A 72,089-nucleotide genomic window follows, 5' to 3' on the forward strand; every position below is an offset into this window, starting at 1 on the left:
CCTTCATAAGCTAAAAGCTCCAGTTAAGTCCAATGCATCCAAAGTTGTTCCTAAAGTACTGCACCACTCAAATTATCTGAAAACAATATAAAAACATGAGTAGTACGAGAATTCTAACAAATGACATGAGTTGAAAGTTATTTAAAATAATGACATGCAAATGTGTAAAATATGATGCTAAATTCTAATAAAAACTAGCTTAAAAGATGAATAAAATTGGCATCTATCAGGGATGCCATCAGCTGGAGAATACTTTGCATTACTCTCTATATGTGTATCAACTGTCTGATTATCCGTGAGTAATGCTCGTTCAAACAAATTTGAAATACACTTCGTTTGAGATAAAAATATAACCCTTTGGAGATTGAGCAACTTCAATCCCCAAGATATAACATAGCAATACCAAGTCTTTCATAGCAAAAACGGTGAGCCCAATCATGCTTTAAAGACTCTATACCATCATAATCATCACTAGTAATAGTCATGTCAGTGACATATAAGGAAATAATAATTTGACCTACACTTGTACACCGAACAAATAGAGACAAATCATGGTTATTTGGTCGAAAACCAAGAAAATTAACCATCTTAGCAAATTTCCAAACAAACCACAAGGGGCTAGTTTGACACCATATAGTGCCTTCCGAAGTCGACAAACTTCATGTGTTTGGTGAGCAATACCTGGGGGAGGAGACATATATACTTCCTCATGAATATAACTATTCAACAACACATTCCTAAAATCCATCAGATGAATCTTCAATTGGCAAATGGACGAAACTGCAATCAAGGTGCAAACAATCATCATTTTTGCAACAGAAGAAAAAGTTTCCTCAAAATCCATACCATACTTTTGTGTGTACCCTTTCGCAACAAGTCTGGCTTTATAATGCTCAATTGATCCATCAAAATTTGTTTTGATTTTACATACCCAACGACAACCAATATTGTGTTTTCCAAGTGGAAGCATAACCAAATCCCATGTATAAGTCTGATAAATAGCTACAAGTTCCTCAACCATAACAGTCTGCCAAAGGGGATCAAAGATGACCTCTTTGTAGGATGCTAGCTTAGAAAGACGATGTACATTAGCAATAAAGGAGTCAAACACCGGTAAGTAAAAGGATTAGACAAACTCAGGGATCTTTGTGAACTTCTTATTATGATAAGGCCTCGATGATGGGGGATCCTGATGAGTTGTAGGAAGAGGATCAATGACAGGTGGTGGATTAGGAGCAGGTGGTGGATCATCAATGTCAATGCTAAATGGATCAATAGTATGAAGCTCCTCTCGAGTTGCACATGTGACTGAATAGGAATGATATAGAATAGAATGTGCTCCAAAAATGTCTCATTGTGAGATACATATAACTTTTTATTCGATAGATCATATCATCGATAACCTTTCTGACCAATATCGTATCACAAAAATACATAAAGAGTTGATTTTGAAGACAACTTATATCTCTCTACATGAGGCTTTAAGACAAAATAGGTACACCCAAACACTCGTAATGAAGAATAATCTGAAAGTTGCCCGAACAACATTTCATAAGGAGACTTCCATGAAGTGTGTGCAGTAGGAATGCGATTAATAACGTAAGTGGAGGTAGAACAACTTCTCCCCAAAACATATTGGGAACTTTAGTAAAGAGTAGCAAGGATTTTGCAATTTGTAGGAGATGTCGATGTTTTCTTTCTACAACACCATTCTGTTGAGGGTTGTATATACATGATGATTGATGCACAATACCATCAGATTCCAATAATTGTTTAAAATCATTAGAGGTAAATTCCCCGCCCAAATCACACCGAAAAAATTTTATGACATCCGAGTGTTGAGTCTTGAAAAGGCTCTGAAGTCACTATATATGGTGAAAAAGTCAGACCTGCATTTCATAAAATAAACCCATGTATAATGAGTGTAATCATCAATGAATGAACATAATAGTTAGATCCCAATTTAGAGGTGATCGGGGATGAGCCTCCCACATCAGGATGCACAATATCAAAGGGAGAAATAGAACGAGTGACACTTTTATTAAACGATAAAGCAGAAAATTTTCCCAGTCTACAACCACATCAATCAGAAATATCATCAGTTTTTAGAGAATCTAAGACACCAGTAGAAACCAAAAACTGTAAACGTGACAGTAACACATGTCCCAAACGAGAATGCAAAAGATAAAAAATAGATGACAAAAAACTTAATCGAAAAGACGACAAATCAACACTAGAGGCAACAACATCATCAAAATGTAGTTGTTCCAAAATATAAAGCTCCCCAAGTCTACAACCCATTCCAATCACCCTTCGAGATCGAATGTCTTATACATAGCAGAACGAATCAGAAAAGAAGAAGCAACAACCATACTTACACAAATGACTGGCATCCGTTAAAGATATATAAGGAGTGAAAATAAAAGCAACACCCTCTACTGACATAGGCGTAGTACTAGCAAACATAACAAAGACAGGTGAACGAGGTGATAACAAAGCAAAAGATGACAAATGTGGTGACATGTGATAAGATGAACCAAAATCCAATATCCACAAGTATGAAGGAATACCTGGAGTGTTGGATGAGGACAGACCTGAATGATTTATGGAAGTTGGATTGGCAACAATGAAATGTTTGAACTGCTCAACAATCTGGGGATCCAAGGCGGATGGTGGTGAAAAATTTGTCTCGTTCTCAACTGAAGGTGCAACAGCAGTGTACTGTGGTGACCTAAAATATGGAAATGAGGAAGATGACCGAGACTTGTTCTGTTGTCAAGGCTGAGACTGTGCAAGTGATCTGGTTTGTTGTTGTTGTTGATTTCCCGTGCTTAACAACAAAATACCATTTTCCTTCCAGTGGTTCTTCTTATTACAAAAAGTACACTCATTAAATGCAAATTTGAGACGATTCTGGTTTGATGACTAAGGTCGTTGTGGAACAGCAAAGACAGGAGGAGTGGCTGTCTTGGGACCTTTGTCAGCATGGGACTTTATATGAATTTCTTCAGAAATCAACTCATGAACAACCGAATCAACAATGGGAAGAGGTGTTCAATGCAATCCACGCAAGCCTTCAAAATATAAACGTAATTCCATCAAGAACTGAACCAAACGTTGCTCTTCCCTTCTATCAGTATAAGGCTTAAAAGCCTCAACTCAACAGGTTCTGTAAAAGTCAACTGATCTAAAAATACGCCATAGCTACATAGAATTCCTGAACACTGAGATTGTTCTGTTGGAGAGCTCGGATATAAAACTCTAACCGATACTGCTTTTCAAAATTAGACTGGTTATACAGCCTATCCAAGTAATCCCAAACCTTTTTTGTTGTATCATACTTTGCTAACTAAGTACCAATAGATTGGATAACATAATTATTAATCCAAGTAATGATCTTAGAGTTATCAATCTACCATAAATCCAGTAAGATTGCATAACTCACAACCTTGTCATTTGTTGGTTTTCCTTGTCACCTTTAACAATCCCCCACATGCGCTTACCTCACAAGAAATTCTTCATAAAATAACTCCAATATGCATAGTTCTTGCCATGGCGTTAGGTACTAATGGACTGAAGAGAGTCATCTTTCGGGTCATACTTCCAATAATAGTCAAATGAAAATAAACAAACCAACAGCAAATACGAATAGCCGCAGGAACAATCAAGATCTTGAAATAAATCGAACAAATCATACAGAGAAGAATACAAAAACGAAGCAGGAAATCATACCCAAACCCTTAAAAATTTCCAAGCATAATATAGTTCGATCCGCCCAACGCCGTGCCTACTACAACATACCCCCAAAAACGAAAATACAAATGATCAACCGCGCTCTGATACGATGTAAACTAACAAAAAAAAGTCATAGAACGGCTAGGGTTTCATATTATTATCAAATGGAAAGTACAATTACAATGAAAGGGAGACATAATTTATAGACTAACTAATTAAGGTTTCCTAACTAATGTGCCAACATAATACCCAATACAAAATAAAGCCCAAAATCTTATTAGGCTAACACAAATCATATGCCATGCATGAACGTAACAAGGCGTTTCATCTTCAATAGAATGCTCACATTTAAACTCCCTGATAATTGGCCTACCTCCTTTGAAAATTAAAGGACCTGATGGCAAAGGCAAAGACAAATGCAAATAGTAGGGTGAATCCAACATGCATACCAGCAACTACACCAAGAAAACTTCTCTCAAATCCAAAATATCTCTCCAAGAAATCTTTTACAGTTTCACCATTCTCAAGCATATCTTCAGAGTCTGCAAACTGTGAAGTAACCAATCCATAGAGAGTCCAAGCAGACGGGCATGCCCAATAGTACCATCTCCACCAGATAGGTATCCTCTGTTTACAAAATGGAGAACAAGAACATATGTGTAATTAATAAGGAAAGATTGTAAATCTCAAATTTGAGGCAAAAATGTTGAGGATTAATGGAGCTTACAGTTCGTGGGATAACAAATCCTGAAAAGAGATTCCATATTCCATAAAATGAGGCAGCAACAATGGCAGCAACAGTGGGGTTGGGTGTCATGGCCACAGTCATCATGCCATAAAAGGTCATGTATAGTAATGTGAGGTACATGAAAAATAAATACCAAAAGAATTTGGCTGCTGTCCATTGAAATCCAATCATTGCATACACTAGGAGACCGTATGCTGATGTTTGTACAAACACGTAGGGTAGTTCCACCAGAACCTGAGAAAGGAATTTAACAGTAGGTTCACATTTATAACAAATCCTGTTAAGGGTTATGTACTAAGGGGTTGTTTCTTTTCTACTTAATGGACTTAATGGGTTAAGCACATTATCTTGAAAACTATACATGGTTGTTCCTTTTTTCCTTAATCCGGACAGAATGACTTAAAAGATTAAGCAAAAAAAAAAAAACCTGGCTTAATGTATTCAGACACTGACCCTCATCTATTTCCCCTTCTGTTTTCCTCCAACCTCCTCTCATAGTCTCATGTTAAACTCGATGGTTACTGTTAAAAGTTATGAATATTGTGAAAATTGTTTGTTAGAAAGTAAGGATAAACGGTCTTCTAGTCTCATTTAGCCAGTTATTTGTTCTAGAAAAGAAACATACCATATGTATACAACACTTAATTTGTCTAGACATAATTCATTACCTATTCAACCACTTGCTGAATAATAAGCTAAACTTATTATTAGTGTTAGGTGTTAGTTTAGTAATAGATTATATGGCAGTTATAGTTATGTGACAGTTAGGGTAGTTATAGTTATTTTAACCGTAAAAGGAAGGGGTGTGATGGTTAGGGCTGAAGAGTCAAGTTGTTTTAATTTCTATATATACATATGTAAACAGATGTAAATGTTGTTCTTGGTGTTTTTATAAGAAATCTTTATTTTGTTGTACAAGAGCCCATCTTCTTCATAAGTTTTTTCCTTCAATCTCTCCAATAGATTCTGTGTTTTTGGTTTGTTTCCAACACCACTTAATCCATGCAGGACTTAATGAAAAAAAAAAGCCCTTAAGTACCTGTGCGAAAGCATATGATAGGGCGGAATACATTCCTGCAGCTTTTTCTCTATAAAAGACTGTCCTCTCAACAGCAACCACTGGCTGCACGGATGACGCATTTTGGGTCCCAATAAAAAGAACAGCAGCATACATAGAACCCATTGCATTAAGCAAATCTTGTTTTGATGTCCTGAAATTACAATCACACGAGTAAATTAATAAAAATACAAAACTAAGTTGAGATGTATTCAATTCTATTACTCTTAAAGTATCTTACCTTTTGCCACCTAGATCCCAGAACATTGTCCCAAACATCAATCCAATTCCCAAAGTGAATAAAAATCTTACTGCAGTGTAAGAAGGATTTCGCCAGTATGACAGGCGTTGTTTCCATAGGCAAGCCATGCATTGTGTGAAGAAAGACTGAGAGTATCGAGTTGGGAAATAGAGATCTTTTGATCCAGGAAGCGGTGTATTCAGCTCATTAATAAGAGCTTTATTTCTCCTATCAATAAGTGTAAGACATTACTAAAATCACTAAACGGTTTAATGAAATGAAATTATTGGTATTGACTACTTGACTTACCTGTAAAGTTCAGAGTTTTTGTAGATTTGTGTGAAATCAATTCCAAGAGCCATTTCTTGTGCTGAGGTACTAACTTCTAACATCCATGTGGCAGGGTTATAACCGTCTTTGATCTTACTTATTCCTTCGATATCCTAGAATGCTCAGTAGTGTATTACATTTTAAACCATTTTATGCAAATTGTGTTTTATTATTTAAAACTTGTTAATAATGTAACCTTAGTTACCTCAAAATACTTGATCAAATGGCAGGAATGGCGACCGACTGGTCCAACATATAACTCTTCTCCTCCTCGTTTCATCAAAAATAGCTGCAACCCATATATAAATTTTAGTATTCCCATTCGGGAAGTATAATCCCGAATGTAAAGTTTTGTTATCGTTACAAAAAGATATTGAAAGAGAACTATTAGGGGCTAATTGATTAAACGGAATCATTTAGTGTCGAATGATTCCAACCTCTTAATGATTAAGAGAAGGTAAGGTTCCTTAACCATTCAGATGCTTTATCAAACGCGTCGAATGCTAACCAATTCAGAGGTGACCTCTAAATGGTTCCCTCTAGAGGTTATCAAACAATCCCAATCAATTTGTTAGATTTGATGAAGACTCAATAGCAGTTCGAACAGGCATCGGTTTAACCGAATAGAGAAGTGTGTCACTTATACTTCTATCATTAAGTTAATAGTCAATATTATATTGTTTTATAATATATCCTTAATTTTATTATATATACCTCATCAAAAGCTTCAAATATATCGATGCTTGGTTGATGAATGGTGCACACAACGGTTCTACCTGTGTCCACAGTGTTCCTAACAGTTCTCATCACAATAGCAGCCGCTCTAGCATCAAGACCGGACGTTGGTTCATCCATAAATATTATAGACGGGTTAGCCACTAGCTCAACCGCTATGGTTAACCGCTTTCTCTGTTCGGTTGATAGTCCATTTACACCTGGCAACCCAACTAATGCATCTTTTATTGGATTCAGTTCCACAAGATCCATCACTTCACTAACAAACATCTGCACATGTAGTTTTACTATTAAGTCTAATTCTCCTTAGGGGCTAGTTTTTTTTCCCGTTAAGTTCTTTATAAGTAAAGTGGTTGAATGAGTAATAAATTTTTGTGTGGATAATCTGCTATATACATAAGAGTTGTTTCTTTTCTAGACAGAATAATCCATATGAATGGAAGTAAATTACCAATTTACCCTTACATTCCATGTTTTCCTCAATATTCATAAATTTAAACAATATTCATCAATTTAAAATGACAGGAGTTGGGAGGATAAAAGAAAAAAAAATAGTAAAGTGTTAGTGTCTTAATACATTAAGCCTGGTTTTGTGGCTTAATCCCTTAAGCCTTTTAGTAAAAAATGATCAATATATTCCTTACCTTTCTGGTTTTAGAATCAACATCTGCTGGCAGCCTTAGCCAAGCAGAGTAAATCAAGGACTCATGCACTGTGACATGAGGTGAGTGGATGTCATTTTGTTCACAGTATCCTGAAATTCGAGCGAAAGTTTCCTGCTTCTTTGGGTACCCTGAAATGACAATATTACCCTCTATATATCCACCTGTTTTCCTTCCTGCCAGCACATCCATCAAAGTAGTTTTACCAGCACCACTAACACCCATTAATGCTGTAAGAACACCCGGCCTGAACACCCCACTCACACCCTTTAATAACATCAATCGATCCTCAATCACTCCTTGATCTTTCATTTCCTTTAATGCCAAAGTTCATTAGTTTCAATCAAATATGATAAAGAATCTTGATTAATATTAGGAAGTAGGAACTAAAACAAGTTTATAACAACTGTGTTTATAACCACCTGGGGCATATCAACTGAATATTTAACATCATCGAAGGTGATACAATGCGGTTCAAATGGAAGAATCATTCCCTTTTTCTTGCTCATGGAATGTAGCTCGACAGATGAAGGATTTTGGGCTTCGTTTTCATCTAATATAATAGTTTGATGTTTCTCCAAAGCTGCATATGTGTTCCTATTTTGTTAAAGCTCTATGAATTAACTCATAAATAAGAAGAAGGATGGATACGTACGATTTAGAAATGTGAGAGCTAGCGTGTAGGTAAAGTTGAAGAGGAACACATATCCAATCAAAGCCACTACTGCAATCCAATACCAATATGCATATGGGAAGAAACCTCTAGATTTTATAATCCTCACTCCTAGGGACTCTGTTGAGTTAGGCAATACCTGTACTTAATGTTAAAAACGGTTAGCTTGAATGAACATATAGTGTGTGTATGTGTGTGTGTGTGCGCGCGCGCTCTTGTGCGTGAAAAAACCCTTGATATTCGGTTATCTAGCATTTGTGGTTATAAATAAAGTCAATCATTATTTTCTAATGCGTGAAAAAACCATTATGTTATAGTTTTGTACAAAAAAAAAAACTATTTTATGTTATGATTTTTTACAATAAAACCGTTTTATATTCTTGTTTTATACAATAAAACCTTTATTTTTCTTGGCCCATATTTTTTTTTTTGTTGAGAAAGCATACTTGAAAATTTTTTTAATGGTTCCGCAGATGAAGCATAACAACCCAACATAGGCCAAAGCATACAAAATAATAAAATAATAACATAATGGTTTTTTCCGGCATTTGAGAATAATAGGTAAGGTTTTTTTAAGGTTCCCCCCCCCCCCCCCCCCACCCACACACACACACACACATATATATATATATATATATATATATATATATATATATATATATATATATATATATATATATATATATATATATATATATATAATTTGGGTCAAAAAAGCAGTAAAAATTTGGTAGATATTATAAGAAGTGTATTATTTGTATGCTTTTGCCAAAACAATAAAATTAATCATTAGATAATGCAAAAATAACATAATTTTTGCAAAAAAAAATTGCCAAAAATAGGGGGGGTGGAAGTCTAGAAAAACCTATCTTATTATCTCCTAATGATGGAAAAACCATTATGTTATTATTGTGTACAATAAAACCATTTTATTTTTAATAATGCCTAAAATAATGCTTCGTAAATGACAAACCCTTGATATTCGGTTATCTAGCATTTGTGGTTATAAATAAAGTCAATCATTATTTTCTAATGCGTGAAAAAACCATTATGTTATAGTTTTGTACAAAAAAAAAAACTATTTTATGTTATGATTTTTTACAATAAAACCGTTTTATATTCTTGTTTTATACAATAAAACCTTTATTTTTCTCGGCCCATATTTTTTTTTTGTTGAGAAAGCATACTTGAAAATTTTTTTAATGGTTCCGCAGATGAAGCATAACAACCCAACATAGGCCAAAGCATACAAAATAATAAAATAATATCATAATGGTTTTTTCCGGCATTTGAGAATAATAGGTAAGGTTTTTTTAAGGTCCCCCCCCCCCCCCCCCCCACACACACACACACACACACACACACACATATATATATATATATATATATATATATAATTTGGGTTAAAAAAGCAGTAAAAATTTGGTAGATATTATAAGAAGTGTATTATTTGTATGCTTTTGCCAAAACAATAAAATTAATCATTAGATAATGCAAAAATAATATAATTTTTGCAAAAAAAATTGCCAAAAATACATCTCGATAATTCACTTTTTGTTGAATCAAATTTTGATGTGTTTTTTGAACAATTTTATTGAATCATTACAAAAATGAATATTCGGTATTTTTGGAGGTTTTTTTTGTGAATGATAATATTTATCATTATTCAGTGATTTATTTTTTTTAGTTCATCATAAAACATGCAATTAGTACATTTGTTACCTTTCCCACCAAAAGTTTCTTTCTTACTATATATATATATATATATATATATATATATATATATATATATATATATATATATATATATATATATATATATATATATATATATAGAGAGAGAGAGAGAGAGAGAGAGAGCTAGGTTCAAATGTGGATTGACATCTATTGTGTGGACGTGTGGATAATGCTATTATGTGAGAATTACAAAGAAAATATGTTGTTTGATAATTTGAATATGTTCAGTCTTATATAATTATTTTAATTATTAAACATTTTCATTAATTAAATCGTCTATAAAGTTATTATATACTTTTTCTTAATTATTCTCATTCTGTCATAATGTTATCAGGATGTTTATTGAGTCGTATTCTGTAATAATTAAAATAAATAAAAACGATGAATGAGAACAAAAATGAATTAGAATTTGTGAGAATCTATTAAAATAACAAGAGTTCTGTGAGATTGAACGTATTCACATTGCTAAACAACATATTTTCTTAGTAATTTTCTTAAAATAGCATTATCCACACATCCACACAATAGTTGTTCATCCACATTATAACCTAGCCCTATATATATATATATATATATATATATATATATATATATATATATATATATATATATATATATATATATATATATATATATATATATATGGCTAGGTTAAAGTGTTTTTTACATTTATTGTATGCTACAATGCACCAATAGAAATTTAGTAAAATTATATTATTATTTAATTAAATAATGATAGATATTAAATGGTTTCCATAATTATATGTATATTAAATGATATCCATAATTATAATTTTCTCTTTATGGAAATTAATTAAATTCGTCATTAATGTCAGCAATAACATTCTTTCAGAATGAATTCGTATCTAGGTTTTTATGTCAGCAATAACATTATTTCAAGACTCACTCACTTAAAATACAATAAAGTTGTATGGAATATGAAGAATGAAGGTGTATTCTAGTAGAATATACTCTCGTTCTCCTAGAATACACTCTTATTATTTTATATATGAATTCATTCTGAAAGAATATTATTATTGACATTAATGACGAATTAAATTAGTTTCCATAAAAAAATTTATAAATATAGATATCATTTAATATACATTTAATGTTTATTCAATTCTTATTGATGCATTGTAGCACACAATAGATGGGAAAAAACATTTGAAGCTACCTCTATATATATATATATATATATATATATATATATATATATATATATATATATATATATATATATATATATATATATATATATATATATATATATATATATATATATATATATACACACACATTATATTATTGTGGTATTTAAATGACTTACTCGATTCCAACTATCCCCGAGAAACTCATTAACTACAATCCCATTCATCGCATACATCATTGGTGATGACCAATATCCCCAAATCCACCAAGACTTTATAGCATCTGTGATATTGCAAAAAAGACCACATTTCCTAATCATTAGTTGATGGAAGATTTTCTTTTGTTTAAGAGTATATTGGGTGTGATGGAGTGAAATCGCAAAAGAATGAAAAGACTATAGAATGGAATGGATCATTATGTTTTGTTGGCTTGAATGAACAAAGGACTCATTCAAGCATAGTTGTAATATATTCAGCTATGCCATGAAGGAATGGAAAAATTAACATCCATCCCCCATAGAATGAAAATCATCTGAGAAGAAAGGAATGTTGCATTCCATTCATATATGAAAAACAAACATGATTTTTTTTTATTCGGTCATAATTAATGCTTAAGTTTTATTCCCTCGTCTATTGCTGCATATACCTAACACTGTCTAATTAAATAGAACATATGTACCTCGTGACAGGACAAAGCCACCCAAAGCAAATAGTATGAGAAGTGCAAATGAACCAAATGTGCTTGCAACAATCATATTTCGACCTAGTGCTGCAATAAAGCGAAATAATCCTGATGCCATCTGGTTGACGAGAAAGAGTAGCAAATACTGCTTAAAGAATCTATAAAAAGGAGATTATTTAGTCATATATGTTACGCCCTAGGAGGAAAACAGGTAATGTCAGTTAACTTGAAGTAACAAACCTTTCAACATTTGAATCAAATCCAACTACATAATATGTAAGAAGAGTCCAAAGAAAAGTATCCATAAATGAGCTGGGAATCTTGATGATCCATGAAGGAAGTGTGTAAGCCCACGAGGGGTAAAACAGGAAATCCCTTTGCTTGTAAAAGACAGGAAGCTTTGCTATGGTCATGGAAAGCTCAGAAAATCCATTGAACATGATCGTAGTTACACCAAAAAAGAGTGCACCTGTGTATATCCCTCCATCTTCCACCGACCTTTTGTGCATTTCGGTTCGGAAAAAGACTGTCATTGTCAGAAATGACATCACTAGAAGCTGAAAGTAGGTAAGAAAATAAATTCTTTAGGTTTTAGAATTTATCTTTGAAACATTAATATATGATTGTTTTTTTTCTCATCTTAATAACTTATAAAGCTGTTGAATGGGCAATGATGTCTCTCCACATAAAGTCCTATATACATAAGATTTGTTTGTTTGTTTCTTTATCTAGACACTTTAAACCATCTTCATGAGACTAAATGACCATTTTACCAATATATTCCATAAAATAAATTTTACAATTTTCATCGATTTTAACGTGACAAGAGTTGAGAGGATAAAAGAACAGAGAAAAGGTAAAGGGTTAGTGTTTTAATACAATTAGCCATGTTTTTGGCTTAACTCATTAAGTCATAATGTCTATATTAAGTCCATTAAATAAAAAAGATACAACCCCTCCATCTTAATTGAGTACGTACTTGAAATAGTTTGAAGATGTAGACGAATGAGTTTCTCTTCATAAGCAAAAATTCTCTTGAAATGCAGGCTTTCAAGAGCTCCTTTTTGTTCACTCCATATGTTTTGGTTGTCAATGCAGCAGGATGGCTCTTGTTTTTGTCATATGGGATTGAAATCTCTTCTGCCATTCTCCTTCCTTCATGGAAGGATTCATATGCCTCAGCAAATTCTTTCGCTGTGATAAACCTGTAAGGTTGGTCTCTCTCTATCCAGTATTGCTCCTGGTCTTTCTTTGATGTTACCTATGGATATATGTGTGTTTGAGCGCACTGCTTTTACATAAGCTTTTTTTGTCAAATAAGTTCTTGAAAATCAAATAAGCTATAGCGGAGCTTTTTCATTTGGCTTGTTAAAAACTAGTTGTGAAACCCGTATATTATACGGGTTCATTAAAACAAAATGTTAAATATAAATAATTAAACGTAAAATTTGAAATAAGTAAAACTTATGAGAAAAAAAACATGCAAAAAAATAAATTAAATTTATGTGTTTAGTTGTCAGTCCCGTGTAATAAACATGTTAGTTATAACAATATGTTAAATACGAAGGTTTAAACTGTAATTTATTTAAAATTGAAATTGAAGTTTGAAATTTAAAATTTGAAATTAATATAGTTATTATGGTATCTTTTATTTATAGAAACTAAATTAATGATATATTAAAAAATAAAAAATAGAATAAATGACAAATGGAAAATAAATATCTCAAAATTATGACAAAATGACATGTGGCATAATGCATTAGAGAATGACATGTAGCAAACTTATTTTCATTTATTAATGAGGATTACAAGCTTGACCATATGAGCTTTTTCATGATTCATTTTATTTTTTATTCTTTTAGCTTATTATATTACAGATAAAAAATGTTATGCCGTTTAATATAAATTTTCAAAACTCACTAACCCAGTTTTTTTAGTTTTATAAAAATGTAAATAAGAAAAAGTTAATTAGAAATACTGGTAACATTAAATAAACATTTATTATATTATACTATATTATTTCAAGTATTGTAATGAAATATTGCTTAATATATATTACTAAGTTTTATTTATTTTCATTTGTTGTTTGTAGAAAGATAATGTATGTATACTATTTATTTAATATAATTAAATTTTAAATATATTTATTTACATAAAAAGAGTAATTAGTAGATCTCAATTAAATTGTATATATTTTAAATTTATTTTCTGTATTATGAAAATTAAATATACTACTTAGTTATTTTAAATTTAATTTTAGTTATTTTTATATAAAATAAATGATATACACTGAAATTGATATGACTTGTAACTAAGCTTAGCGAAAAGTGGATATTTTGAGGTTTTTGACTTTTTCGTTTGGTTGACCTTTTAGCGCCCGGTTTTTTTATCTACACTGTCCGTTCTCACGAACTGAATTCTCCTTAATTTTAGGTAATTAAAAGTCACCTCAACAATCCAAAAAAGCTTAACATATGTCAACTATATAGCAAAGCAAAGCTTCTTCAATAAGCTTATTTGTGGGTCCCATTATCAAATTAGTAGTTATTTTTGGTGTATTTTATACACTAAAATAAATAAAATATATTAAGAATGATGAAAAAGCTCATGTAACAGTTTGTAACTACACGAGCTTATTGAAAGAGCTTGTAGATGTAAAAGCTACCACTAATCGCAAATAAGTTTTTTCAGGAGCTTTCTCACCTAAAAAGCATTTTGAAAAAGCTTGGGAATGAAAAAGAGAACATCATAGGAGATAGGCTTTTTTATCCAAAAATAATATTGAAAAAGCTCCTACTATGGATGATCTTAGCAATTAAGAAGTTAGTTACACCCATATTTGTTAGTTTGCATAAGAAGAAGCCGAAACAAATCTAGAAATAACACTTACTTCTTGCAAGAAGTCAGCAACACCTTTCCTTTCTGGACATTTAAATCCCATTGATTCAAAAAACTCAAGCACTTTTTCACGTGGGCCCTGATACACAATCTTGCCATCCGAGAGCAATATTATGTCATCAAATAGATTATACGTTTCGGGTGCAGGCTGTAGGAGCGAAATAACAGCAGTTCCTTCAAAAATCTGAATATATTGCCTCAAAGAATTCACAATATGAAACGTTGTAGAACTGTCTAAACCCGTAGATATCTCATCCATAAGAAGAACCTTTGATGGGCCCACTATCATTTCACCTATACGTTTTCATCAAATCCAGAAAACATGTATCAAATGTGACTCTATGTATGCCATATGAAAGCTTATGTACCTGTAGTGACTCGCTTTCTTTGTCCACCAGATATGCCTCTTATCATTTGATCCCCTACCATGGTATCTGCACAGATATCTAGTCCCAAGATCTAAATGGGACACAAAACATTATTGTTATAATTTAATGTTTTGGAAGTCAATAATTTTTAGTTTTTATAGCATACCTTGAGAATATAATCTGTGACCACACTTGTCTCTTGACCTTCTGTTGCTGCTGCCTAAAGCATCATAGAAGAATCACAAGTTATTTTCTTTTTCAAGTTAAGTCAAGGGGTTGTTTCTTTTTTACTTAATGAGCATAATAAGTTAAACATTTAATCAGGAAACCTATATATCATTGTTTCGTTTAATTTAATTAAGCTGGAAAGAATGACTAATGGAATAACCCGAAAAAATTGGCTTAATGTATCAAGACACTAACCCTTTACCTATTTGTCCTTTGTTTCTCCCTACTTGTCTAACATTAGAATTTATGAATACTGTTATAATCGTTGAATATTATGAATATTGTTTTTTTAATGTAAAGGTAAACTAGTCATTTAGTCTCATTGAGATTATTTATGCGGTCCAAAAAAGAGACAAACTTATGCATACAACACTTCAGAGAAACATCATTACCCATATTTAAGACCTTTTACCCAAGCAAGACTTAATGGAGTAAAAAAAAACAGCCCCTAAGGCATATTAACCTAATGTAACTCCTTTATTACCTTCATGTATATATCAATATCAGGATCGGGCATAATATTTGCATCTTTTTCTCTTTTTGACAATTCTGCCAACATTTCTGTAATTTATTGGACAAAAACTATGTCAGTAAAATTATTCCACCACAAGGTAGATAGTGAAAAACATACAGGTTGAGATAGTTTAGACATCAACGGCTAGGATTATGCCAACTAACCATAACGTGATCCAATGCCCTGACATCTAGCAGAAAAAGCCAAGGTTTCTCTAACAGTCATTTCACCAATATGAAGATCATTTTGACTGATATAAGCAGAGGTTCTCTGAGGCACAAACTCATGCATATCATGCCCATTGTATGACACCCTTCCTGACCACTGGTTACAAAGAAACAACTTTTTTTTACAAAATTGAAGTGAGAGATAACATAATTTAAGTTTTCCTCAAAAGGGTAGCCAAAAAAGTAAGCGCGTGGTAATTTACTGTAAGCTCCTTGGAAAGCTTCCCAGCCAAGGCTAATAACAAAGTTGTTTTTCCAGAACCTGGAGGACCTAAAAGTAGTGTCATCCTATAAAAGAATAACATTAATAATTAATATATAGTTCATGTTTACTCAAATGGAATGCTTTAAAGTTTAAAACTAGGCTTTTTTCACCTGCCAGGCTTTATAATTCCACTTAGATCTTCAAGTATAGTGATATGCTTCTTCCTGTTTGGTAGTAAATGGAATATATTCAAGAACGCCTGAGAAAATCAGCATGAATATGAACTAGATAGTTGTTGGGCGAAATGCAAAAAATAACAAAGTACTTTCATGTATTTGTGCATAACACTATCCTACTTTCATTTCTAGATATTACAACAATGTACTTTCAATTTCATTTGTTATTGGCACCTCTACAATAGGAGCTTATTGAGGAGCTTTTCCAGTCAAATAAGTTTCGCATGATACGGGTACTATTTCCCATGATGATTTCCATTCAATACAACAAATATATATATATATATATATATATATATATATATATATATATATATATATATATATATATATACACACACACGTACACTATGGACTAGGTATTACAATACATATGCATATCCTATACATACATACATACATATATACATATATATATATATATATATATATATATATATATATATATATATATATATATATACACACACACACACACGTACACTATGGACTAGGTACTACAATACATATGCATATCCATAAAACATATACACACTAACATTCCCCGCCAGTTGAAATGGGAGTAGATGACCAGATGTAGACGTTTAAACTGGATATGAGCTCCTGGAAGAGAGACATTGGAAGCCCTTTAGTGAAGATGTACATCAGTTGTGATAAGGAGGGGATATGAACAACACGAATATGTCCCAAGACATTTGTCACGAAAAAAAACGGATATCTATCTCAATTTGTTTGGTACGTTGATGTTGACCCGAAGTGTTGATAGATAGACAACGTTGATGTTATCACAAAATACAATGGTAACTTTCATGAGCGGAGAGTAAAGCTCACGAAGAAGATTGGCATAACCATATGATTTCTGCAACGGCATATAACGCCCTAATACTCTGCCTCAACAATAGAACGGGATATAAAACCGGTTGTTCCTGAGAAATACACAATAACCCGAGGAAGATTTTCTTGTCAAGTGGCATCTCCTAAATCGGCATCAGAGTAAGCAACAAGACCCCAAGCCAGAGAAGCATGGAGTTGAAGATAATCATGAAGAAATTTATTTTTCATGTCCAACATGAATCAGACAGTGTTATGAAACAACTAAACTGGGGACGATGTGTATCCCTTCCGGTATGACAATCAGACTAAAAGTCTCATCGCAGTCGATGCTCGGTCTTTGTGTTTTTCCACGAGCAACCAAACTTTCTTTGTATTGCACTAAAGATCCATCAGTATTAATGTATTATGTTTCTTCTTGAATAACCAAATGGATCTAAGAGCATTATCACCTACATGTCATCATTCGTTGCATTAAACTAATTATTGTTCTTTAAAACCTTTAAATAAGAGCGAGGATTGAACACTCATTTGGAATAAGAGTTGTGGTCATGGCATCGGAAGCCTTAATGTTGGGATGGGCATCGGAAGCCTTAATGTTGGGATGGTTAGCCGAGGGGGATGGATGAGGATGAGTTAGAAGCTACATTGTGAGTGGAGCTAACATGAGGATAACATAAACACCTAAAGATATGCAAATATTTGTAAGTTAGTTTGGTAGCTAAGAGTTTAAAGAAGGGTGTGTCATTTTTGATGGTGGTGGAAGGTAATATGTTGAATAGATGACAAGACATGTGAAGAGCTTCCACCCAAAATGTTGGTGGAAGATGACCATTAAAGAGGAATGAACAGAAGGTGTTGTTAATGGTACATAACATCCGGTCATATTTTTCGTTTTATTGAGACACATGAGGACAAGAAAATCTTATGGATATATCATTTTGATGACAAAGGTTGTAAAAATATATTGTTATCATATTCACCCTGTTTTCAGTTTGGAAGTTGTAATGTCTCGATTAAATTAATTTTAACATACGTGCGAAAATGAAGAAATTTGGAAAAAAAATAACATTATATTTATGTCTAAGCAGGTATAGCCAACGAAATGAGAAAAATCATCCAAGAATATGACATAATATTAAAGACCATTAGTATTAGAAATAGATGTCCAGAGTGTATCACCTCGAAAGGGAACTCAATAATGATATTAGAAAGACGAAAAGGAAGGTGTACATGTTTACCCAAACATATCAAATAATAGACAAACTAGAAAGTAAATGTTGATAACCTTGATTACTATGGTGATCGAGATGTTAATGCCAAGTGGAATCACCAACAGTTGCAAGGGAATGAGGAGATAGGACTATGGTAGGGGTATAGGTCACTCAAGGTATATATCACAACAAAGCAAAGTCTGTTTGGATTTCAAGTCCTTCGTAGAAAAGTCAAACACATTAAATTCAACATAACACTTCTTATCACAAGAGAATACAAGAACATACATAAGATTTTTGATAATTTGTGGGGTGATAAGGATATTGTGAATATAAAGATGACATTACGGTTTATTACTAGGAGTACCAGTATGACCCGAATTTGTTAGAACTATAGAGGACTCGTCCTCGACTAATATATAATTATAAATACAATGATTATTACTAGTGGAGTGAAGGATGCATGAGTCGTTGTGGAGATGGTTAGTTGCGTAGGAATCTATAAACCAATCTACATTCGAATAGTCCATAAGTTCAAGCTGCCAAGAAAATAAGGAAGATATGTGGATTGCATATTAGACTCGTTCATAGTAGGTTCGGACCAAGGTAGGTTTTGTTAGGTCGAGCTTGATGCATTGAAAAGGTTTTGGACCTAATTCGACTATTGGGTTAGTTTTGTAAGCCTAGTGAGGGAGTCCATGCAGTAGGGCTTTATTAGTAGGCATTAGGCCCATGGGTTTACTACTGAGGTGGAGTAGGAAGCGTATCATTACCGAGAGAAATAGGATCATGGATAAGCTCTGTATCATCCTGTTTCAAAAAAGATTTTTATTTCAGGATTGTGGAAAATAAATTGATCGAGTAAAGGCCTTGGGCTTGAAAGGAATAGGGTTTAGACCTTATTTGTTGTTGATATTAACGATTATGTAATCTAAGCCTTTGGTTTGTGTTTCAGAACCAAAGGGTAAAATGGGAAAAGTTAATTGTTGAGCGTCTTGCATGGATTATGGTTTTTAGATCGACATGTGCTAAGCCAAAATTAACTAGATGGAAGTGTGGGGTTCGTCTGTACATTTTCGTGGATATAAGGATCACCAAAAATGGAATTGAAGCGAAGAAGTTATGGTTGTTTGAAGTTGGATGGATTTGAGTGAAAAGTCGTGGCCACGGTGTGGGGATCAGTCAGACCCAAGCCCATGATTTTTAGGGTTTTCAACGTATTTAAGCTTACTGTTCCGTAGTTTTGGGCATTTTATCTGCATCCATCATCTCTAGAACCCCTTGGGAGAAACCCTAGCCTCCACCTTCAAGATTTGAGCTTCTCATTTCTCCTATCTCCTCTTTTGAATGTTTTTTATGTTATTTTGATGAAGTTTGATGATAAAGAAGGTTATTTTAGTTGCAAATAATGATGCTTCAAGTTTGGATCCATCAAAGACACTATATTTCTGAACTATTGTAAGTATAAAGTTCCAATCTTGCTATCTAGTTCATTTGATCTTTTCGTTTAGGGTTTTTGGCACTTTTGGTCCATTTTATGAGTGATATTGGAGTTGAGTGGACCCCAACATCTTATGATTAGTTTGGAATGTTTATTGGACCCCATGGACTAAGAAAGTTATGTTCTTTTGCCTTCCATTTTAGTCATGCATGTTATCTTGGTCCTTTAGGCCATTTTGGTGTATTTAAATTTAGATCTTGAAAGCTTGTGGCATTATTATGGATAAAGTTGGAAACTTTATCCATCTAAACATCTCGTTGACTTAGATCTAGAAGTTTGAGACTTGGACTTAATGGATTAACTTGAGAAAGATGCATTTTGGGTCCCTTTGAGACTTAAAGTCTAAATCTTGGGGTTATGGACACTCCTAATGGATAAAGTTAAAAACTTTATCCATTAAGACATTGGAAAGGATCATATATGAGCTTTGGAGCTCTTGAAATCAGAAGAAAATGGATTAAGCTCGTTTGAGCTGTCCAAACTAGTCCCTACGGCGTGGCAACTAAGAGGATCATCGACTGTTTTGGCATTTTATACCCACGACGTGGCCAAGTAGAGGGCTACTGATTGAAAATTTTAACTTTGACTTTGACTGTTGACTTTTTGACCATTTTGACTTTTGGTCAAAATTACGTAGAATTGAGCATTTAGCTAAGGATTGGTTTCGGTTTAGCTTTAGGAAGCTTGGCTTGGATGTTTTGTTGTTGAGGTAGTTGTTGGGCTTTTGTTGAATAGTTCAGGTGAGTCTCCTCATAGTATTTGTTGGTAGAAGGCAGCAATATCAGCCCATTGTTAGTGTTATAGGATGTTAGTTTTATGTATGCCTCTTGCATGTGTTTGTATGTATATTGGGTGGGGCCCGATGCTGGGTGGGGCCTAATGAATGTGTTGGGTGGAGCCCAGCACATGTTATTGATAGATCTGTATCGGGTGGGGCCCGATGAATACAGGGTGGGGCCTGATGTATGTACGATATGTCGTATTTTAGCAAAAGACACTAAGCATTGTGCTTAGGGTTTATGTTTATGTTTCAGGTACTTTTGGTTTCAAAAGGAAGGACCCAGCTTGATTGTACTGCATCCCCTGGAGATTTATTATGCATTGATTGTTTAGGATTTTACTCTGATGTTTTGAGAATACTTTTACTCTGGTTTTCTTTTGGGTTAATGCATGAATGGTTTTGATTTAATTAAAATGAAATTTTTCCTTGGTATTTTTGGGATGTTACAAGCTTTATTGGGCCAACTGTAACCCCACATAGAGCCAAAGAAAGCAAGGTACAACGATGGATGTTGTTGTTGAGGTAAGGGTGTTGGAAGTTGTTGAAATATGAGGTTGTCAGCTACCGTAGGAACAATGATGTCCACCACGTCCTCCATTCCACTACCATGGAGATGATTTCCACCACTATGAGTATGGTTCTTGGCTTGTGGAATAGTAGGAAAAGAAGAACTGTAATAATGAGAAGATTTAACATGCCTTACTTGATTCATTTGTTGCTCCTCGGTAAAAAAAATGCATGGATCGAGTCACAACAAAAGAAGGAAGTGGGGATCGATGTCATATCACACACGCGATGTAGTCAAATTTCGGGGAATTCCTATTGATATTGTACATCACCAAGTTCTTATCTGGAACTGTATAGTCATTGTTTTCCAGTATATCAACAATTGTTTTGATCTTAGTGTTGTAAATTGGTGATAGATGAGTCGCGATTAGAATTGGTTCTGAGTTCACTATTAAGTTGTACAACCTTTGTGTCTTTGTTCTTGTGAAATAGAGTTTCAAGACTTAACTTAACTTGTGAGATTGTGCATTTTATTTTCAGGATCATTTGCAACATGGACTGATTTTGACAAGAGAGTCTATAGAAATCCATTATTGATCTTGTTTGTTGGTGAACATCAAGGTGGTCGGCCACTTCATAACCAATACAATCAGATTAAAAAAGAGCTCTCACCACCCGTCATAATTACGATGCTCAAGATCGAGAATGAGAGGGAGTGATGAACATATGTTGGTGATTTCATATAGTGGAGGATTAGAGATTGGTCATGGCAGTGTTGAGAAGAAAGAAAAAGTCAAAGGTGAAAGTCATTCATAGGTTTCGTAGAGAGTTCATGGGGTCATGGCCGAAAGATTAGAGAGACATGGAGAGATTTTAGGGAATAGGCTCTGATACCATGATAAGGGGTAATATTTTCCATGATGATTTCCATTCAATACAATAGAAATATATACATTTACACTATGGACTACGCAATATATACGCCAAATAATACTAATACAATAAAATAATACATATCCATAAAACATATACATGATAACATCGCAAGCTATTGTGATAACTAGTTTTTCACTTCGCTTCTAAATTTGCAAGCTTTCTACATAGAGCTTCTTCATAATATAAATTATATTTTCCTATCTTATTAATTACAAATAAATACCCTAATAAATACCCTATTGTAGTCGGGGCCGATCCTAACATATTTTAGGCCCCGGACAAAAACCAAAAAGGGTCATTTACTATAAAAATTAATTAGGGATAACTATAAAAATTACCATCATAAATGTTAGTTTACTTCATTATAACTAACTTTTAAGCCATTTGTACAAATAACCACAATCCAAAATTTGGTACATTTTTTTTGACAAACTTTATGCTACATTAAAAGTATTTTTTTTTCTAACAAAAAAATATATTTTGTATTTCGAATAGAAAAAAAAAACTTTTTTAAAAATTCAAAGACAACTTCAAATCTGATGACTATTCCAAATTAAGAAGTTGAAAGAATTTTCTTTTTAAATATTTGATGTAAATGTTAAAAAAATAAAATAAATAAACGTTATGTATCAACAAAATCTGAAATGCTCACATTTTATTTGATAGTAACTAGGTGTGAGACTCATGTATTACATGGGTTTATTTGAAAAAAATTAAATATGAAATTTTAACAATTTGAAAAATTTGAATTTATAAGAAAATTGAGAAATTTTTTGAATTATTAAAATTAATGAGGTTTTAATGTATTGAATACATTATATATATAAACTTTTTCTAATAGATACCTTACATATTAAATGTGGAATTTTAATTTAATAAAATGATAAATACAATAAAATGACAAGTGGAAAATAGAAAATTTAAAAATTCTTGAAAATGTCATGTGTTCAAATAAATGAGAAGAGACCATGTGGCAAAAAACCTTCATTTATTATAGTAGATTTTGGTAAAAAGGTAAAAGTTGAGTTATTTAAGTATATCTTCCATAATATTAATTTGATTATGTTTATTTTTATGATTATCTGTTAAGTTTTAAAATTATTTTTTAATTCCAAAGTTTGATATTAGATCACTAACTAAAAATAAATTATTTTAAACAAATAAAATTAAATCTAGAAAGTTAATTGATGGAAGTAGTATAAAGGTATTAAAAACCAACAATTCTTAAACTATTAAACTCAAGGTTTTAAAAAGTTCGTTATGGCTTCGTCATAACTTCAATGTTTGTACTTGACGTCAAGTTTTTAACAAAATCTCATCTTAAGTCATATATGTATATCTTTATAAATAAATAGTAGAAAATACATATAAAAAATATTAATTATATACAAAATTGTCGCCTTAAGTCATGACTTATAAACAACGTGGCTCGTCACAGCTTGTAAAAGTTTAAGGCTTAACATTGCCGCCAAATTACGTCTAACATTATATAGAACTTTGATTAAACTATAATTAGTTTTATATTTAATCTTGTTTAGTATATATTTGTTATATTTCAATACAAATAAATTCATAAATATTGGGGCCCCAAACCGTCGTTGGTCCGGAGTTGTCGTCCAGTTTGCCAAACCCTATGGGTGGGCCTTGATTATATTTAAACTTTAGACAAAATTTCACAATTGGTCCATGTGGTTTACATAATATCATACTTTGAGGACTTCCTAGCAAAAAGTCATGCCACTGGTCCTTATGGTTTCAGTTCATTGCGTGATTGGTCCTTCCCTAACCCCGTCACTTTTGTACCGTTAGTGCAGGGGTAATTTTGTCTTTTCACCTCGTTGTGCATCGGAGTATATAATGTAAGTCGCGCCTTTGTATCCTTCTACTTAATGGCTGGAGACAAGCATCTCCAAGTTCACGAAGAATGTCAATCTGTCCAGGTAGGCGGTTATCTAGTGGAGTTAAAGTTTCTCCGACAACTGATTCCGGCAACAAGAAAAAGATGGCAACTTTAGCTGCTAAGATTTCAAAGGTTTCAAAGGCACTTGTTGGGTCTTCCACAAAAAATCAAGTAGAAAGAATTGGGATGAAACATAAGTGAAAGAGAAGAGTGGGATTAAAAGCAAACCGGATTTAAAGCCTCACAACCACCACCACCTATTGCACCACCGCCACCACCTATCGCACCACCACACCACCACCCCCAACCGACCAACCAATCAAAATCCCTCGCTCTCTGGATCAAAGCCGCCCTAGCCACTGACCTCGAAGTCATCTCCCTCTTAGCAAACCAAGGGTTCGAGACCCCGGTTCAACCCCAAAAGAAAACCCAATCTAAAATTTGACCCGGTTCAGGTTCAACCCTAACCGAAATAATGAAATCCCATTTGACGATTTCTTCTTATAATTATTCTTTTAATGGGTCGTGGATTAAGGGGCATGGGGTGAATAAGAGTGTGGAATTGGGGATGAAATTGCAGAAGGAGATGCAAATTTGGTTTTTGAAATTTGTGGAGGAATCGTTGGATGAGGGTTTTCAGGTGTTTAGGAAGAATGGTGGTGGGACCGGGACTGGTCAGCAGAAGTGAGGCCGATTAAGGTGATTTTATCGCAGCTGAAGTAGGTTAATGATCGGTTGGACCGGATGGTTTCGAAGCAGGATGAGATGATGTTGACTAGTTGAAAGGGAAGATCTATAGGTTTGTGATTCAACATGTTGGAACAACATATGATAATTCATCTTGAATCTTGATGTTGAATTTTGCTTTTTTTTTGTGGGGCTTACATTATCTACTCTGATGTACAACGAGGTAAAAAGACAAAACTACCCTTGCACTAACGGTACAAAAGTGATGGGGTTAGGGTCAAAGACCAATTGCGCATTGAACTGAAACCATGAAGACCAGTGGCGTGACTTTTTGCTAGAAAGTCCTCAAAGTACGACATTCTGTAAACCACAGGGACCAATAGTGAAATTTTGTCTAAACTTCATGGTTTGTTAAGTTGACCTTGATGTGGTGAAGTGAAAAAAAAAATCCTAAATGCTCTTACCCGATGAAAAGTTCAGCCATTTATAGGATGATACTTAAGTAAAAACTATTTTTTATTAATTTTTAAAATGGGATAATAAACAAACAATGAAGATACATTTCTATTTCTAGCAATCGTTTACCGCATATTCCAAAATATCATACCTCTAGGATTTCGATGATGAAATTAAGGAAACTAGGCAATGATCTGCTGCCTGTGAAAGCATCAGCTTCCACTGTCAAATGCTCAAATCTTACTTCAATTGTAGGCAAATCAATTCCCACCCTGAACATTCAAAAAAAGAAAAATACCGCATTTAAAAAAATAATAATAATCATTTTTTTGAAAGCTTTTAATGCTCAAATTACGTGTCAATTCTGTCTCTGAGCTTCAACAAGAACTTTTCATTATCTTCTTCAGGTACTTTTACCAGTCTATCGAGCAAATGCTTCCTGTCTTCTAATCCAAGATTATCAACAAAAATCTCATCAGGTGATCCACTAGATCCATAAAGCAGATCTTTTTTCAACCTATCAGAAGTTGGTAGCTTTTCAAGAACAGCACATTTCAGAGCTTCTTCATCATCATCATCATCTTCATGTCGATTTGACTGAGAGAAAACGTCCAATCCACTGTCCCTCCACGAAGTGGTACGACTACTCCCTAAATTAAAACTTCTACTAGCCTTGTATATATCACTTCCATCCATTTTCACACTCTCACTAAAAAATATTCACGATTTCAAATGGGTTACACTGTCTTATTAAAGCTGATCAAAAATGCGCATTATGTATATATTCTTTTAGAGGAACAACTTTTTGTTGTTGTGGATAGAAAGGAAAGTGGTTCTCTTTATAAAAGACTCCGAATATCCAACAGGCAATAATAATTGGTTGAGATATTTTTAATCATAGTAATCATTTTACTCATGTCTCACGTTGGCACTCACCACATCCTTAGCGACGTTAATTTCTAGAATAAAGCATACCACTAAGCTTCATAGTGCTTGAGAATGTAAGAAATGTGTATCACGTTTATGCCATTTGGTAAAAAAAAAAAATCAAATAATTATATATAAAAGTAAGTTAGCAACAGACATGTATTTCTTTACCAATAAGAGCCATATATAACTTGAAACTTGCAAAATGCTTAATTATAAGTTTCACTTACTATTATTATCCGTAAAAAATGAAGTGTACTTTACTATTGTGGGTGAGAAATGTTAGTAATGGTTAAGAATTAGTAAGTATATATATGTTGTTTTGATCTATAAAAAAATCATTTTAGAAGTTTCAACAATCTGCTTTGTTCACGCCATTCTAAAACTGAATATTGAACTTAAATTACCTAATCTTTTAAAATTAATAATCAATAATTAGTTTTCAAAAATCATAATTTAATAATAAAAGATCAGAATCAGTTATTAAATAGTCTTTGGTCAAGCTGTATCAAAATAAATGAAATGTGTTTCTCCTTCAAAAAAAAATTGAGAATTGATATGGATAAAAGAGTAGCTTAAAAATTAAAATTTAAATAATTTGTGTTAAATTTTTAGTTTCGGCTATTTGCAATAACAATAATCAAATAATCATTATATTAATTGCAACGCAAAAAGAGCCATTCTTAATTATCCCGTCAAATCCTCGGAAAGATTATTCTATAACCCTTTTACTCTCTTCGCACCACTCCGACCACATCCACCAACCATGCCACCGCCAAACCTTCCTCCGCTACCCCCGCCACCACCGTTCTTCTGGGGTGAAACACCGGAGGAAGAATACTACAAATCCCAAGGCGTCCGGAACTCCAAATCCCACTTCGAAACCCCAAACGGCAAAATCTTCACTCAGTCATGGCTTCCATTAGACGAAGACCAACCAGTTAAGGCCGTCGTGTTTATGACCCACGGGTACGGATCCGACTCCAGCTGGTGTTTCCAGAAGATCTGCATCGCATACGCCAAGTGGGGATACGCCGTCTTCGCCGCGGACCTCCTTGGTCACGGCCGCTCCGACGGTCTCCATGGATACATCGGAGACATGGATAAAGCAGCCGCGACTTCACTATCATACTTCGTTAGTGTTCGCCGGAGCGAAGAGTACAGTAATCTCCCAGCCTTCCTTTTAGGGGAATCGATGGGCGGACTGATCACCATTCTTATGTACTTCCAGTCGGATCCGGACACATGGTCCGGCTTGATCTTGTCTTCCCCACTTTTAGTGATACCCGAAGGCATGATTCCCTCCAAGGTAACATTTCAATTTCAGTTTCAATTTCAAACTGTAAATCATCCCATTTTTTCCCACAGATCCCAGATCTAGATCGATTGTTTAATTTGATTCACTGATCCAATCACAACTATGGTAATTTCTTAATTGAAGTTACATTTAACGATGTACGGACTACTCTTCGGACTAGCGGATACGTGGGCTGCGATGCCGGATTCTCGAATGGTGGCGAAGGCGATCAAAGATGTTGAGAAACTGAAGATAATAGCGGTGAATCCAAAACGATACACCGGAAAACCGAGGGTGGGGACGATGAGAGAGATTGTGAGGGTGACAAATTATGTGCAGAACAACTTTGAGAAGGTGAAGGTGCCATTTTTTGTTGCACACGGGACATCAGATGGGTTGGCGTGCCATACTGGTTCAGAGATGCTGTATGAGAAGGCTGTGACTGCTAAAGAAGATAAAGTGTTGAAGCTTTATGAAGGAATGTATCATTCGTTGATTCAAGGGGAACCAGATGATGCTGTTGCTCTTGTGTTGGGGGATATGAAAGCTTGGATTGATGAGAAAGCTCAGAAGTTTGGGTCTAAATGTACTACTGATTAATGCTTTTCTTCTTGAAGATCCTTTTAATAAAACTGGTAAAATAGTGAGATGTTTTGTAGTTTGAATGTTGTATTTTGGGATAAGGATTGTACTCTTGATGAAGGGATTTGAGAGAGAAAGTTGTAGAGGCTACTTTATAGCCGGATTATTTGTTATAGAAATATAGAAAGAAGCTATTACATTTTATGAAAACAAACGATGGCATTAGCTTAAAATGATGAGTTTTTTTTTTTTTTTTTTTTTTTTTTTTTTTTGTCTTTCTTTTTAATCAATAATTGTCTTGTGTCGTGTATTCTTGTACCTTCTTGTTTTAAAAGAAAGCTAAATACGACGATGATTCAAAAAGGGTGATACTAAATAAACGATTTTTTTACGGTATCATTGTAGTTGACAAAAGTAATTACAAAAATAAGGGTATTTCAAATTTTATTACGAAGTAAATTTGGTTTTTATTTATTAAAATATAATAAATAATAAAAATAATAAATCCTACCCGTTTTTATTTATTTAAAATTTTATTACTCTCTCCACGTCGTTCCTCCTCATTCCCCACCCATTGCCGAAACCGCTTGTATCCGTGCTGTGCCGGTAAAACCTTTATCCTTATGATCGCTTTTGTTGATTTTTTTATTCCATATTTGATTGTATCCTAATGTATTTTTCTGCATCACTTTCAGTATACTATTGTGGATTTTCAAGGCTCCATGCCTTTGGATTTATTTATTTGATTCATATTTGTGTTTGCTACTTGCGTCACTTTTTCTTGGCAAAGAACACATTGATCTCATGCTAACGCGTCTTGTATTAATCTTTTACTTCATGGTATAGGTTTAGATAACGCAATATATTTTGTATATTAATATGTTTGTTTTATTAATCGAAATAATATTACATGCAGTGTTGCAAACATCGGCTAAACGGACGATTCCTATAGTAGGAATTGGGTAGGAGCCGAGATGCCTAATTAGGAATCGGTCAAAATCAGTAAAAAAAAAAATCGCCAAAATTCAGTCAAAATCGGCTTCAATTCGGTTAAAGCCGGAAAAATTCAGAATTTGTCAAAAAAGGGAAAAAAATCAGATAAAATCGGAAGGGCACTATCACCCTTTGTATTGTGATAACAAGAGTGAGATAATGATTGCCAAGAATTCAGTGTTTCATGAGCGCACAAAATACATTGAGATTGACTGTCATTTCACACGTCATCATCTCCAGAAGGGCACTATCTCCCTTCCTTATGTTCCTTCCTCTTTGCAGATTGTTGATATTCTTACGAAGCCGTTGACTGCTCTTCGATTCCATTTTCTGTCTGACAAACTCTCAATACTTATTGCTGCTACAGGATCACATTGCCTTTTTTTAGACGCCACCTTTTTAAGATCATAAATAGTCCAGATATGTGTTGAGCCATAAACAATCACCTCATCAACATTTTGTAAAAAATGAAGTACTACAGATAATAGCAAAACAACAAATGTAAGTTATATTTGAAATGATACATACAAGAGTCTTGTTCTATAATATACTTCCTCAAGAGGTTAGAAACCTGCATTTTAAATAGAAGTAGCCATGAATCAAGTTGCTATAAGTCGAAAAGTTTGATATATGTTTATTACATAAATAAAACCAAAAAAGAATTCACAAATGTGTATATTATATTATATATAAAACTGAAATAAAAGATTATGAATCATTATAGGTTGGATAAGATCATAATAAAAAGAAGCACACATGCCTAAATGAGAGTAAATGAGAATAGCCCATAAAAAATGAAATGAAGGTTATATGTTAACACAACCCAACATACACATCACTTGGTAAAGCCACATTAATATTCTAAAAAATTTCAGTAAAGCCCTTGTAACTACCATAAAGTTCATGAAAATTTAAAACTTTTTAAAACAAACCATAAATCATCATTGTTTACAATTAGTTTTCAAAACAGGTTTAATATCAGAGTTTTCCCAAAATCATAAAATCAAAAGTCGAGGAGGTGCACAATCACGCCTTCACCTTCCCGCGATCCTCTTAGGTACCTGAAATATAATCCAAAACTGTAAGCTCAAAGCTTAGTGAATTCCCCAAAATACCAATACACAAACAATTAGCACATATATAATAACAACATGCAATGGGTCCACGGCTAACATACTCAAATACCCCTGAGCCCACAACATAAGTCTGGTTTGCCCTTAGCCCACAACTTATGTCCGGCTTGTTCCCCGGCCTAATCAGTCCTTGGACCGAACACCACTAAGCCCTCAGTACAAGTCTGGTATGCCCTCCCCGGCCCTTAGCTCATATCTGGTTTGTTCCAGGGTTTGTTGGCTACAACACGGAGCAGTATAACCTCAACCTCAACCCACACAATATGTCTATACAGATAAACAAACAGTATCACAGGTAGTCCCACAGATTTACCAGACTATCATATCAAATCTAGCATGCATATCTATTCCAAACTCAGCATATCAACAAATATCAGGTTATCAACCAATGAGTCGGCCTTGGTACCTTCGACCCGAAAGTACAGTGAGAAAAACTCACCTCGCATACTGAATAGAACTGATGAGGTCCAACTCTGAATCTCATCTTTGTGCTTGATTCCTACTTTCATCAATGACCAATTTCCATAAAAAAAACCTAAAGTACCCAAAATACCCTCAAGGTCAAACTTGGTCAAAGTCAAAGTCAACGGCTAAGGTCAACAGTCTGTGTTGACCCAACACGTTGTCACACCCCAAAACCAAGAACGGCGGAAACGTTCTGGGGCAAAGGACGTCATGTACAGTATCATAACAATGCAAAGTAGTAAATAAGCAACAACATCATCCATTGCATTAATAGTATAATTTCATACAAGTGTGTTCTTTAATAGTAATAAGACACCAAAAATGAATAATCAAAATAAAAGACGAGTCTTGAAGATGCTCCGTCTTCTCAAAACTTGATCATCGGTACCTGTCTACTGGTGACCTGAGAATACAAGTTATTTTGAAAGCGTAGATCAGCATTTAAGCTGGTGAGTTCATAAGTATTTAGTGTCAATGGTTGTAGAAGTTTGATGAAAATGTTTGTAATTGAACAATGTAAATGTTTGTATATGTTTGAAAACTCCTAGAAAATCCTATATTTTCTACTAGTATAAAAAGTAGTCTTCTACCAAGACCCGACTGTATTGTATGTTTGTGTCACACCCCGAAACCCAGGGCGGAAACGTTCCGGGGTGGAGGTGACTTCATGTTGAATATCATAACCAATGTACATAGTAAGCGAAGTAAACACAAAACATTACATTACATAGTTTTCATTACATCTGTTTAAAAGTAAAGTGATACAAGTTTCATAGATACATAAGTTAAACAAAAGTAAAATGTGACTCCATACACTCCATCTTCTGCAAAAGAACGCGGGAATACCTGCCTAAGGAGAACCTGAGAATACAAGCAGTTTAAAAATCAGCATAAAGCTGGTGAGTTCATAAGCGGTTTGTTTTATGAAAATGAACAAGATTCCTTTTGTTTTCTGAAAAAAAAGTGGTTATCCAAGAAAATCCTATATTTTCTTAAAAGTAATGTTTAGTTTTCCGTTATGTTACACAAATCTGGTTATGAATAGTTGTTACCCCAGGAAAATCTTATATTTTCCTAAAAGTTGGTTACCAATCTGAAATGTAATGTAAAAGATGTATACTGAAAACCTGATTATCCTTGTGAAGTGTATGTCAGTTTTAACACGTATATAAAACTATCAACATAGTAAATTAATTTCAAAGGTTATTAATTTACTATATTCACTATTACTAACAAGTAAATCTCTGTTATCCAAATTGCGAGTTCCATAACCATTCGATAGACTAGATATGGAAATAAGTAGTCCAAATCATTTTATGACTTTCGTCACCCTTGAACCTTTTGGTTCGGCTGTAGCTAGCAGCCAGGTGCGGGGTAGTCAGCCCCGTATAGATTTATACACTCAAGTCACGCTCCCTATCTAAGAGATTCTAATTACAGAAGCGGTCCTCCACTCGCGTATCTCTGTGGAGTGTTCTCCGAGGACGTGTCTCCAATTTATAGGAATAAAAAATCTACAAGTAATAATGCGGAAAATCCTATTTAAATTCTATTTACAAAGACGATCCTCCACTCGCGTATCTCTGTGGAGTGTTACCGAGGAAAAAACGAATGTACTAATCTAATGCTTTTAACAATAATGTTATGGAACAAATCATTTGTGAAATATATAATATAACATTATATAATAAGATATGAAATCGGTTTGTAAACTGATTCTGCAAGTCAAACAGTTAGATAATACGGTTTCAATTGTTAAAAGCAAGTGGAATATGAAACATTTCAATTGAAATAATAAGTTTAAGCACAAGATATTCTTGTACTTTTGCTTGTATTCCCCCCTGAAAACATTGAAAAACATTGAAAAAAGGTAGGGGTATGAACTCACCTGACGATGAATGTGTCGACTAGGATGCTAAACGTCGGATCGAGGCTTGAAAACGTGCGAGGTTCCTATGTAATATTAAATAATACACAAATGTATCTAATTAGACTTTAAATCATTAATTAGATATGATTATACTCTCCAAGACGCGAAAACACTTCAAATCAAGTGTTTGGAGTGACCCGGGTGACATCTATGGACATATATGGTTCGGATATGGAGTTTACTCTTCAAGAGTAAACTCCCAAGAGATTTCACGACCCTAACGACCCACTACCCATGATTTTACGGCCGTAAAATCATGGTGGGGTGTTCTAGAGTGCCAAATGGCCTTTTATCATTTTAGGGGTGATGCTAGTTTTGGTTTTAAGGCATTGGAAGGTAAGTTGGACAGTCTAAGGACCATTTGAGGAGTTTACGGCAGTAAACTATGAGTTTACGGCCGTAAGCTTCCCCACACACCTTCCTTTGATGTTTTGGTGGTCTTAAGTCAATCACATATGATTCCACTCATTTTTACAAGCCAAGGGGTGAATTTAGGGCACCATTTAACCCATTTATAGGAGTTTACGGCCCAGGAACCCATTCTTGAGGGTTTTATGGCCGTGAACTCCTAAGGGAATGGTTTTCATCAAGTTTAAGGCTTCTAATTCGTTTGTGGTTGCTTCTAGATATTAGTTCAAGGCTTAGGAGGTGTGTAAATGGCATTTTAACACCTAAAAAGGAGTTTATTGCCCATGAAAGGGTGTTTACGGCCCAAGCATGTTCTTGGGCAGTAAACTCATGTTTACTCCCTAAATGATGAGTTTAAGATGTTCTAAGTCCAATCCAATAAGTCCTTAAGCCATATCTAAGCTCCAATGGTGGTTTGGAAGGGTTTTAAGGCTCAAAAACCCCATTTATATGTGTTCACGGCCCAAGAGTGTTCCAGGGCCGTAAACACATGTTTATGCTCCTAAATCATGATTTGAACACGAAATTGAAGGCTAAGGATGCTAATCTATGAGTTATGGTAGTTACCTTGGTGATTTGAAGCTAGATTTGGATGATTTTTGGACCTAGATCTTGGATTGAGGAGAGAGGTTAGAGAGAGAGTGAAAAAGGCTTCAAATGAGGCTTAATTAGCTTTAAATATGGTTCAGGTTTGGGACACGGTGGAATTCTACCCGATACTGACGTTAACCGAGGCTTTTGGTCGCACCCGATTAAGTTGTCGTAACCCGATATGGTCGAAACTAAAATTTTTCTAATTACTAGTTTGGGGCGTTTTCATGTGTTTTTAAGGGGTTTTGGACACTCATGAGATTATAATAAACATATTAATTTAAATAACTTATCCCAAAAGCGAAATCGGAACAATTTGCAAAAGACGAGTTTTATGGACGGAACGGGTTACGGCGATGGAACAACTTTGGGTTGTCACAGTTTGTTCCTTTGTAAAAGTGAATGTTTTTCCCAAGTATGACTATCATTACCAAAATATAGTTTTATATTACCCTTTATGTGAGAAGATCACAATTTGAATATAATGGGAAAATGTATATGTGTACTACAAAATTATTTGAATTAATCACTGAAGTAATAACTATATTAAAACCAATGGTTTAATTAAGGCAAAATGTGATATTATTGTTACCATGCTAATCTGACTATAACACGACGATGAAAGACGTCGGAAGAAATGACATTTGGCACCCGTAGATTTGCAAATCCCACTGTAGCGAACAACAAAGGTGTAGGATTCAATCCAGTATAGATCTATACGCAAACTCACGCTCTCCCTCCAGGAGATTCTGGTTACAAAACGTGACATAACGAAATGGTCGATGTGTCACGAAGTAGTATCTCACATTATGTTATCTTTGAATCTTGTTATAGTATACTTGTTATAGTAATAGTATTCTATGTATAGTATTCTCTGTATAGTATCCTTTGTATAGTATTCTCTGTTATAGTATTCTCCATCTAGTGTTCTCTGTTATAGTATTCTCTGTTATAGTATTTGTATATGATAGTATTCTCCTAAACTATACCTATTATAGTTTACTGGTAAGTTATGTAAATGAATAGATGATTGTATACCTTTGCTACCCAAAGGTACTGAACTGATTGAATAGAACTTTTATTTCTACATATGTATACATAATATATATCTAATATTTAGACGACCTTCGGAAAACTGGCCGATACCCTAAGTCCACATCCAAACAAGGAAAATGAAATACAACGAGCTAGCAGTCCTAAGTCCTTTAAACATTATGTATATAACTATACATATATATATATATATATATATATACATGCTTTTGACAGTATATATAAGTTAAAAAGAGGTTTTGTAATACATTTAAAGAGTTTTGAACAATAAATAAATGATGACTTGATGTCAGTTTATAAAACGATTTAAAAGTAGTTTGTTTAGAAACACAGTTTGAAGTATATGAAATCCTTGTTTGAAACACAGTTATAAATCACATGTGATTAATCTTATAACTAGCATGTTTTCTACTTGTATCCCCCCATGAAAGCCTTTAAAATCATTTAAAAAATAAGTTAAGGGGTATGAACTCACCTGAAGTGAGTGATGCGAATGTAAGATCAGTAAAGGATGCTAAGTGTCAAGTGAAAACTTGAGCACACACGAATGCTATTTAACATATAATGACACATATATGCTTACAATTAGTGTTTATAACAACTAATTATGTAATGGAACAACCTTAGGGACTAGGAAACACTTGTATTGAAGTGTTAAACCACCTAGGGTTGCATATAAGGAGTGTAGGGCCTCATCATTGGAGTTTATGGCCCATATGGTATAACCACATGAGTTTATGGCCAAGGGGTAATTTCCCCATGAGTTTACGACTGTAAACTCATGGTACTAAGTATCAAGTTGTGTTTTAAGGTCTTATAAGCCATTATGAAGTGTTCTATGATCAAGTCTAAGCCTTAGGAAGGAATGGTGGCACCATTGCACCACTAACTAGTGTTTACGGCCTAAGGACCATTTCTCCATGAGTTTACAACCGTAAACTCATGGTATTATGTACCATTTCAATGTTTAAGGTGCTTAGTTTAATTTAGAAGTGTTCTAGACTTGGTCTCAAGGCTTTGGAAGGGATTAGGGCTCATTTGGACCCTTAAATAGAGTTTACGGCCCAAGGAGGTTCCTTGGCCGTAAACTCCCTTTTGATCTAGTTTTCTTGATGTTTTCTAAGTGTAAACTAGTTGATTCAAGTATACAATAAGCTAAGACAAGAGTACTTACAATATAGAAGCTTGAAAGGAGGTTTAAGGCTCAAGAACACTAGTGTGTGTTCTTGGTGAAATGAAGAACACATGATTATCTATCAAATGAAGAGATTTCGTGGATGAAATCATACACATACACTAGATAATGAAGTTTATCAACTAATCAAGGAAGAAAACACTTACATGGTTGAAGATCTAGTGAAGAACTTGGATGATACTTGAGATAGAATGAGTTTTGGACTTGAAAATGGTAATAATGACATAAAATGACCAAGTGTCATACTTACCCTAGAGTTTACGGCCGTAAACTCCATGTTATGGCCATAAACTCCAAACTCTTAGAGTTTTGAGACATAAGTGTAGTACAATTAACCCTAGAGTATACTTACTATAAATACCTCTGATGTATTTAAGATCAAAACACCCAAACTGACTCCAAAACTGCTAAAATTTAGCAAAAGAAAGTTTGACTTTGATTGAATGCAGGGTTTGATATAAGATAGAAATTTCGAGTTGTCACACATGTCGTGTTTACTTACAAACACGTTGTGTTCCGTCAACATTCATACGGTCAGGAAAACCTCAACAACATGTCGTGTTGTCTTGCAAACACATCGTGTTGGCCCGAATCCCAACAACTTAATAAATTCAGTTGTATCTTCGATTCCAAGGGCTCTAAAGCTCAGATCTAGCCCATAATGTTATTAAGAAGGGTAAAGTTTCCAACTTATCCACTGGGACTACTCAAAAGGTCCAAAACTCCAACCATAAGGCTTAAAGATATAAGGGCTTAACTAATAAATACTTAATTCTTAAAGTCTGAAGCCCAACTCTTCCAAAAGAGATTCTAGCACCAAAACCATGACAAAGGTTGGTGTTTAATAGACATGAATGTATAATGCACGTATTGAACCCATACTAGGTCAAAAAGGGGATTTATGACCTAATCTCCATGCATGGCATCAAAACTCGACTATAGGCCAGATCTAAGAATCTACTAGGTCACCTAGACCTGGAGATTCATAAAGTTGCAACCTCTATGTGATATAATCATTCCAACCTTCAAGAACAAGAAACTAAAGGGACAAAACTCAAGATCTAGCAAAACAGAAGAATAAAAATCGGATCTTGGACACTTACAAAGGTCCAGAAAAGTGCCAAACTGAAATATGAGGTATTGCTTCCTGGACCCTTGCTTTTGTCTTCCAATTTCTTCCTTCTTTGGCTCCAAAAGCACCACACTAGCTCACAAATGAGAGGTAATATGATTAGGGTTTTCAAGGTTCGATTAGGGAATTAGAGGCTGATAAAAGGCCAACTCTTTGGACTTAAGGAGATTATATAGGGTGCAAAACCCTAAAAATTAGGGTTTTCTCAACCAGCTGCCAACACGGCGTGCTTACACACCAACACGCCGTGTTGGTCCAGGAAAATACGCGGCCTTAAAGTTCTTAAAACGTTGTGGTAAGGCTTCACCATGCCATGTTCCAAGGGAAGGACTTGAATAAATGGGAATTATTCCATACCTGAAAATCAGGATGTTACATCCCTACACGAATTTTGAACTTTTTACAATTTTATGAGCAGATTTCCCCTGCATCTTCATCCATGTGCAACATCTTTATCGTTTTTAAAGGAAAACAAACATACCTTGTAATAAATGATACCATTTATCCAACAACTGAAACAGGTTGAACATTTGGTACTTTCAAGTAAGCATACAGTGTAATTGAAAGATTCAACTTTAGTTAATTTAGCAATTTCAAGTAAGCATACAGGTTGAACATTTGGTACTTTGAAGTAAGCATACAGGTTGAACATTTGGTATATTCAAGTAAGCATACATTTGACAACTTTCATTTATTTAGCTTTAGTTTCTAACATGTATAAATAAACTCTAACCAAATTCAGAATTTTCACTTAAGATTCGATGTTTTACCTTTAAAATTGATGTATGGAAAACAAAATAAAAAGATTTAGGGTTGATGCTTGCAAAAGTCAAAGCACCATGCCCACAATGAACTACCACCACTGTCAATTGATATTTAGCATAACTTTGAGAAATCCATACAAGATTCATATTTCCAGCAAGCTTTTGCCAAGAAATCACAATTAAGAGAAGAGTTCCATTAAAGTACATAAAATCTAGAATTTAGGTCAGGAAAATCAAACTCTCGAATTTATGCTCAAAATATTAAATGTGAGTATGTGTGTGAGGTGTTGTGTGCGACTGTTAACAAAGTATTAGAATGGGATCGAGAAGCAGAAAAGTAGGGGGAAGGATGTTGCACCTACGAAATCAAACAAGAAGAATGAGAATATAGGAGAAGGAACGAAACATACATGAGATGCTTAGAGAGTAGAAGTGGGGATCATGGAATGAGGAGGAAATCGCGATAGAAACCCGCATAGTTTTTCTGGTTAGGGTTGTACACTGGAGAAGATGAGAAGATCCAAAATCGAAATCAAAGGTATGAATAGAAGAGAAATTAGAGAAATAGAGGAACGAAAACATTAGGAAGAGAGAATAACCAAATCGTACCTTAGTTGAGCTAGGGCATGAAAATTTGAGCAGTCTCCGACGAGGTCAGGTAAGCCTGAAGTCGCCGAAGAAGAAATACCCTTAACGTCGTTGGAGGAGAAGTGAGCAAAGATGTTAACGGCGAGGTGAGGCGAGATCATCGATTGATTCTTGCAGAGGCCAGAGAGCACCTAGTGTTTTCGTTCTTGAAAAAAGCCCTAGTCCCTATGATTTTGTGGAATTTAGTAGTATTGATACTTTGGTCGAGGCGCGTTTGAAATAATTATAAAGCGACATCTATACACGACACTCGTTTAAGACAAGTGCCCTCCGTGTTTTTTTGGACACTAATTTTAGGGCACGCATAAATGTGTGTCCTCTATCCTTTGAATTTTGGAAAACTGACATTATTTTTAGGACACACAAAAAATGCGTATCGTAAATCAATGTGTGCCAGTTTCTGCGTTTTATTAAAGGGTTGTTTTCTTGTAGTGGTTAGATCAAATTTAACTCATTAAGAATATGTCCGTCATCATACCAATCTCATTTAATGTTTAACTTTTGAGTTATTGGAAATATTAATAAAAATGTCTAAAAATTAACTTAATCAATCAAATTTTTTGATTTTTTTTATGAAAATAATAATTTTTGAGTTTTTAGAAAATGCAATTTTTTAATTTTTTATAAAACATGAATTTTTTAAAAAAAATTCAAAAAAATATTTTTTAAAAGGCTGCAATTTTTAAAAAACAGTAAATTTATTTAAAATTAGTAAACTTTAAAAAAACTATAATTTTTTAACCTAAAAAATTAACATTTCAAGTACATATATACATATTTTCCAAATACATATATGTATATTTCTAATACTATAATGTTCGTAAATAAATCATAAAAAAGTATTTTATTTAATAATCTATAAACATAATAGTACAAATATTTTATTTGACACAAAATAAAATATAAAAAACAAAGCCATGCTACAAAGATTCAAAGTGTTATCATTTTTTAGTGTCAAGAGTTTCATATTTTTTTTCAATTTATCATTTTTCACCTCTTTAATATTTTCCATAAATTCTTTCAAATAGACAAGAAAATTAATTTTTTTTACTAATGCAAGAACACTCATAAAAATGAATTTATATATATATATATATATATATATATATATATATATATATATATATATATCATGTAAGATTCATATGTGATTATATCATGTAAGATTCACATATGATTGTATCTTTTAAGATTCAAATATGAAATTCACAAGAAAATTTAAAAAAAAATAATAATAATTAACAAAAAACGCTCACACAAAATGAATGTATGTATATTGACGTATTATGAGTTTTATGAGTGTAGTTATGAATTATTATTTAGTGAATGACTATGTGATTCTCCATATTCCCCCATTACTCTCCATAATTAGTGAACATTATAGCAAACATTATTATGAGTTTTATGAGTGTAGTTATGCACCACTATAATGAGCATTCATATCATACATCACCTTTCATCTTCTTTGTCTAGTATAAATAGTGAATATTATGTATTGTAAAGTTTGATGATTTCATCACAAGTATTGGAATAAAAGTTCTCTCACTCTCATGTCTTTCTTTACTTTATAATTTATCTTGTTATTTAATCATATCTTATAACACGTTATCAGCACGATTCTACCATATAGCTCTAACTCCTTATCGCTCTTATTATTTTCAGGTATGTATTTTTTATAAGTTTACATGTACAATGCTTACAACTAATTTTATGGAACTTCTAAACTAACAATTCCTTAACATACAAGTCTTTATTTGATTATTATTTTCATTATGAAAGACCATGCTAGAGAAAACATTCTCTACTTTTTATGCTACTAAGATGCTCCTGTAGTAGAAATATCATGAGAAAGGTTTAAAATAAATATGAATTAATCTCATGTCTTCTTGTGGCTAAACAAAACAATGAGTTATTGATGAAAAATCACCAATCAATCCCGACCGGTTCTAGTGCATTCCCTGAAGTGAATGCAAAATCATATAATCATAATAGTCATGGGTATAATCGAGGTCATGGAGGTTATTATCATAAAAATAACAAGATTACAAGCAACCACCAGAAGTTGGAAAATAGCAAAAATCCACATCCTAATGATAAATTTGGTCAAGAAAAAAAGAAAGTTGAAAATGTTTGTCACCGATGTGGAATGACCGTTCATTGGTCTTGTACATGCCGCTTCCCAAAGCATTTTGTTGATCTTTATCAAACTTATCTAAAATCTAAAGAAAAATAAAATATCAAAGAAAATTTATTCAAAGTGATATTCATGAAGATCAACCCGAAATGACACATTTGGATGTTGCCGATTTTCTTGTCTACCCAGAAGGGACAAGTGGTGATATGAATGGTGATTGAAGAATATTGTGTAGTTTTGTTTCATGAAATTTATTATGTTTTTATGTCATATTCGTTTCATGAGAAATGATTTCGTCACAATCTTCCCAAATTAATAAAATATGACTTTATTTCTCTATGTCGAATGTTTCTTATGTTTTATTTATTTATTGAAAAGAAATATGGATATTCGCAAAAGAAATAAGGAAGATATATTTCTTGTAGACAATGCAATAACACATAGCATTTCTAATAATGAAAAAATATTCTGCTTGCTTATCAATTAGAGAAGCAAATGTTAATATAATAACATGTAATGCAAAAATGATCGAAGGCTCCGGAAGAGCGAATATAATATTACAACAAGGGTCACTAATTACAAATTAGTGATGCATTATTTTCGTCTAAATCACCAAGATCAAAGGCTCCGGAAGAGCGAATATAGTATTACCACAAGTGACAATAATTACAATTGGTGATGCATTATTTTTATTAAAATCACCAAGAAATTTATTAAGTTTTAAGGATATTCGGTCTAACTGATACCCTATTGAAACAACTAATGATGGTAATAAAAATTATCTCAACATTACAAAAATGATATCGGATAAGAAAAGTTTTTTGTAAAAACTACTTGTATTGTCCTCCGGATTGTACTATACAAATATTACAATGATTCATGCTATTGAAAATAAAAAAGGTATGATATTACCTTCATAGTTTGGCATGACCGGTTGGGCCATCCCGGATCAATTATGGTATGTAGAATAAATGAAACTTCAAGTGGTCATTCTTTGAAAAACCATAAGATTTTTCAAATTAATGAATTGTCTTGTGTTGCATGCTCTCAAGGAAAATTAATTTCCAGTCCATCATTGAACAAACTTGGGTATGAAAGTCTTAGTTTTTTACAAAGAATTCAAGAGGATATATATGGACTAATTCATCCAACACCATGTGGACCATTTAGACATTTTATGGTTTTAATTGACGCGTCAACTAGATGGTCACATGTGTGCTTGTTATCTAGTCATAATTTGGTTTTTGCAAGATTACTTGCATAAATAATTTGCCTAAGGGCACATTTTCCCGATTACCCAATTATGAAAATTTGACTTGACAATGTTGGAGAATTTACATCATAAGCTTTTAATGATTATTCCATGTCGATTAGGACATCTATTGAACATCATGTTGCATATGTTCATACACAAAATGGTTTAGTTGAGTCATTAATCAAACACCTTTAATTAATTGTAATACCATTACTAATGCATTATAAACTTCCTAATCACCATAAGGGCATGAAATTTTACATGCAACATCACTTATATGCATAATGACAACTAGTTATCATGAGTTCTCCCCTATTCAACTGGTTTGCGGACAAGAACCAAATATTTACCATCCAAGGATGTTTGGATGTATAATTTATGTACCCATTTCTCCACCTCACTTCACAAAAATGGGTCCTCAAGAAGAATGAGAATTTATGTTGGATATGAATCTCCATCTATAGTAAAATATTTAAAATCATCAATTGGAGATTTATTTACAGCGATGATTATGATTTTGATGAAATCATATTTTCCACTTTCATGGGGGGAGAAATAAAGAAGCTGGAAAATAAAATCTCTTGAAAGGAATTGTCACTTTCAGTTTTAGATCCTCTTTCAAGTCAATGTGAACTTGAAGTGAAAAAGATAATTCATTTACAAAATATAGCAAATCAATTGCCAGATACATTTACTGACCCTAAGAGAGTAACAAAGTCTCATGTACCAGCTGTAAATGCTCTAGTTAGAATTGATATCCCAAAAGGAAAAAATATAACTACAAATGAATCAAAGGCTCGCCTGAAGCGTGGAAGAACAACGGTTCCAAAGATAAAAATCCTCGAAAACGAAAGGGAGCAAATATAATTGATGGTCCAAAAGAGAAAACATAATCTTTTGAAAAGATTAATGAAGCTCCAGAAGAGCCCAATGACATAACAAAAGAAATTGGGTACCTGAAAAAATGAAAATGATGAGATCTCAATAAATTATATCATGATAGGAATAAGATGGAACCGAAATAAGATAGACGTCGATGATAATTTTCATATCATGTTCCGCGCTCGATTATAATGAAAATGAGGATCTTGAACCTAAATCTATTGAGAAATGTATGAATAGAAAATATTGGCCAAAATGGAAAGATGAAATAAATAAAGAGTTTAATTATCTTACCCAACGAAAAGTTTTTGAACCTGTAGTCCGTACACCAAACAAAGTAAGAACAGTGGGATACGAATGGGTATTTGTGCGCAAAAGAAACGAGAAAAATGCAGTTGTGAGATATAAAGCAATACTTGTTGCACAAGGTTTTACCCAAAGACCCGAAATTGATTATAAAGAAACGTATTCTCCGGTAGTTGATGCAATTACATTCAGTTATTTTATAAGTTTAATAACATATGCAAAACTGGTGATGCGTCTAATGGATGTATTTACCACCTATTTATATGGTTCACTTGAATATGATATTTATATGAAAATCCCAAAAAGGTTTAAGGTGCCAGAAGCACAAACTTCTAATTCTCGTGAAGTATATTTGGTAAAATTAAATAAATTATAGATTGAAACAATCTGACCGTATGTGCTTCAATTGTTTAAGTACATTTCTGTTGAAAGAGTGCTATAAAAATGATCCATTAAGTCCATGTGTATTCATAAAAAGATCTAGATAAGAATTTATCATAATTGATGTTATTGTAGATGATTTGAACATAATTGGAATTCCTAGAGAATTGGAAAAGGTCACTTCTTGTTTGAAAGAAATTTTTGAAATGAATGATCTTGATAAGATGAAATTCTATTTGGGTCTTCAAATTAAGCACACAAAAATGGAGTTTTTGTACATTAATATCTAGAAAAGACGCTAAAAAGGTTTAATATTAATAACTCACATCCATGAGTAACCCGAACGTGGTAAGGCACTTAGATGCCAAAAAGGACCAATTTCAGCATCATAAAAACATGAAAATCTTCTTGTTCCCAAAGAACTATATCTTAGTGCTATTGGTGCACTAATATATCTTACTATTAATACAAGACCTGATAAATCTTTTGTCGTAAACTTATTAGCAAGCTATAGTTCTTGTCCAACAAGAAGATACTGGAATAGAGTCAAACACATTCTTTGATATCTTCGAGGTACAATGGATATGAATTTATACTAATCAAATTCATAAAATACGAAGTTAATTAGTTATGCAGATGTTGGATATTTATCTGATCCACACAAAGCTCGATCCCAAACAGGTTATTTATTCACTTGTGAGGTAACGTAATTTCTTGTCATTTTATTAAACAAACTATAGTTGCTGCTTATTCTAACCATGCAGAGATTATAGCAATTTATAAGGAAAGTCATAAATGTATTTGGTTAAGAAATTTAACTGAACACATTTGCAAGAATTATGGTATAACTTCTAACATTGATGTTCCAACCATACTATATGAAGATAATACAACTTGTACATCTCCATTCAAGGAAGGATTTATAAAAGGAGACAAAACCAAACATATATCACCAAAGTTTTTTTCACTCATGATCTTCAAAAAGAATGTGACATCAACATCTAGAAGATTCAATCCAGTAACAACTTTCCTAATTGGTTTACTAAAGCACTTCCTATATCGAATTTTGAAAAAGATGGTACGAAACATTGTTATGCGGTGCTTTAAGAAAATCAAGTGATGTACTAATCAGGGGGAGTTGGAAACATATTGTACTATTTTTCTTAGCTATGTTTTTCCCACTGGGTTTTCTTACCAAGGTTTTTAACGAGGCAATTGTTTCCAATATCTATTATTAATCATGTACTTTTTTTCCTTAATAAAGGGTTTTTCCCATGAGGTTTTACCGATTAAAATTTTAACGAGGCATGATACAATCGTCATTCAAGGGGGAGTGTTATGAATTATTATTTAGTGAATGACTATGTGATTCTCCATATTCCCCCATTACTCTCCATAATTAGTGAACATTATAGCAAACATTATTATGAGTTTTATAAGTGTAGTTATGCACCACTATAATGAGCATTCATATCATACACCTTTCATCTTCTTTGTCTAGTAAAAATAGTGAATATTATGTATTGTAAAGTTTGATGATTTCATCACAAGTATTGGAATAAAAGTTCTCTCACTCTCTTGTCTTTCTTTACTTTATAATTTATCTTGTTATTTAATCATATTTTATAACAAAAATCAGCTTCAATAATCACAATGTTCGTGTTAATTGTATTATTTAATTAACATGTTTAGTGTAGGTTTATATATCTTATATAGTTTAGGGGTTCTTTATGTAACTTTATAATGATGAATCATAATGCAAACCCTAAGGGGTATTTCCATAATTCAACATGGTAGTATGCGGCTCACTGTGATCGATCGTTTTTTTCACGCTTCTCTCCTCTGGTCGATCGTCGTCCAAGTCGGTCATGTTCCTTCCTCACCATTTTGACGTGCACATCTATCTTGAGCAGTTCTTTTTTGTTGGTTACTTCCCAAGAAGACCCTTATCTACGTGATTTGTTGTCCTACCTCTTCTCTCTATACAAGAGGATTAGTCGCCAGTAACTTCTACAATATTTCTACCAAAGGTTAAGTACTCTGGATTTTCTTTTGCTTTTTTTTTTCTTTCATATAACTTTCTTTGATTTTTCCGATCATATGTCGACCCTTGGAGGCTCCTCCAGTGCTGCACCCGTGGCTCAACAATTAGTTTATGTCGTTGCCAATGTGTACAACTAGTTTAGCTTTAAACTCATCTCCGATGGCTCGCAATTTAAGCTCTGGTATCATATTTTCTTGGATATTTGTAAAGGTGCTAAAGTTTTAGGTCACATTAATGGAAAATCCAAACCATCCGAAGAAACTGATGAAGATTAGTAATCTGTTGGCTCTCGTGTGAAGTCTTGGTTCTATTCTACTTGTGGTCCCATGGTTCTTCAAATTATCTCTATCGATAAGTGGGACAATTTACAATAATTTTTCTCAATAATAAAATGCCTAGGATGCTCAAATTGCAAGAACAATTCTGCAACACCAAAAAAAGCTCATGGGCATTTACCGATTATTGTCACAATCTCAAACACCTTGCAGATGCCTTAGCTGATGTCGACTCCGAAATCACTGAATTAGAGCTTGTCATGCAAATCTTATGTGGCCTCCCACCATAATACCATATCATTATTGTTGTTCTTACTAACACCAAACTCTTCCCATCCTTCCATGAAGCTAAAAATATGTTATTGGTTCATGAATCACGAAAATCATCAACCGATCAAGTGATCGAACCTTCACCCACTATTACTACTGCCCTTTATTCCGCCTCACAATAATCGGGAAAATCGAAAAACAAGTGGAACAAAAATCGAAATAATTCTCGATCGGGGTACTTCCAAAGGGTGTGAGTAATTCTAGTATGACTATGTCTAAGAATCTTGCAAGTATAATCTCAGGTCTACAGTCTAATTTTGTAGGAATTATGGGGTCCCATCCAGGTGTTTTCATGCAAGCAGCTACATCACAACAACCACAACTTTTTTATCCTTAAAATAATCATGCAGGTGGATATTTTCCTCAACCATTAATTAGTTTTGGCCCACCTGGAATTCACAAACAACCGATGCTTTACTCGGCACATAGCCCAACGTCATTTCAACAAGCCCAGGCACACCAAGCCCAAGCACAAACAGGCCAGTTTTCGCCTTAGCACCCTCCGGCCGCAACAGCCTTGTTCGGCCAGCCCACTCCATCAGCTCCACAACCCACGAGCTCTCTTGGTTTCCTACCACAGTCAAATGGACAATTTTTGGGCGCAAATTATCCATCGCCTCAACAGCCTATGGATTTATCCTTCGTTTTTCAAGCCATGCCCCTTCAGCCTCCACTAGATAATAAATATTATATGGATAAGAGAGCTATCTCGCACATGAACTTTAACCACGGTAATACGCTTTCTTTAACACCTTGTAATTCTAACTCCATAAATCGGTCAAACTTGTCTCCCTTATTTTCATTATAAGTTCTCTCTCAAAAATGTCCTTTTGTCAAATAAAATGATTAAAAACTTAGTGTATGTTTGTAAATTTACTATTGATGATTCGGTTTCTATCTCTTTTGATCCTGTTGGTTTTTCCTGTGAAGGATCTTGATTCTAATACTCCTCTTCACCGGTGTGACAATGTTGGTGATTTGTATCCACGCACTCCTTCATATGTTACCGTAGTGTTGCTTCCAATATGACATCTGTCACTTAGGACATTTGGGATCACCTCTTCTCCAGTTTTTGAAGTCGTGTTGTTTTATTTCAAGTACTAATAATAAAATTCCGATTTTTCATGCATGTCAACTTGGAAAACATTGTTGGTTGTCTTTTTCTCCTTCTTCGTCTAAAACTACTCGTATGTTTGAACTTATTCATTCGGATTTATAGACATCTCCTGTGACCAGCTTGAGTGTTTTAAATATTACATTTTTATTTTTGGATGATTTCTCTCATTTTTATGGGGTTTTCCCTTCCGGGCTAAATCAGAGGTTTACCTTGTCTTCTACAATTTCGAATGTATGTCACCAATCAGCTTAAAACTGACATTCAATCTTTTTAGTGTGATCATGGACGTGAATTTAATAACCATCTCCTTTTTACATATCTTAAAATTAATGTTATTACAATTCATTTCTCCCGCCCCTACACGTCTCAACAAAATGGAAAAGTTGAACGATCTATTTGCTCCATTAGCAATATTGTTCGCATGTTTCTCTTTCAGGCGTCCTTACCCCTACATTTTGAACTGAATCCCTTCTTGTGGTTGTCCACACTCTTAATCTTCTCCCCATCACCACTCTTTCCTTTAAGACACCCTTTGAAGTGATCTTTGGTTTATTCCCAAAGTATGATCATCTTTGTGTCTTTGGATATCTGTGTTACCCTAACATATCATTTACTTCCCATAATAAATTTTATGCTTGGTCTACTGTATGTGTTTATCTTGATCCCGCTCCAGATCACAAACGACTTAAGGGCCTTGATCTTGTCATGCAACATGTCATCATCACCCGTCATGTTATATTTGATGAGGATCACTTCCCTTATTGTGACTTTTACCCCTCCCCTATTGAGTCTGATTATGATTGCTTCACTCCTGATGATGACATTCCTCTCATTCTCCTCTCTCCCTTAACTCCCTCTCCTACTCAGCATGTGGGCTCTTCTTCATCCCCCATCCTCACTCTTCTTCTTCTTCTTCTTCTTCTCCTCATCCTCAACCTTCAGGTCATCCCATGACCACTCGCCTCCGAACAGGTTACCTAAAACCTCACGTCCTTCTTAATCTTTTTGCTACTTCCGACATATCTCATATTCCTAGATTCACAGCTCAGGCTGTGAGTGTCCTAATTGGAAGCTAGAAATGGATGCGGACATGTCAGCCCTCACTAACAATCAATCATGAGATCTTGTCCCGTGTACTTCGTCTGCTAACATTGTTGGTTGGCGATGGCTATACCGTCATAAGTTTGACTCTCACGGTAACCTCAATTGCTACAAAGGCATATTAGTCACTCAGGGTTTCTCTTGATAACTCGGTCTAGACTTTGATGACACTTTTAGTCCGGTTGTTAAACCATCCGCCATCTGCACTGTCCTCAGTATTGATGTCTCCTGTCACTGGCTCATTCATCAACTTGACGTTAAGAACGCCTTTCTTCATGATGACTTAACAGAAGAAGTATACATGAAACAACCACCTGGCTATGTTCACCCACATCACCTTGATCATGTTTGTAGCTTACGCAAGGCCTTATATGACCTCAAACAGGCTCCTCGTGCTTGGTATCAGCGGTTTGCGGTTTATATTTCCTCCATTGGCTTCACTAGTCGATCAGATAACTCCCTTTTCACGTTTCACCGTGGATTAGAGATTATCTATCTCCTGCTTTATGTAGATGATATCATTCTCACATATTCCAACCCATCTCTCATCACAAGTCATTACTGGTCTCTCGTTTGGGTTTGTTATGACGAACTTAGGTCCTTTATCATTTTTGCTCGACATTGTTGCTACTCGTTCTGCGAATAATCTGTTTCTTTTTACAGATTGTGTTTGCTAAAGAGATCCTCTCTAGAGTTAATATGACATCTTGTAATCTGTGTAGCACATCAATAGACTCTGAAGACTACAAAAAAAAAACAATCTGTGTAGTACATCAATAGACTCTGAAGACTACGAAAAAAACAAACTGCTGCAGGATAAAAATGTTACACGTGTACTACGCCGCGCATCACAAAATGGTTTGAATAGTTAAAAAAAAAAAAAAAAAAAAAAAAAAACCCTACGAGTATACTGAAATTATCAAAATTAGCATCTTATCTTATTCCCGTTTTACATGTTTGTAAAGTCGACGACGTTATCATCTTTTTTTTTTCAAAAATATTAAATATTAGGTATGGAGTAGTTGACACTTGCCACACCATAAGGTCAAGACGTAATGATTCTTGTTTTTTATTGCAGTGTTGGTGGAATGAATGAATGAATGATGCTTGTAATACACGAATTCCTAGTTATTTTCATGGTCATCTCCGTGAAAAGAATCAAAGCCACATATTCTAGTCGACCTCAGATATCCTACAACTACTCATAAGTTATAAACTCTATATAGAAAAGGAGTTGGCCGGAAACAATTTTATAAGTTTCAACACTTTACTTTCTTCGCACAACTCCGACTAACCATGCCACCGCCGAACACTCCACCACAAGCTACGCCGCCACCGTTCTTCTGGGGTGATACACCGGAGGAAGAGTACTACAAATCCCAAGGCGTCCGGAACTCCAAATCCCACTTCGAAACCCCCAACGGTAAAATCTTTACTCAGTCATGGCTTCCATTAGACGAAGACCAACCAGTTAAAGGCGTCGTCTTTATGACCCACGGATACGGAGGCGACATCAGCTGGTGTTTTCAGGAGATCTGCATCGCGTACGCCAAGTGGGGATACGCGGTCTTCGGCGCCGACCTCATTGGTCACGGCGGATCCGACGGACTCCCTGGATACATTGGAGACTTCGATAAAGCGGCCGCAACTTCACTATCATTCTTCGTTAGTGTTCGCCGGAGCGAACAGTACCGTAATCTCCCTGCGTTCCTTTTCGGGCAATCGATGGGTGGACTAATCACCATGATTATGTACTTCCAATCAGAACCCGACATGTGGTCCGGTTTGATCTTGGCGTCCCCCCTTTTGATCATACCCGAAGTCACGAGTCCCTCCAAGGTAAATTCAAATTCCAATTCCAATTTCAACTTCAAATCTATTTCATATTTCCCACAGATCCCAGATCTAGATCGATTGTTTAATTTGATTTTCTGATCCAATTACAACTATTGTGATTCCTTAATTGAAGTTCCATTTGACAATGTACGGACTACTGTTCGGACTGGCGGATACGTGGGCTGCGATGCCGATGCGTCCGAGGGCAAATGGGGTCAGGGATCCGGAGAAGATGAAGTTAATAGGTATGAATCCAAAACGATACGCCGGAAAACCAAGGGTGGGGACGATGAGAGAGGTAGCGAGGTGTACAAAGTACGTAGTGGACAATTTTGAGAAGGTGACTGTGCCATTTTTTGTTGGACACGGGACAGCCGACGGGATGGCAAGCCATACCGGTGCAGAGCTGCTGTATGAGAAGGCTGCAACTCCGAAAGAAGATAAAGAGTTGAAGCTTTATGAAGGGCTGTATCATTCGTTGATTCAAGGGGAACCAGATGAATCTGCTGCTATTGTGTTGGGAGATATGAAAGCTTGGATTGATGAAAAGGCTCAGAAGTTTGGCCCTACATGTAATTCTAATTAATGTTTTTCTTCTTTAAAATCTCACTTGATTAAACACTAAGTAACATAGTCTCAAGTTTGAATGTTGTATTTTGGTATTTGGAGTGATTTGTGAGAGGTAAATGAGTTTTAGAGATACCTTATATATGTTTGTTGTTATAATCCAATTATCGTTTTGTGGAAATACATAAATAAGTTACTTTTTATGAAAACAAACGCATCAAATATGATGGTTTTGTTGTGGAGTCATGTTTTTATGGTTTTGCATTATATTTTCGCTTAAATGTCATGTTTTAGTCTCTGATGGGTTATTTCAATTCATTTATGTGTTTTATAGGTTTCAAGAGAAATTGGGACGAATTTGGCAAAAAACAAAGAAAAGAGGCAGATGCAATGGCTATAATGCCAAATAAAAACCAAAGGTTTATAAAGTACCAATATGCCCTTTCCAATGTAGCCGTGCATCCTATGACACCAGGGTACGCCCTTCCCAGTGTAGCCATACGTCCTATGACACCGAGGTATGCCCTTCCCAATGTAGCCGTGCGTCCTATGATACCACGGGTAAGGTTAGCACTTGCAACTACTAAAGCCATCATGAAGATGAAACTTATCAATTGGTGACTTTCTTAATGCAACTTTAGCTTATTCCAATCTATAGGCACATGAGGGGGGATGTTCATTATGATGTATAGACACATCTTCTGCGTTTTCAATCACCTTATATACATCCCTTTTAGTGATCATTTCATCATCCAAACAACTTTCCCCCCATGTTTGTAATCATAGTGGAAAACAATTCGTGTTGTTCATCAATGATTGTAGAAGTTTTTTTCTAACATAATCAATAATATTGCAATGCTTCAAGATCAATGGTGCAATCAATATGAGCATGACCGGATGTCTTTGTTATTTATTTGTTATTATTTGTAGGCTAAGGGTGTGTTTGGCACGGTGCTTTTGGAAGCGTTTGAGAGCTTCTAGCTTTTAGTTTTTGATAAAACGCTCTAGTTTAAACAAAAAGTTTCGTTTGACAGTACGAACGTTTAACTTTTAGTTTTAACAAAACGCTCCGATTCTAAAAGCTATTTCATGTAGCGTTTAACAAAACGCTCCTGAGCTTTTGAAATCAATTTCCATAATTACCTTTAAAAATATATTTATATATTTATTTTATTTTTAATCAATTGTCTTTTTATGTAATTTTATATATTTCAAAAGCTTCCAGCTAGTTTTGTCAAACATTCATATTAGAAATATAAGCTACAACTTCCCGCTACAAGCTACCTGCTACATGCTACCAGCTACCCGCTACCCGTTTCCAGCTAACAGTTACTTTTGCCAAACACGCCCCCCTAAGAGTTGAATTTTTTATTTTGTATGCAAGTAAACGTTGAATTATAAAAGTTTGGAGTTAATGTCATAATAAACATAACAAACTATTTAAAATGTTTTAAAATACTATTAAAGTAAAAAAAAAAAAAAGCATTTGTCAAAATGTAACAAACTTATAACTTTTGTTAATGTAACAAACTTAAAACTTTCCTTTTTAAAATACCATTGCAATCTAAAATAGTCATTTCTTTATGTCATAATATTTGTAAAACATTTTATATAATTCATCACTTTTTATAGTTATTTTAGTTCATTATTTGATAATCACGTGTTCCTTATTTTGTTTATTTATTTATTTATTTATTTATTTCTTAACTTTTGGCATTTGGTCATAGTACTTTTAAAACATTTTACATAATTCGTTACTTTCTATAGAACTTTTTTTTTTAGTTCACATTCTTTTCTTTCATATCTTAATTTTGCGCATTTGTCTATTATCTAAAGATATAAAATTTATCAATTTTATAATCATAACTATTATACATCAAGATCAATCTATTTTTCAAATAAAATATTACATTACAACCGTCAAAGTTTAACAAACTATGATAAAAAAAAATAGACTTAGCTAAATTTTTTAATTTTATACACTCTTTCATTGTTTAAAAGTAACCAAACATATCAAAATTAATAAGTTTATATTTTATAGTTAGATATTAATATCGATGTATTTTCAAACTAAAATAATTTATTTGACAACATCCATTATTTAATGATCATGGCTTTTATTAAAATGTGAATGTTGTAACATAATATTTAAAAATAGATTCTTATTTATGAGTTATTGTTAGGATTACAAAATAAATAACATTTTAGATGATAAACCGGTGTTAAGAATTAAAAAAAAAAACAAATATGATTATCAAATTGTGAGAAAAAAATTATGAAAATGACAAAATGTAATTGACCTATATAAAGTGTTATTAAAATGTCATTAAACTAAAAAAGACTTGAAAATGTAAAAAACTAATCCATCCGTTCCAAAATTATTATCCACGTACAAAAAACATACAGATTAAAAAAACATTAATTATCACTAACTTTATTAAATGAAATGACAGTCTTACCCTTTTGTTGCATTTAATTCCATTGTAGTTGTATTTAATTCCATAATAGTTTAACTAATAATGAGAGGTATTTTAGTAAAATGGATATTTATTTTTAGAAGTAGGCTATTATTTTGGACCAAACCAAACATAAAACATGAACTATTAATATGGGATAGGGGGAATTGAGATCATATGAAGGAGTTATGATTTTCACATGGATTTTAACAGTATAAGCCAACGGAGTCTAAATAAAAGCTGTAGTACTCGTCGATATATATATATATATATATATATATATATATATATATATATATATATATATATATATATATATATATATATATATAAGTTTAAAACAGAGTGAGAACTAGCAAACGGAGTCTAAATAAGCCTTAATAAAAATATAAGTTTAAAATAGAATGAGAATTAGCCAATAGAGTCTAAATAAAAGTTGTAGTACTCGTCGATATATATATATATATAACGTTGAAAACGAAGCTAGTATGAGAGAGATATGGTTTTTAGAAAAAATGGAAATTCATATGTGCAAAGGGCTTTTAGAATGTGGGACATGTAACACTAGAATAGACATATGGCAACACTCGGCAGAAGCAATGTTGACCAAAATACGCGACGCACATATATATAGAAGGTGCTACATGCTCCCATGTATATCTATAGATAACAACCATGAAACACTCATTCCTTACTGTCACACCCCAAAACCGGAAAGACGGAAACGTTCTGGGGTGGAGGACGTCATGTAATGTATCACAACAATGCAAAGTAGTAAACAAGCAACAACATCATCCATTGCATTAATAGTATAATTTTAGTTACAAATGTGTTCTTTCATAGTACAAGACAACATAATGAACAATCAAAATAAAAGACGAGTCTGAACTGCTCTGTCTTCACAAAACCTGGTCGTCGTACCTGTATATTTGTGACCTGAGAATACAAGTTATTTTGAAAGCGAGTATCAGCCAAAAAGCTGGTGAATTCATAAGTATTAGTGTGTCTTAGATTTGTAAAACTGGAAAGTAAAGACTTGTGAACATTTGGAAAAAGTTTGTATAAGTATGAACTGTTTGAAGGTAGTTTGAAAACGTTTGAATACCCTAGCAAATCCCTATGATTTCTATTAGTATAAAGAGTGGTCTTCTACCAAGACTAGACTGTTTTGAAAGTAACCAAGATGGTTTTCCCTTGTATGACTACTATTAAAAAAATATATAATCTACCTCATCGTTTATGTGAATGTATCACAAAATAAAAGTAATAGGAAAAATATAGCCATATAAGTGTTATCCTTTTGTATTAGGATCAACCTGACATCGCGACTGCCGAAATAGTAATAACCTTGAACGTCCGTAGATGTTCATTTTCCTCTGTAGCTAACAGCAGGGCATAGGAATGGTTAGTCCCGTAAAGGTACCCTAATATAAGTATTAACTGTAGGCATCCGTAGATGTTCATTACCTCTGTTGCTAACAGTTGGGTGCCGGAATGGTTAGTCCCGTCTTAGTAAGTAAGTAGTCTTCTCACGAGACCCCCTGTAAGTAAGTAATAATATGATTGGTAGTCCCTATTCTACATTTGGAACTAAAGGTGACTTCCGCAACGAATCGCTAGGTCAAAATCCATATTCATTAACAAATCATATATAAGCCCAAACTATACCTATAATAGCTTACTAGGGATATATGAATGTATACCTTTCCTACCCAAAGGTACTGAACTGACTGACCAGAACTATTATGTCCGTATATGTATACATGATATATAACTAATATTTAGGCGACCTTCGGACGGATACCTGATACCCTACCAGACCACATCCCAACAAGGAAAAGGAAATAAAGCGGGTTAGCCTTCCTAAGTCCTTTAAACATTACTTATATAACTATACATATACGTGCATGGTTTTAACAAGGTATCTATGTAAAGGTATCCATGTAAGTGTATCCAAGTAAGTGTATCCAAGTAAGTGTATCCAAGTAGGTGTATCCAAGTAAGTGTATCCATGTAAGTGTATCCAAGTAAGTGTATCCCTTCATATATCATTTAGTATAGACTCATGAATGAACTGACTCTGGTGTATTCCTTGTACTTGGAATGGTAAGTAGTATCTCCTAACTATGCCTATAATAGTTACTAGTAAGGTACAAGTATAATGAAGGTATACCTTTGCTAGCCAAAGGTACTGAACTGACCGAGGGTACTTTTATGTCTATATATGTATACATGATATATAACTAATAGTTGAACGACCTTCGGACGGATACCGGATACCCTACTAGACCACATCCCAACGAGGAAAAGGAAATAAAGCGGGTTAGCCTTCCTAAGTCCTTCAGGCATTACTTATATAATTATACATATACAGGCATGCATTTGATAATATAAAAGCATAAAAGGAGCTTTGTAAAACCTTTGAAAAAGATTAATATCTAAGAAAAGATCGACTTGATGTCAGTTTATAAAACGGTTTGAAAGTATTTTATTTGAATAAACAGTTTAAGTATAAAGAAAACCTTTGTTTGAAATACATTTGTAACAGAGTTTGAAAAGAAATATACAATGTATAAAGCGGTTTGATAAAGGGTTTTAAACATATAAAAACATTTAATGAATCATTTGAAGAAATCTATTTGGTAAAACAGCTAACGTATAGTAAATCTATTTGCATGTTAGTTATTAATCACATGTGATTAATATAATAACTAGCATGATTCAACTTGTATCCCCCATAAAAGCATTTAAAAACATTTAAAACATTGATTAAGGAGTATGAACTCACCTGTAGTTGATGGTTTGGATGTATTGATTGACGTAGGATGCTAAGTGTCAAGTGAAGACTTGTACACACACAAGGATCCTAGTTAACGTATAGTAGTACATATATGTATCCTAGTCTTTAAACAACTAATTAACAAAGTTAAGACATCCTAGGACATGATAAACACTTTATATAAGTGTTATAAGTGCTAAGGAGTGCATGTAAGTGTTGTAGGACAAGGCCATTGAGTTTAGGGTTCAATAAAACCCCCTTTCATGAGTTTACTCCCTAAAGACCATAACCCATTGAGTTTACGGTCGTAAACCCTTGAGTTTATGGACGTAAGCTCCTAATCTTTTGGTCATTTGATGGTTTGAAGCCTTATAAGTCCTTAGAAGTGTTTCCACTTGATGTATGAGCCTAAGGAAGAAGTTAGGGCACCATTTCCCTCATTTGAGGGGTTTACGGCCCTAAGACCATTTCCCTTTGGGTTTACGGCCGTAAACCCTTATGGACCATGATATTTTTGTGTTTTCAAGTCCTATACACATTAAGGCATGAGTCTAGGCTAGTTTCTCAAGGATAGGAAGGGACTAGGGCACACTTTTGGCCCTTAAAGAAGGGTTTACGGTCCAAGGTGTTCTTGGGCCGTAAACTCTTTGATCTTGGTGATTCCTTGTGATTTATTGATGTATAGACATATAACAAGCCCTATTATACTCTAAGATAGAAGCACTTACGATTTGGGATGAAAGACTGAAGATCCTTGAGAGAGAATCGGGTTTTTCTCTAGTTGGAAATGGAACGAATGAATAAAAATGGCTAAGGGCCATATATATACCCCTTGGGGTTTTTGGTCCAAAAATATCATTTGAGCCGTAAACTCCAAACTCTTGGAGTTTTGAAACTTTTAAGATGCACATAATACTCTAGGGCATCCTCTCTCCTGATATCTCCTAAAGTTTTAATCCTAATATGCTCAAACTTATTCCAAAAGCTTGAAAATTAGCAGGAGTTGATTTGACTTCTATTGAAGCGAAGGGCTGTACATAATAGAAAATTTCGGGTTGTCACACTTACACCATCATAATCCTTTCCTTTGGATTTCTTTTGAAATCTTTGGTCCGAATTTACTTAGATTTTAAGAGTGTTTAGTGAAGCCCTGAGTTGCTAGAGGTCCTAAAAAATAGATGCTTTCGGGTTGGAGTTCTGCCCACATAATTTCCCAGTTTTTGCTAGAAACTCTATACGTTAATTTACGCTTACTAGACTTTTAGGGTAACTTATAATTATGTTTATAGGTTTTATTAGGAACCTATAAGTACCAAATTAGTAATAAATTTTAGTTAAATATTCTGATTGGTCTACTTACGAGAGACGTGTCTAAAAGGGGCATGCTGACTTGGTTGTTGGATTTCAGAAAAACTATATGCCGAAATGATCCTACCTCACAACTTTCCTACCTAGCTGATCCTTATTTGATAACCATGAAAGTCTATTTGGAATTTGTAATGACCTAAAAATCAAGGGTAAAAATTTCATCCTTAATGTAACTAAAACATTGATACCATTTAATTCAGCATTCCAAATCATCGTTAAGTAAATCATTTATCAGATTTTATCCCAAAATCAATCATTGCGGAAATCATAGGTGTGTGCATTGCGATCAATCCGAGCTTGTATTTCCCAAACCAATGATACCTGAAACCAAAACTGTAAACCGTAAGCATAAAGCTTAGTGAGTCCCCCAGAGCATACCACACACACAATCCACATAATACATATCACATATCATATTAGCTATACAAGCTATCTCTACCACATATCTCATATCAATTAGCTATAAAGCTATCTCTACTGCATACCACATATCAATTAGCTATAAAAGCTACCTCTACCACATAATACATATCATTTAGCTATAAAAGCTACATCTACCACATATCACATATCAATCAACTATAAAGCTATCTCTACCATTAGCCACAAAGGCTATCTCTACCCTTAGCCCCAAAGGCTATCTCTACCGTTAGCCCCAAAGGCTATCTCTACCGTTAGCCATAAAAGCTATCTCTACCATTAGCCACAAAGACTATCTCTACCATTAGCTATAAAAGCTATCTCTACCACGTATCACTGCATAAATATGCCACACACCTCTATATAAAAAATATACCAACTATCATAAAATGGCCTGGCCTTGGTGCCTTAGACCCATTGGTATAGTGAGAAGACTCACCTCGCACTGCAGAAGCTTCCCGCATGAACTCCTTAGCTGCTGCTCCGCCAGCTTCCCGAACTGTCACTACCAAACAATATACCCAATTACCGATTGAGCCCCATATCAAAATCCTTAATCCATGCATGGGGTAAAATGACCATTCTACCCCTGGCCAAGTATGATCCAAAACTAAGGCCCAAACCCAAACAAAAGCCTAACACTCTAATGTCCATAAAACCATCAATGGCCCAAAACATCTAACTTCTGATGGCCTACTAAAGCCCAAAGACCCCGAGTCCATTGCTTGGCCCAACCTGTGGCCCAAAACACACCAAGCCCATAACTGATGAGTACGTCGGGCGTACTCTTCTGTACACTAAACGTACTGGCTGAATGGAGTGTACGCTGCGTGTACCTGCATGTACACCCAACGTACTCCTCTATTAAGCCACCTTTCCATTAAGTGCTTAATACTCGATCCCACCAGTCCAAATCACAGATCTGAGCTATACTTAACGTCTAAACCCATAAAGTCACTGACTTTGTGACTTTGCATGCCCCAAACAAACCCAAACTCCAAAAATGGCATTCTACTTCCATAAAAGTGACCCTAACTCATGCATGAACCCATTAAGACCTTCAAGATGGCAACTTTCTGTCTTAGGGACTCAAATAGCATCAAGGGTGGCAACCCCCAAGTCTAAGAATCGAATTTGAACCATAAAGCTTCATCCTTGGGACCAAAAAGGAACCAAAACCCAAAAATAGTAGATCTAAGAGATGAAAGATCAAGTTCAAAGCTTTATACCTTCATCAAGCTGAGAATGAGTCCTAAAATCTAGATCCGTAAGCTCCTCCTTGATTCCCATCTTTGCATCAAACTCCTTCTTCTTGAAAATGGATCAAACACCCCAAAAATGGACTCTATAAGCTCAAAATGTCACCATAGATGATATATGATGATTTCTTGGGTTTAGAGAGGTGGAGGCTGAAGATATTAGGGTTATGTTATGAGATAAGGAGTTTAAATAGGGTCCAAGACCCTAAAATAGGGTTCTGATCTGACTGGAGTACGCCCAGCATACTCCAGGGAACATTCGCGACCCTCCTGCTCAGTACGCCCAACGTACTCCAAGGTACGCCCAACGTACTACCTTCTTTTCTAGTACGCCCCGCGTACACTTTGTGTACTCCCCGTGTACTCAGCTAAGCCTGAAAACCGCGTACACTTATATCCACGGAAAGGTAACGAGAAGCCCTATAATTCTAACAACTCAAACCTTTCTTAAGACTTTCCGAACAAAAATCCATTTTCCACAAAAGCTCGAACTGCCACTTTACCGAAATACCTCTAGGCTCCAAAACACGAACCGAACACGCAAACCACTTCTAATACATCACCTGCACCCAAAAGGGCCTAGATCTTACCTTCCCAAGAGCCATAATCCTTATAATAACCGTCCTTCGAGCCACAGCCTCAGACTAGGAGTCAATTCGGAACAGAGCATTACAACTCTCCCTCACTTAAATCAGATTTCGTCCTCAAAATCATGCATCACCATCCTCGACATACCAAACAACCTGAGCAACACCGCCACAAACTCGTGAATACCACATCCTACCGAAGGCAACTGAAACCAATCCTCATAGGGTTCTAGAACCCGAAGATGAACGAATTCCTTGCAACTTGATCTCATCTGCTCCATATGAAATCTAAAGTCTCGAGATGGTCTGTCTCCCTGAAAGATTGCCAACATCAAATCATCATCGAACTAATTTCAAAAGAAACCAGTCTAGATAGAATACTTCCCACTCGTTCTACCTTGAGGCTTCCTAAAGAACAAAATCACCGATAAACTGCGATTACCGAATAACCGGTAATTCCACACACAGACCCCAAATTACTGAAGTCGCTCCTACTCCTCTTGCTGCCACATGGCTGCTTTCCTGGAGAACACCTAGGGACCTCCCTAGTCCCAACATGTCTGACAACTGTTTGGAACACCGCACACCTACCCGATTGCTGAGCCAAAAACACACTCAACAGTTCCCATGCAAACTCCGAAGAATACCTCGTCTAACCAAAACTGTCCAATATCCTTTAATCCATTTGATCTATTCGATTGAGATAGTCTGACAACATGTCACCACTGAATCCGATGCAAAAAGGTGAATACTACCAGAATAGTTGTAGTCTTACATCATACCCGACCTCCTTCGACCTACTGTTTCCAGATTCCGACATGTCGTGGATCTATTACAGATAGAGCCACCCGAGACACATCATAATGGCTTAAACTACCATCAAAACAACCCGTTCACCACCCTGGAATTCTGCCCTTGACGCCCTTGGCATATAGATGCCCCACATCCCATCTCACTGAAACAAAATCCTGCACGAATTCCGATTCGGGTTCCTATCCAAATCCAAATTGTTACTCCGCTCATATCCAGTAGACCTGGAAAACGTGTCGTGTCGTGTCAAAACATTAAATGGGTTGGAGTGCTTGACCCTAACCCGACCCGTTTAATTATCGTGTCGTGTCGTGTCAACCCGTTTATTTTCGTGTCGGGTTTCGGGTTAAGGTTTAAACCTTATAAATATATTGTATCATGTCAGGTTGAAACATTTTAAAGGTTAAAAAGTAAAAGTCATGGAGGAAAAAAATGAAAATGTGAAATGCTGGAGTTAGGAGGTGGAACCGAATATACTCCCCCCGTCTCATATTTATTATCCACTTTTGACTTTTGAAGTTTCTACTTTGACCTTAAATAGTTTTTTTGTGTTATAAATTACTTGATAAAATTTATAACAATGAAAAAGCATTTAAAACACAATCCATTCATATATTTTGCATTAAGTGTTATATATCAAAAACAAAAATATTTAAGGTCAAATTTAAAGAATAAAGAGTTTAAACAGGCAAAAATGGACAATAAATATTGGATAGAGGTAGTAGTAAGTCTAGAAATCAAAATGGAAAGAGTTAAGAGTTAGGAAGCAAATGAGATAGGTAGTGAGGAGGAGTAAAATTAAGTCACTTTGAAATTTTGAGTTTTACTTTCAATTCTTGAATTTAGGCCACTATAAATGTATAATATTGAAAATATTAATAAAAATATGATATATATATATATATATATATATATATATATATATATATATATATATATATGATATTAAACGGGTCATCTTCGAGTCATCTTCGAGTTGAAAGTCTTGACCCTAACCCTACCCGTTTAATTATCGTGTCGTGTCGTGTTAACCCGTGTACATAAACGGGTTAAAATCTCTGACCCTAACCCGCTAACTTCGTGTCAAGTTCGTGTCGGGTTTTCATGTCGTGCCAGATTTTGCCAGGTCTACTATCCAGAGATCCTTGAATTGGCACTTGCATAATGCACCATGGCTTCCCGTCATCCTTTACTCGATCGATTAATAAATACCCTTAGCCGATTCCCTGAGATTTCCAGTCTCGCACCCGATCCAACCACCAGGTTCTTATTGATGGGTTTTAGCCATAAGAACTTTCCTATGTGCGCATGCAAAACCCTATTGCTCGGATCTAGGCTTTCTAATTAAACATGCTTTGAATCCAAGACTTCTAATGGCTAATTAGGTTAAACAACAACATTGAAACAGATCTAGAATCATACCTTTGAGTTCCTTGTTGATCTTGTGGTCTTGGAGCTTCTAGAGTCACAAATGTCACTCCTCTAATGGCTTACAAACACCAAAGCAAGAAGGATGATTTAAGAGAGAGGAGAGGGGAGGAATTTCGACCAGAGGTTCCTTACTTTAGGTGAAGTGTCGAATTCCATCAGCCATAGGGTCTATTTATACTTGTAGACTCCTTAAGGGTTACAACCTAAACCCTAATTGGATAATCTTCTCTTAAGGCTATCCAAATCCATTCCTAGATAACTCATATGGACGATTTTAGCTATCCTATATCTCTTAGAATTCGTCCAAAGCATATCCCAATGGATTTTCAGTCTAAAGTTTAACTATCAAACAATTGACAGTTTATACCCTTTATTTAATTAACTTCTTTAAGTCACCAAATTAATTCTAATTAATTCTATGACTTATATTAATCAAATAACAATATATATTATTCATTATATTATTCCCATAATATATTAATAATATTTACTCTCTCTTATTAAATCATCCTATCAAGTTGCTATGGTGAAGGCAACCCAAAAGGACCATGCACAACCGGATCAAATACTTGCCTAATATAGTTACAGCCTTAGACACTATTCCAACAGTCTCCCACTTGGATAAGTCTAGTAACTATACAAGTACAATTCGGTTTGCAATCGTAGCTCTCAAAGACGCTGTCAAACTCTGATCTAATCAATCTTGTCCTTTAGATAAGGGATCGTACAGTCCTCTGTTAGATATCATGCTGACAGTCCTATGGAATGGTAAGTCAAGCATTTAGGTTTCTCGATCTCTGATTTATTTGACATAGAACTTAATCGAACACATCAATTCAGTTCTGACCGGGCCCGGCACATAAGTCAAATCAAATCATCGAGCGGCCCATATATCGCTTTTACCTTCTTAGATAAAAGTTACAGATAAACTTCGACTTATATGCATTTACTTATTCATTAACCAGCTATACACAACAATGCGTTTTATAACACCGAGTTACTGATGCGTTTTCGCATTATCAATGTACAACCAATTAACAAATAACAAACCATATATCTAGGTTTTAAGACTATATGATATTATCATCTTGCGATCACCCTTTTATATCTTATTCCATAAGGTGATTCCAGCAAGCACGGGTTTGTTCCAATGCTCAAAACTAGTTCATAAGCACTCATGAACGTTGCAGCAACCCTTTGCTATGTCTAACACCATTTAGACAATCTACATACCAATTCATGACAATCTTCATTCATATATACTTCCAACATATGAACGATTGTGGATAATTTGAACAATTCTATTATTCCTAATAATGTCAATTATTCCGGAAGTCAAAACATGCAAAGTGAAACAATAGTTAAACAATTAACATAAGACAGTAACATTACTCATAAATAAAACTCCTTTATTTAATCATCAAATGTTAATTACATTTATCTATTACACGTTTCTAATACTATCTAATCTATTCTAATATCATCCTTCAGCCCAATACTCCTAGCATGCTGCAAGTGCTTAACCCTACTCAGTCCCTTCGTAAGCGGATCTGCTGGGTTATCTTCTGATGATATCCTCTTCACTACGAGTTGTCCTTCTTCTACACGATGTCTAATGAAGTGATATTTTCTGTCGATATGTCTTGATCTACCATGATCCCTCGGTTCCTTGGTCAAGGCAACCGCGCCTTCGTTATCACAGAAAATCTCCATGGGCTCCTTTATGGCAGGTACGACTCCTAGATCACCGATGAAGTTCTTTAGCCATATTGCCTCCTTCGACGCTTCGCTCGCTGCAATGTACTCTGATTCGCACGTTGAATCAGCTACGGTCTCTTGCTTGGAACTCTTCCATGTCACCGCTCCTCCATTTAGGGTAAAGACCCAGCCCGACTGCGAACGGTAATTGTCCCCGTCGGTCTGAAAACTGTCGTCACTATACCCTCGCACCTTCAAGTCATCACTCCCTCCGAGGACTAAGAACCATTCCTTCGTCCTCCGAAGGTACTTAAGGATATTCTTCACCGCAATCCAATGTGCTTTGCCAGGATTCCCTTGATATCTGCTAACCATGCTCAAAGCGAAGGCTACATCAGGGCGAGTACAAGTCATAGCGTACATGATTGAGCCAACTGCGGAAGCGTATGGTACTCGGCTCATTTCTGCTATCTCAGCTTCGGTACTCGGACTTTGAGTCTTACTCAACTTGGCATTGCTTTGTATCGGTAATTCTCCCTTCTTTGAGTTTTCCATACTAAAACGTTTTAGTACCTTCTCTAAGTAAGTGTTCTGACTAAGTCCAATTAGTCTCTTACTTCTTTCTCTCACTATCCTTATTCCCAAAATGTAAGAAGCCTCTCCGAGGTCCTTCATAGCGAAGCACTTCCCAAGCCAGGACTTAACCTCTTGCAGAGTCGGGATGTCGTTTCCAATGAGTAATATGTCATCGACATATAGAACGAGGAAGCTTACTATACTCCCACTGGCTTTGACATATACACAAGATTCGTCTTCGCTTCGTACAAATCCAAACTCTTTGACTTTCTCATCGAAGCAAAGATTCCATCTGCGAGACGCTTGCTTAAGTCCATAAATGGACTTCTCAAGCTTACACACTCTATTAGGATGCTTCGGATCCACAAACCCCTCTGGCTAAGCCATGTAAACATCCTCAGCCAACTTCCCATTAAGGAAAGCGGTCTTGACATCCATTTGCCAAATCTCATAATCATGAAATGCGGCAATAGCTAGCATCACTCTAATAGATTTAATCTTCGCAACTGGTGAGAAGGTCTCATCATAGTCAACTCCAGGAGTTTGAGTAAAGCCCTTCGCAACCAATCGCGCTTTATATGTGTGTACGTTTCCATCCACGTCGGTCTTCTTCTTGAAGATCCATTTGCACCCAACGGTCTTACGTCCGGGCACATAATCAACCAAATTCCAAACTTGGTTATCATACAAGGTCCAACCCTTAGCTCAATAGTCTCTACTGGTTACATCCTAAATTCCCATAACCATCCGGGCTCGCCCCCGAATAACTGATTGGTCAATCACCTCTGATCGTGATCCTAACTAAGTTGTGGCTCCCCCACAACCCTATGAACTAGACTGCTCTAATCCAAATCACTCTATACTACTAGTGAATGCTATGGCTCCCCTACAGTCTTACAACACTATACCCTAATTGACCATTAATGAATGCTACGACTCCCCTATAGTCTTAAATCACTTTTTCCCTTGCTTCTGCTCTGGATACCTGGACAGTTGCCCCCCACTTAGATTTAACTAAGTCCGCTCGGTACACGAAAATTTAAGGATTCGCAATCCTCATTACGTTACAGTGCTCACCTTGCTGACGGCCGGTGCTTACCAAAGCTAGCATACCAAAAATATCCCTGCCCAAATAGCACACTTCCTGAAATCCAGCTAACACTTCTTGTATCCCAACAACATCAATGACTTGAAACGCTTAAAAAGCGATATCACGCTCAGATCTCGGAGTCCAACAAACGGACAGTCTAACCAAACCTCGGCGTCAACTCTGTCTTCCCTCGGCAATCCCAATGGCTCTTCCAAACATAAATACTAAGGCTACTGAAAGCTAGTCATAACTCTGTCGTTCAAGCCCTTGAACAAACCCCGAAAATGACTGGAGCAGGTGCACTCACTGTTCCTCCCTGATCGTCAGATAGTCGACCTCTTTGTTGTCCACCTGGAAAAAACAAAAATATAACGGGCTTGCTCCCTGTAGGCAATCCTTGAAGACGTGGCCAAACCTGCTACACCCGTAGCAACCTAGATCACTAAACAGATTCCGATAACGACTTGGAGCAATCACGATACACACGGAATCCTCTCTGCAAGATACTGAAGGGTTTTGAGCATTCTAATACTCCTAAGGTGTATATGCAACCCTATAAACCTTGGATCTATGTTTGACTAAGATACATGCAAATTCGATTTTCCAAGGTTCTTAACTTATCTAGCATAGCATGGAGAACTTTTAAACATAAATGCTAGAAGAAGAACATAACTTTTGTTGTTTGGATTCCTTGAGAACCTCGTGAGCCTAGCACCTCAAGTGTGATGCCTCAAATGTCTCACACAACACCACAACACTTGGAATAACCTTGAGAGAAGTTCACTATGTAACGCCTGTGTTTCTAGGCTAGACATTAATGATGATGTAACAATATAGGTTAACCTTTGTAACTCGTTTTGAAATAATAAGAATGTATTATTTGAGTATTATGTGTTTATTGCTTAATTGTGTAATTTAAATGGATTAAGGAATAAAAATAAGCGATAAAGTAAAAATATTAGATAAGCCCGATATCGATACATGAAGTTGTAGTGGTCGTGGCAAGGTTTTCGACAGGTCATAACTTCTTCGTTATAACTCGGATTTTGGTATTCTTTATATCCCCGAAATCCTTGTTTCGACCACTACAACTTTATGTAAAGATATCAGGCTTATCTCACACTTTAATTTTGACGCTTATTTTTATTCTTAATTAATTAAGCCCTAATAATTAAGCATAAAACACATAATTCACATAAGATTCACATAATTCCTTTTCATTTCTTCAAAATGAGTTACAAAGGTTAACCTAGACTATCACCTCAATATAAATGCCTAGGCTAGAAACATGAGTGTTACAGCTTAGATCGAATTTTTTATGGATTTTAGTCCCTTTTTGGTCCCACGGTTGAGATCTTGTGGTTTTGATCACTTCAGAAGCCTTTAGTTGCTTCTCATGGTGTTTATGATGTTTTAGATTCATAAATTTTGCATGTTTAGAGTTGTAGAAGACTCATGCATCAGATTAAGCCCTTTTTATGGAAGTTGAATGCTATATATTGAAGTTGGGACCTTGTGGGGCATGAAAAGCCACCAAGACAGTGACTTAATGGATCTAGATGTTTTATAGGACTTGAATCTACATTTTGGTCATATGGCTTTAAGCATTAAGTGCTTAATGATTGCTTTTGGGAATCAGAGTGCGAACGCCCAACGTTGGGTTGAGGAACACCCAATGTTCTGGATGAGGCTCGCGATCTGTTGACTAGTGATGAACGCCTTGGGCCATTTTCTTGGACCTTGTTATTTTGGGTTTTAGTGGATCATTGAAAATCGGGTTTTTGGACTATGTATATGTTTGGGCTTTAGGGTAAAGCCCATTAGAGGAGTTTAGGCCAAATTTGGAAAATTAGGCCATAAGTTGGCCACTCGTGGGCTTTGGAAGATTATCTAGTGATAGACCTTTTATGTTATGGTTTTGGACCTTAGTCATGAACCATGTTAGGCTAGGGGTAAAATGGTCATTTTACCCTAAAATGGATTATTGGATTTTGATTGGATGTTATTTTGCACTGATAGCTCGGGAGTCATCAGGGCAGCAGCTAGAGATTTCCTTCTGTGAGTTTCAACTTTTCGAGGTGAGTTTCCTCAATGGGTTTAGCGGGTTGAAGGCACCAATGTCGGCCCATGTTTATGTTATGTTAGTATGCTAGCTGTCTTCGTGACTCTTGCATGTGTATGTGTTTATATGCTTTCTGGACTAAGTCCTGATGTGGGGCGGGGCCCTATGACTATTTGTATGCTATGATATATCTATGTGATTATTGCATGTTGTTAGGGTATAAATGTTGTAATAAGTCGAAGTGTTATTTGTATGGTTACGAAGGATCTCTAATCTTCGTAAGTAGAATCTTCGGATGTAATGTTATATTTACTAAGGCATTTTAATGAATAGTCTGAATGTCTAGTCCTTAGTATTTTGTTATGCTTTTGTACTCCTATAAATAGGAGACTGTACTGAGTGAGTACTTAACTTTCATATATTCTTTATAGAGAATTCCTTTGTACTCTGTACTGAGTGAGTACTTAACTTTCACTATTGAAAGGTGATACAGGGATCAATTGTCATTATTGCTATGGAGCAAATCATTTGGCAGTAGATTGCCTGTTGAAGAAGAAGGAAGAAAAGAAGAGTAAAACAAAGGATGAAGCTTACTACACTGAGAAACTGGAGGAAGTAAAGAAGAAAGCGAAGAATTTGTCATTGGTGGCTCATGGAGAAACTGAATCGGATGGCACATATCAAATATGGTCTTCGGGTTCAGATGATGAAGAGATGAAAAATCCAACTCATGGAGCTATGTATGCAAAAATGGAAGAGGATTCAGATGATGAACAGACTGACGAAGTGTGTGGGCAATGCTTCGTTTCGAAGTCTACTGACAAGTCGCCTATGACTACCAAGGTACGTAAAACTCTTGAATCTTTTAACATTCCAGTTTCTGCATATAATTCTGAGTTAGTATCTTTTGATGAAACTGTTACTTACTTTGATTCAATCATTGTGTCTGCTAGCAATGAAGCGAAAAAGTTAAGTGATCAATTACTAGAGATGAGAAAAATGTTGGATTCAAAAGTCACTAGGATTGATTACTTAGAATTGCAAGTTTCAAATATCATGGAGGATAGAGAAAAATTAGGAAAAGAAATAAACTTGTTGTTAGCTCAGAGAAATGTTTTTTGTAATTCAGCAAAAAGATTGTATGGAAAATTAACTGAGTTAGATCATTCGTGTGAAATAAGTAAGGAACAACATAGAAAATTACTACCATTTTTAGCTTATGATAGAGCTAAGGTTGATAGTATTTCATATGATTGTGAAAAAGAAATTTCTGATTTCAACAAAGTTCTAGATGATAGGTTTAGATATGGAATTGCAAAAGTCGAAGATTATCTTGATGCTAATGATTTAGTAAAAATTGTAAATGAAACCTTAACTAAATCAGAACAACTTCGAATTTTGAAAAAGACCGAGAATTCTACATCTAATAGTGAAACTAATAATGCTAATATTGAAAAAAATTCTGATAATATTAGTGAAATTAGTGATTTAGAAGATGTAGATTGTTCACAGTTGTCTGTCATAAATGTTGCAAATTCATTTAAAGGGAAAGAAAAATGTGACGATTTATTAATGAAAATTGAAACTAATAAACCCTCAACTTCGAAAGTTTGTGATATGGAATATGTGGAAATACATGAGAGTCAAACGGATGATAGTGACAATGAAGAAGAAAATACAAATTCAAAGCAAAGTCAAAGGTTGAAAGAAATTGAAATTCCTCGAGTGGTTGTTGATCAAGTCTATTTGGATACACAAGAATTTGAGAAAATTCTTAGTGAAAAAGGTGCTCATTATCTTGAATCGAATACTGTTGTTTATCCAATCTTCAAATGCACTGATGATATTGTGTTCCCAAATCAAATCTTCGTAACAACAGGTAATATTGAAAATATAAAACCTGAATTCAAAAAGATGGTTGTGGAAGACAATATGCAAACATCAAATGAATGATTCTTTTCAAATCAAAGTACAGTTGAAAATAATCTTACAAAGAATTCATATAAATTTCAACATCATAAACCAAAAAGAGTATGGATTGAAAAGTCAAAAGTTGAAAAGAAGAAAGTTGTCCCAACTGCAAATATGTTTTCAAAGCACGAAGATGTTAAAACAATTAACAAAGTGATAAAATTAAATTCAAAAGAATTTAAAGCTCAAGTTGAAAATTTTTCAAAGGAAAATAATATTTCGAAACGTCAAGCAAAGAAAACAATTTTTTGGCAAACTGTTGAACCATCAAAAATGAGATCAACAAATTTTTCAAAAAGAAGAAAAGTTTTTAAAGAAAAATCAAAATCTCAAATTTTTGAAGAGAAAAGTGCTTTGTTTTCAAATAAAAATTCAAAAGTTTCAAATGAAATAAAATCTACAATACCAAGAATTTTTTTTTCAGAAAAAGGTTGGAAATCAAACTTCAAAGTTTCAAAACAAGACATCTTATCATGAATCATATCTTTCAAAACCAAAAGTTGATTATGTTCCAAATATAGCAAAATGTTATAATCCTTTGAAGAAACAAGCTGACAAAGTCTCATATGCAAAGGGAATAACAACAAAGAGAAATATTGATCATTGGTTGGAAGGAAAAGGAAAGATATACCAATCAAGTAAGTTTTCGAAAGAACAGATACATGAGGCGTATGACAAATATGCTAATCCTTCAACGAATGGTAGTTTATCATCTAAAGAGTCAAATATATCAGTTAAAGTTTGGCAGCCGGTCACAAGAGCAAAAAGGGAAAAATCACAAACTCAAGATGCGAAGGGTGAAATTAGTGAAAATTTGAATAGAATAAAAACTCATATATCTGACCCTTCGAATGAAAATGTTAGATTTATAGATAGTTTCAAAACCAAAGTATATGATTGGGTTAATGGTTGTACTTTATAATTGAATCACAAACTTAATTTGAATGGACCCAACAAAGCTTGGGTACCTAAATTTTTCCAATGATTGCAGGTACTTTGTGACGAGCAATATGATAACAAGTGGTATATTGATAGCGGTTGCTCATGTCACATGACTGGGAAGAAGGAAAACTTGCATGATTTTCGAAGCCTAGAAAATGGAGGAGTGGTTAAGTTTGGTAATAATCACAAATGCAAAGTCAAGGGTTATGGGAAGATAACGAATGGAAATTTCACTATCAACAGAGTTGCATTTGTTGAAGGTTTGCAACACAACTTGATAAGTGTTTCACAACTTGTTGTGGGCACTGGCAATCAAGTTCTTTTTAATGAAGAAGGAATGTCAAGACTAAGGAAGTTTTACTTAAGTCAAAAAGAAAAGGTGATATGTTTACATTGGATATTGTTCCTATTGTAGGCAAACCTGCTGTGTGTCTACTTTCAAAGGCTGCTGCTGATGTTAGCTGGTTATGGCACAGGAGATTATCACATCTCAATTTTCAAAACATCAACAAACTTGTCATACAAGATCTGGTAAGAGGTTTACCCATTCTTAAATATGATAATGACAGTTTGTGTGCAGCTTGCGAAGTAGGGAAACAACACAAACAAGGTCATCCAATCACAATAGATTCGAAGATTGTTGAACCCCTTGAACTCCTGCATATAGATTTATGTGGTCCTTCAACAGTTGCTACTTTTAACAAGAAAATGTACATTTTGGTAATAGTAGATGATTTTTCAAGATTCACGTGGGTTTATTTTCTCAGGTTAAAATCCGAAGTTCCACAAATGATGATTGATTTTATCAAAAAGATGGAAGTTTCATTGAAGAAGACAATTCAAAAAATTAAAAGTGATCATGGAACTGAATTAAAAAATCATGTCTTCGATACATTTCTGGTGGAAAAAGGAATTTCGCATAATTTTTCATCTCCTTATACACCACAACAAAATGGTGTAGTTGAGAGAAGAAATCGATCATTATGTGAAGCTGCAAGAACAATGTTGGCATTTTCGAATTTACCTCAATATCTTTGGGCTGAAGTTGTTTCAACTGCGTGTTTTACTCAAAATCAATCATTTATTCATAGACGGTTTAATGTTACTCCTTATGAAATCATCAATAATCGAAAACCTAATGTCAAATTTTTCCATGTTTTTGGATGCAGGTGTTTCATAATGAATCTCAAGGATAATCTTTCGAAGCTTCAAACAAAAGCAGATGAAGGAATTTTCTTGGGATATTCACACAATTCAGTTGCTTATAGAGTGTTAAATAAGCGAACTCGCAAAGTGGAAGAAACTTTTAATTTGACATTTGATAATCATTACATTAAAAAGTCTAATCATAAATTTGTGAATTATCCTATTTTGCAAAATTCTTCAAATATAGATGATTCAATTGAAATGAATGATGTTGATTATGATTCGATTTTCGGTATTTCAGATCAAGCAATTGATGCAGAAAGAAATGCAACTGATAATCAAACATCAGAAAATTCGAAGTATAACAATGATTCAACTTCAAATTTGAATCTAAACCCAAATGCACAAGCTGATGATCCAGTGGAGGGGGAGCACTTGGATTCAAATACTTTTGTTGAGGGGGAGCATTATAGTGAACGAGATAACATGTCAACAAATGTTAGTGTCGAAGAGGAGCAAATTCTTGAAGAAGAACCGATCAGTGAACCAGAGAAAAATATCGAAACGGAGTCAATCATCGAGGGGGAGCTCATACTAGAGAATGATCCAATTCTTGAAGAAGAACATTTTGATGATGCTGATGATTCTATTTCTATAAATGGATCAGAAACAGATGTAATGTTCGAAGATGCACTTTTGGATTTTGATCCTAATTATCCACCATTGGATAAATGGACAAGAAATCATCCAAAAGATCAAATTCTTGGTGATCCACAAGCAGGAATCATGACAAGAGCACAACTTCATGCACGAAATGAGGTACTGAACAATCATCAAGAGTTCCGCATGTTTCATGTTTTTATTTCCAAAATTGAACCAAAGACAGTTAAGATTGTAATGGAACACTC

At 34.6% G+C, this 72,089-nt stretch overlaps 3 protein-coding genes across 3 annotated transcripts; 2 read left to right on the forward strand and 1 right to left on the reverse strand.

The window, feature by feature from the left end:
* Nucleotides 1-3,865: 3,865 nt before the first annotated feature.
* Nucleotides 3,866-26,048, reverse strand: LOC111910233 (pleiotropic drug resistance protein 1). The gene is made up of 23 exons (XM_023906022.2): nucleotides 25,596-26,048; nucleotides 25,392-25,512; nucleotides 16,362-16,450; nucleotides 16,190-16,274; nucleotides 15,924-16,083; nucleotides 15,730-15,806; nucleotides 15,184-15,237; nucleotides 15,018-15,108; nucleotides 14,642-14,943; nucleotides 12,731-13,012; nucleotides 11,992-12,308; nucleotides 11,749-11,909; nucleotides 11,249-11,352; nucleotides 8,164-8,320; nucleotides 7,931-8,091; nucleotides 7,491-7,823; nucleotides 6,826-7,116; nucleotides 6,317-6,400; nucleotides 6,091-6,224; nucleotides 5,782-6,009; nucleotides 5,523-5,694; nucleotides 4,463-4,717; nucleotides 3,866-4,362 (listed from the first exon to the last, which is right to left on the reverse strand). The coding sequence occupies exons 1-23, from the start codon at nucleotides 25,934-25,936 to the stop codon at nucleotides 4,105-4,107; spliced, it is 4,257 nt and encodes a 1,418-aa protein (XP_023761790.1). The 5' UTR covers nucleotides 25,937-26,048; the 3' UTR covers nucleotides 3,866-4,104.
* A 744-nt stretch (nucleotides 26,049-26,792) lies between these two features.
* LOC111910234 (caffeoylshikimate esterase) lies at nucleotides 26,793-28,260 on the forward strand. The gene is made up of 2 exons (XM_023906023.3): nucleotides 26,793-27,476; nucleotides 27,609-28,260. The coding sequence occupies exons 1-2, from the start codon at nucleotides 26,934-26,936 to the stop codon at nucleotides 28,062-28,064; spliced, it is 999 nt and encodes a 332-aa protein (XP_023761791.1). The 5' UTR covers nucleotides 26,793-26,933; the 3' UTR covers nucleotides 28,065-28,260.
* Nucleotides 28,261-49,232: 20,972 nt separating this feature from the next.
* Nucleotides 49,233-51,456, forward strand: LOC111910235 (caffeoylshikimate esterase). The gene is made up of 3 exons (XM_023906024.3): nucleotides 49,233-50,022; nucleotides 50,153-50,591; nucleotides 50,921-51,456. Exons 1-3 carry the CDS (start codon nucleotides 49,480-49,482, stop codon nucleotides 51,205-51,207), a joined length of 1,269 nt encoding a protein of 422 aa, XP_023761792.1. The 5' UTR covers nucleotides 49,233-49,479; the 3' UTR covers nucleotides 51,208-51,456.
* The last annotated feature ends 20,633 nt before the right edge of the window (nucleotides 51,457-72,089 follow it).

Source organism: Lactuca sativa, chromosome 5 (genome assembly GCF_002870075.4).
Source record: "Lactuca sativa cultivar Salinas chromosome 5, Lsat_Salinas_v11, whole genome shotgun sequence".
NCBI classification, from domain to species: domain Eukaryota; kingdom Viridiplantae; phylum Streptophyta; class Magnoliopsida; order Asterales; family Asteraceae; genus Lactuca; species Lactuca sativa.

Bases quoted from the DNA above. Each gene is read 5' to 3' on its own strand.
- LOC111910233 (XM_023906022.2), bottom strand. From the start codon at position 25,936: ATGGATGGAAGTGATATATACAAGGCTAGTAGAAGTTTTAATTTAGGG. The intron at 16,451-25,391 runs GTATGATATTTT...TGATTTTCTCAG, and splicing joins TCATCATCGAAATCCTAGAG to GCGTTCTTGAATATATTCCA. The intron at 11,353-11,748 runs GTACATATGTTC...GCAATATCACAG, and splicing joins TGGCTTTGTCCTGTCACGAG to ATGCTATAAAGTCTTGGTGG.
- LOC111910234 (XM_023906023.3), top strand. From the start codon at position 26,934: ATGCCACCGCCAAACCTTCCTCCGCTACCCCCGCCACCACCGTTCTTC. The intron at 27,477-27,608 runs GTAACATTTCAA...TCTTAATTGAAG, and splicing joins AAGGCATGATTCCCTCCAAG to TTACATTTAACGATGTACGG.
- LOC111910235 (XM_023906024.3), top strand. From the start codon at position 49,480: ATGCCACCGCCGAACACTCCACCACAAGCTACGCCGCCACCGTTCTTC. The intron at 50,023-50,152 runs GTAAATTCAAAT...CCTTAATTGAAG, and splicing joins AAGTCACGAGTCCCTCCAAG to TTCCATTTGACAATGTACGG. The intron at 50,592-50,920 runs GTAATTCTAATT...TGTGTTTTATAG, and splicing joins TCAGAAGTTTGGCCCTACAT to GTTTCAAGAGAAATTGGGAC.